This window comes from Salvelinus sp. IW2-2015, linkage group LG14 (genome assembly GCF_002910315.2).
Source record: "Salvelinus sp. IW2-2015 linkage group LG14, ASM291031v2, whole genome shotgun sequence".
NCBI classification, from domain to species: domain Eukaryota; kingdom Metazoa; phylum Chordata; class Actinopteri; order Salmoniformes; family Salmonidae; genus Salvelinus; species Salvelinus sp. IW2-2015.
This window is the reverse complement of record NC_036854.1, coordinates 32,421,916-32,493,397: the sequence shown is the minus strand read 5'-3', so window position 1 is coordinate 32,493,397 and position 71,482 is coordinate 32,421,916. Positions and strand designations below refer to the sequence as shown.

The following is a 71,482-nucleotide window of genomic DNA, read 5'->3' as shown; positions in this document are numbered from 1 at the left end:
CTTTCTCAATAACAAGGCTATGCTCACTGAGTCTGTACATAATCAAGGATTTTCTTTGTTTTGGGTGTCACGGTGGTCAGATATTCTGCCACTGTGTACTCTCTGTTAAGGGCCAGATAGCATTCCAATTTGCTCAGTTTTTTTGTGGTTGATTCTTTCCAGTGTCATTGTTATCTTTTTGTTTTCTCATGATTTGGTTGGGTCTAATTGTGTTGCTGTCCTGGGGCTCTGTGGGGTCTGTTTGTATTTGTGAACAGTGTGTATGCATCGCTTCCTTTCAGGTGGTTGTAGAATTGAACAACTATTTTTTGATAACTAGCGTATAGTCCTAATTCTGCTCTGCTTGTACACAAAGTATATTTTTGCAGAATTCTGCTTCTGTCGCTCGCTCTCTCACTCTCTTTCCATTTCTCTCTTTTTCCATATCTCTTTCTTTCTTTCTTTGTTTCTCGCTCTCTCTCTCTCTCTCTCTTTGCACCCTCTTTCACACTCTTCCTTCCTTTTGCTCTTCAAATCCTTTCTTTCGGAGAGTACCCAAGTCTACCACCAGAGGGCACTCTCTCGCTATCTACCTCTATCTCTTCACATTCTCTCTCAGCTCTCTCTCTCCTTTTCTATCTCTCTTATGTCAAGTCAACCTTACTCAAAGTGTCAGTAAACACAGTAAACTACACCACTCCACAACACTTTTTACCTGAAAAAGACAGTCTTGGCTCTATAGACATTGATCCTATACTGGGGAACTGAACATATTATGCCTGTTTTGACTTGTTATATAATTGATCTGGCTGAACCAGAGGAAATAGTTGGTTGTGCAAGTTGCAAAATGGTTGCAAGTGTGTGGCAGACATGCACACACGTGCAACCTCCCCCCCCCCCCCCCCCCCCCCCCCCCCCCCCCCCCCCCCCCCCCCCGCACACACACACACACATATGTACACACACACAAACAGTCTTATGCAATGTTTAAGGTGCCTGAGTAGATAACTCCGCTGATCTGTCTAACTTTTTAAAAAATTGTCCCCTCCCTCCACTGCACCCCCCCCCCCAGTAACCACCAGTGTTGGGAGATCCTGCAGGCGTACACCATCACCCCCACCCCAGGACGCCTTGTACTCAATGGTAAGAGTCCTGTCACACACAGAGACATGCCTTACAGCCCTGTTAACTGCTATATACGCCCTTCTTCACTCTGCCGTCTCCTCCTCCACCCGGCAGTCTCCTCCAGCTATATCTCTGAGAGCACTGCTTTGTCTCTTTAAAATTGCAGCTGGAACCCCGTGTCCCCAACATTCCACTGCTCTAAACTGATTGGCTTTTCATTCAAAGTATGCAAATCACACGTTATAGTCTGGGAATAATCACTGTGATAGATTTACTATGTGTGTTTCAAAGGAACATCAGAGGAGAATTCATGTTCATATTCAAATTACATTAGTTGAGAATAAGGTGCAAATTTGATCTTGTGTCAAAGTTATTGATATTACTGTATTATTATTGTTAACTATTATTGTTTTCCATGTAGGTAGTAGACCGTTGCTGAACACTGATATAGTGATTGGAGAGTCAGACTATAGCTCCTACGCTGTGTTTTACTACCAGAAACAGGGACAGCTCACCATGAAGCTCTACGGTCAGTCTGCGGCTTGTATGCTGCCAACCCGATTGATACCCTGTACTAACAACATGCAAGCCAACAATATGGGACAATATATCGGTTTGAAGCCAGGTCTTCTGAGCACGACAAGACTCTGTTAGCCAGCAGAGCTAAAGCCTAGGCAATACTTCTGGGAGATATGGTTCACCAAACCACATTCAGTAAACCATTACAGAAACATTAATGTTGAAGTCACTGAGAATGTTTCAAGGAGGCTGTTGTGTTTTCTCTACAGGCAGATCCAAGGATACCCTTTCAGAAGCCATCTTGGATAAGTTTGAGGACCTGGCTGAGAAAAAGGGGCTGGGATTGGCCTATGTGTTTGCCTTCCCCAACTACAGTAGGAACTTCTCTATCATAACTCACACACACAGCCTGCCATAACTACATCTTTACCACAGCCTGCATACATACTTAAAATGAAATTGTTTCCAATCTGTACAGGTCACTGCGAGTCTGTGGACAAGGACCATGTGATCAGTGAGTATACCATTTCAAACATTTGCTAAACCATTTATTTGGGGCATCGTGGACCTAAAATGGCAAAATAAAGGAATTGTCCAAATATAGACTACATCAATATAAATGTAGACGCTTCAGAATCATCTGTTGTAGAAGGACAAGAACCAGCTGGCTGAGGTGACTTATTTTTCTTTTGGGCTCCCGAGGGGCGCACCAGTCTAAGGCACTCCATCTCAGTGCTAGAGGCGTCACTACAGACCCTGATTCTATTCCAGGCTGTATCACAACCGGCCGTGATTGAGACTCCCATAGGGCTGCGCACAATTGCCCCAGTGTCGTCGGGTTAGGCTTTGGCCGGGGTAGGCCGTCATTGTAAATAATAATTTGTTCTTAACTGACTTGCCTAGTTAAATAAAACATGTAAATAAAACAAGAATCCTAAACCACCCCCTCGCCCCTACCAACAAGTTCGGGGGCCCTCCGTTGTCACGTGTTGGTGATAAAACTCCGAGGGTGACTTCCAGAGAGTGGCAAAGTGATCAATAAACTAATCAACTTCGGAACATACTTATGACTTGAATGATGTAATGATGTTTAAATAATAAAACAAGCATGAAATTAAATGAACAAATCGCCCCAGTCGTTTTACAAGATATAAACCCCAGTAAAGTAAAATATTTTATTTAGGAATTATTGCATGCGTCAAGTCATGAAATCAGACATAAACAAATACAAGTATTAAAGGTCCAATGCAGCCGTTTTTATCTCAATATCAAATAATTTTCTGGTAAAAATTAAGTACCTTACTGTGATTGTTTTCAATTAAAATGGTACAAAAATAAACAAAAATATATTATTAGCTAAGTGCAATTTCTCAAGCAAGACTTTTGCTAGGACTGTCTGGGAGTGGTCTGAGTGGGCAGGGGAGAACTGAAAACTAATTGTTATTGGCAGAGAGGTTCTGAACTTTCTTTCTTGGTTTATTAAATAATGGTAATGTCACCATGCAGGCCAAAACTATATTCCACCAAAACCCTTGAATGAGTAGGTGTGTCCATAAATTTGACTGGTACTGTATATAAAAAACACAGGAAATCACGTTTTTGACTGCACTGGGCCTTTAAATTGGCAAACTCCAAACAGGCTATCACAGTGCATGTCGGGACAGCACTTTGCTCTGAAGGCTGAAGCCTAATTAGCCCATACTGGAGCCAAGGATTTTCACTCCCTCATCGTTGGTTGACTCGGAGCAAATGGAGAAAGGCAAAGGGAAGGGGGTGATTTGGGATTCGGACAGATGCAGATTGGTGGAATGGCATCCAACCCCCTTTAACTTTGAAAAAAACATCACGTTTACTCCTTCGCAGGGCATGTGGAAATGTACTGGCACAACGGGCAGTTAGATAAATTGCGTTAACAAGTTTACCAAACTGTTTTGAAAACGCGTCTGCAAATCTATAGTATAGAAACATATTTGCATAAATAAATGGGCATGTTTATTTTTGTCTAACTTAATTCACTTCGTATAGTTTGAGTTTATTTCTGAGCTTGTTTCATCTCTCCTTCCCAGACTGCGTGCCAACATGTTGAGGAAGATTCCAAGAGCCTGTATTCTGACTGCTCAGCAATACATTGCATATTAAAATGATTGAATTGCTTATGTGTGCGTGTTTTTTGTACTCACTACTGAATCTCCTCTGGATAGGCCTACTTAGGGGGTTCTCTCGCATGCTAATGAGTCCCAGATGTAGTCTGGAGGGGCCAGGGGGTTTAGTTACAAAACGGGGGTCTGCAAACCCCTAGCCCCCATCCTAAACATCCCAGAGAGAGGCTGTGTGCACGTGTGTGTATTATGTAACCCAACTCCCTGCCTACAAGACTCTGCCTGCCTCCTTCAGAACAAAGAGAGTTCAGGGCCATTATGTATCCCTCAAAGTTATGTATCTTTCAGACCTCAACTGTATGTATACTTTAGGAGGAATTCACCCCAAACCCCAACATGACTTTAGACCTCTGTGAACCCATGTTCTGTTCTGCAAACTGTTACATTTTCTTACTAGTTTTACAACTCACATCTTGCAAGCATGCAGCCCTCGGCGGTCATGAGGACTGCTTTACCGGCTCACTCTGAGGACACTGTGTGTATGTGTCAGTGCATGCATATTTGTGCATGTGTGTACATACTCATGTGTCTTCATGCTTACATATGCATTTCATGGTGGAGGTTGTAGTGATCAGGAATAAGAGCTGTCTGAATAAATAGTCCTATCATTGTGGGGGGAGGAGAGGAAAGGGATAAATCATTCTGCTTACAGTGTAGACTCCACCTCCTCCATGTGCAGTTGTGTAAGAGTGACATTTACATATCTTTGTGGGACTAACTACTGGAGCCAAGGGGTTAGGAGAGGGGAGGAGTAGAGGAGGGGTGGTACAAGCTGGAGGATATAAGGACATTCACTCTCTCCTCACACACACCCTGGAAAGTTGAGCAGTCGCACACACCGATCTGTAACCATGATGCTGAGGATGATGGGAGTTCTGCTGTGTGCTGCGCTGGTCGCCTGCGTCAACGTCGTGCCCCAGAAAGACTTCAACCTGGAGAAGGTAAGAGAGAGAAATAGGGCAACAGAAAGAAACATACTTAGAGAACAAATGAGATAGAGAAAGCGCAGGCAAAAAGCTGAGAGAAAAGGTGTACAAGAGATTCTGAGGTTTAATGGGGTCAGAGTAGACAGTGTAAACACAGTGTAATCTGCAATGACTATGGAATCAATTTGAATTGTGAGAATGAATGATATGTCGTTCTTATTCTGTTTCTAACTATATCGTTCTCACGCTCCCCAGATGGCTGGTAGGTGGTGGATTGTGGGCTTTGCCACCAACGCCCATTGGTTTGTGAACCATAAGGCTGACATGAAGATGGGCACTTCCGTGATGCTGCCCACCGCCGGAGGAGACCTTGACCTCACCTACACCAACCTGAAGTCAGTGTGTGTGAGAGCACATTGTGTGTGTGCGTGGGCGTGTGTTTGTGTCCATAATACTCACACTAACTCTGCTCTTTCTCTCTCAGCGCTGATGGTACTTGCTGGAGGATGACACATCTAGCCAAGAAGACTGACATCCCAGGCCGCTTCACCTTCACCAGCCAGCGTGAGTATGTGCACGCATACACACAGTCGACATAAGTCCACCTCCCTAACTTCTCTCCCCTTCTCCCTCTCAGGTTGGAACAATGAAAATGACATGCGTGTGGTGGCTGTCCAGTATGATGACTTTGCTCTGATCCACACCATCAAGACCAAAGACGGAGTACCTGAGGTGCTCAACAAGCTCTACAGTAAGTCTGTCTGACTGTCTGCATTTCTGAAATTAATTGACGCTTTTAAAGATGTTCATGTTTTGTGTGTAATTAATCACAGTTCTTTGGTCTGCGTTTTTAGACTGGTCATGTGTTAACTTGGTGGTGTTGGGCTTCTACAGCTGCATTGCTTGCTGTTTGGGGTTTTATGCTAGGTTTCTGTATAGCACTTTGTGACATTGGCTCATGTAAAAAGGGCTTTATAAATATGATTGATTGATTGTGTTAACCTGGTTGTGTTGTATTAGCCTGGTGGTATTGTATTAACTTTGTGGTGTTGTCTAAACTTTGTGGTGTTGTCTTAAGCTGGTGGTGTTGTGTTAACCTGGTTGTGTTGTGTTAACCTGGTTGTGTTAAATTTGTGGTGTTGTGTTAACCTGGTTGTGTTGTGTTAACCTGGTTGTGTTGTGTTAACCTGGTGTTGTTGTGTTAACCTGGTTGTGTTGTGTTAACCTGGTTGTGTTGTGTTAACCTGGTTGTGTTGTGTTAACTGGTGTTGTTCGTGTTTTTAACCTGGTTGTGTTGTGTTTAACCTGGTTTGTTGTTGTGTTAACCTGGTTGGTGTTGTGTTAACCTGGTTGTGTTGTGTTAACCTGGTTGTGGTTGTGTTAACCTGGTTGTGTTGTGTTAACCTGGTGTTGTTTGTGTAACCTGGTTGTGTTGTGTTAACCTGGTTGTGTTGTGTTAACTGGTTGTGTTAACCGTGGTTGTGTTGTTGTTTAACTGGTTGTGTTGTTGTTAACTGGTTGTGTTGTGTTAACTGGTGTTGTTGGTGCTAACCTGGTTGTGTTGTGTTAACCTGGTTGTGTTGTGTTACCCTGGTTGTGTTGGTGTTAACCTGGTTGTGTTGTGTTGTTGTGTTAACCTGGTTGTGTTGTGTTAACCTGGTTGTGTTGTGTTAACCTGGTTGTGTTGTGTTAACCTGGTGTTGTTGTGGTTGCAGGTCGCACTCCAGAGGTGAGCACAGCACTGCAGCAGAAGTTCATGCAGTTCTCTCTGGATACAGGAATCATCTCCGACAACATCGCTATCCTGCCCAAGAATGGTATGACATTACACACGCATACATGCAAGATCACACAGATATACTTACTGTATGTACAATATTACGACAATCGCGTGTGCTTCAGTAGACATAATCTGCTCACTCTTTTCTCCCTCTGTATTGAAGGTGAATGTACCGAGGCATAAAGTGTTTCTTCACTGAACCCCCCCCCCCTCTCCTTCATCCCTCGTCGAATCCTCTTCCACGGTTCCACCTCTCCTTTTTCTCCCCATTTCACATCCAAACTCTTCTCCTGGGAGAAGACTGTGAAACAAGAAACCCCACCCCCTCGATGCACCACTCTTCATCCCTTTTCTACATGTTTTTTACTGCTGATATCTGTTGTTTTGATTTTCTTGTGCTGAAATAAAGAATGTGTAACAACTCAAGTCTCAAAGTTAATGTAAACAATACCTAGGCTACAATTACATAAGCCTACCTACACTACATTAATGTGAAAGTACATTTTAGAAGCCATTCCAGAGGAGAGTCCCAGGTTTTTAATCACAAATGGGACTTTATAAATGTACAAAGTTAGAATGATGAGGATAAAGAAAATAAAAGTTAAACAAGAGCTGTTCTGTAGCCATTCAGGATATCAGAATAACAGCAGCTGTACAGTTCCGTGTGATATTCACTAAAGCACAGAGGCTAGAACTAAAACTTGATTGTATGGCTGAGCTTTCTGTTGTACTCTTCAATTTTGTAATTCAAACTAATAATAATAATAAGGGCTCAGACACACCAAGGATACTGACTGCTGAAAGGTACTTAGCACCTCTTCCCAGTGTTGGCAATTAACTTTGTTGTTCACATAGCAAATATCCACCACCGATTCAATAGTCAAAATATTCCAGACCATAAGGTGGTAGTAGCTTGTTCGGCTTGTGCCTGCTGTAGATAGCTAGCAAGATGCACTAATGTCGTTGCTAGTGTTAGTTAACTAGCTAGCAACATGATAATTAAATCACAATCGACTCGTTTTTGAATGTAGCAGCTGCAGAGTAATTTGTCCTACTGGCAAATGGCGATGGTAACAGTAACTAGCAAGCGCACTGGCAGTATAGAATAATGGAGTGTTGTGCATTGTGTTGCATTTACCACCCCACTCGTTTCATAAGTGTGTGTGATGGCCTTGCTCAGTTAGCAAGCTAACGTCAGCTAGCTAACTAATGAGCTAGTGCACATTATCCAACCTATCAAAAAAATCCTTCTTCAAGCACAACACTTCTTAGCTAGATATAAAGACTTGCACTGGAAAAAATATTTATGATGCAGCTTTATTGTTTTAGTTGGAACAATTCTGATGAAAAGGGGATGGATTATAGCGGGTTTGTCAGTACCAGGTCTGTACGCAACATGTATGTCTTTTGTTTCAGCAAGAGAAGGAACGGCCTCTTACTGTGCGAAGTACCAATCAAATCAAATCACATTTTATTTGTCACATGCGCCGAATACAACAGGTGTTTCACCTTACAGTGAAATGCTTACTTACAAGCCCTTAACCAACAATGCTTTAAGAAGTTATGAAAAATTGGCATATTTCTCTGTTTCTGGCCTCTAAATAAAACTACCACAGAGTAAATGAAAATGTGTTATAGAAAAATATGAAAATGTATTTTTTATTGCAACAATAATACCAATATTACACATCAATACAGGGACATTCCTGTGTATACAATGAAAAAATAAATGTACAAAACACCAGGCGCACCCCTGCCGAACTCCCACCCTCCAAAAAATAATAAGAAAAATTCAGGACAAGGCAATGAGACATTAACAGACGTTCAGACATGACTTCTAATAATTCCAACTTTTTAAGTTTCACAAGTTTGAGGGATTTATAAAATTGTAACAGTTCAATTAAAAAAATTAACAAAATAAGGAATTTTCCCACCCCGTTTACATTTGTGGATATAATATTTAGAGAATAGTAATGTTAATACATAGTTATGATCAGAATTACAAGGATAAGCATAATGCTATTTAACATCATCAAAGGTAAACATAGGATATTTAAGGAGATTTTATACACGACCAATACTGAATTTCAATCCATAGTTTACTAGAATGGCAACATTAAAAACAAATAAATGCTCTATAGATTCTGAATGAGCAAAAACACAAGGAGTTTTGTCAAAATGTAACCTTTTGTGCAAGAAATCATTAACAGGGTAGATGGAAGAAATTATAAAAAAAATGTGTTTCTTTAACTTTTGGGATAACTGGACAATTAAGGTAAAAGGTAGTTGCTTTTGACCTTAGTATGGGTTGATCACTTCCATAGGAAAATATGACTTAATTAACTGTCAATCCTATCCACTTATTGTTGAAATTTTTATCCAAAAGTAATTAATTGGTCAACTTGGAAAAGTGGGAACAACCTCATACTATAACAAAGTGTTCATAAATAAGTCAAAGTAAAGGAAGTGGAATTGCTTTGCATACCTTCATACAATATATTCTCTCTGGTCAATATTAACTTGAAATTTACCAATGAACTCCCCAGTGTTGACTAACAAATTTCATTAGGAATTAGTCCACCAAGTTTATTAAACAGATTGTTCGGGATATGATACCAGATAGAGGTAGGATTAGACAGACATAATGTCAACCATTAAATGTTAAAATACCTACTAATGACTCAAAATCAATAGCCTGTAAACCTCTATGATCATAGTCTTTTACTAATTGAGATTTTCGAATAGGATGCGTTTTATTCCTCAAAATAAATATAAATATAACAGAATTGCCTTTTTTGATGTTGTTAGAAGAAAAAGAGGACTGCCTTGGATAAATGATTCCAGATAAACCATCAGTCTTGGATAAAAGAATACGACTCCAAATTGACATGTCACGTTAATAATAACGCAGAGTGACACAGACATCGTAGACAATGTGTGATGCCAACGTTGGCAATAACCATCATCCACATGAACACCATATAAGTCTGCACATTAATGATAGCTTCAGCTCTTTGTGCCTCAGTCCTCATCCCAGCACAACTGGTGTTGTGTCCAACATATACTTCTTCATCTGAAACAATATACAAACAATATATGAACTACCCATCACTGCGACCTGTATGCTCTCGTTGGCTGGCCCTCACTACATATCTGTCGCCAAACCCACTGGCTCCAGGTCATCTATAAGTCTTTGCTAGGTAAAGCCCCGCCTTATCTCAGCTCACTGGTCACCATAGCAACACCCACCCGTAGCACGCGCTCCAGCAGGTATATTGCACTGGTCATCCCCAAAGCCAACACTTAACTTTGGCCGCCTTTCCTTCCAGTTCTCTGCTGCCAATGACTGGAACGAATTGCAAAAATCACTGAAGCTGAAGTCTTATATCTCCCTCTCTAACTTTAAGCATCAGCTGTCTGAGCAGCTTACCGATCACTGTACCTGTACACAGCCAATCTGTAAATAGCACACACACCTCATCCCAATATTATTACTTACCCTCTTGCACCCCAGTATCTCTACTTGCACATCATCATCTGCACATCTATCACTCCAGTATTAATGCTAAATTGTAATTATTTTCACCTCTAGGGCCTATTTTATTGCCTACATCCCAACTGTTCTACATTTGCACACACTGTACATAGATTTTTCTATTTTAATTTTATTTTGTGTTATTGGCTGTACATTTGTTTATGTGTAACTCTGTGTTGTTGTTTTTGTCGCACTGCTTTGCTATATCTTGGCCAGGTCACAGTTGTAAATGAGAAGTTGTTCTCAACTGGCCTACCTGGTTAAATAGTGTGAATAAAAAAAAAATATTTAAAAAAGGACCAAGTATGTCTCTGTCTATATCCAATTCAAACACTCCCCGCAACATCTCCCACTACAGCAGGTATGATGTGTCTCTCACCCGTCTCAGGCTCCTCCTGGTCTGCAGCTCCTGCTGTTGCTTAAGCCTCACCTCCTCCAGACTCAGACACATACTAAACACACACACACACTATTTTATGAAATCCACCTCAGTCTCATGTAAGCTACAACAATTAGTTGTACCATGGTGCACCCTTGTGGCTATAAACAGAACTACAGCAGATACATCTACTGACAGACACAGTACTGTCTCCAGACAGTGCTCCACCGAGGAAGAGCATGATGGTTGCGATGAAGCATGTTGCGGTGAAGCATACCACTCCCACAGACCTGGGTTCAAATACTATTTCAATTACTTTCACATACATTAAGTAAGTATTTAGATGTATATTTTTGGGAAATAAAGTAGTTGAATATTGGAATGTATTTGGAAATACACTTGGAAAGTATTGGCATGTCTTTGAAAATAGTCAAATACACAGAGTATTTTCAAATACAAATACTCCCATCCATTTGAACCCATGTCCTAGGAGTATTTGAAGGTAAGGTATTTGGAAATATGTATTTGAAAATATTTGAAAATAGTAGTTTATTTATAGAAGTTGTTTGAAAATACAGGCCTCCAGAGTGGTGCAGTGCGCCATCTCTCAAACCAGGGTCTCTAAGGCACTGTATCGCAGTGATAGCTGTGCCACTAGAGATGCTGGTTCGAGTCCAGGCTCTGTTGCAGCCGGCCGCGACCGGGAGACCCACGACAATTGGCCCAGCATCGTCCGGGTTAGGGGAGGGTTTGGCCGGCAGGGATGTTCTTGTTCCATTGCGCTCTAGCAACTCCTGTGGTGGGCCGGGTGCAGTGCACGCTGACACAGTCGCCAGGTGTACTGTGTTTCCTCCGACACATTGGTGCGGCTGGCTTCCGGGTGAAGCGGGCATTGTGTCAAGAAGCAGTGCGGCTTGGCTGGATTGTGTTTTGGAGGATGCACAGCTCTCAACCTTCACCTCTCCCGAGTCAGTACGGGAGTCGCAGCAATGAGACAAGACTGTAACTACCAATTGGATACCACAAAAAAATAAATACTTTCAAATACTTCCAACAGAAATAGTTGATTTTGGCCACACAAATTCGGAACATATTGTACATTTAGCAAATTTCTAACATATCATAAGAATTGTAATTTGTTGTGGCTAACGTTAGCTACGTGGCCAACAGTACACTTTTCATAGGAAATGGATGATGGACATCCACAAATTAATACATACAAAACGTAACAACATATCACACTAAATGATGTGTCTCTGCTTTACGTACAGAATAATACCAAATGCTCTGAGACCAGGTTGAGCTTTAATGACTAGCCACCGGTGAAAACAAATGGAAATATGTGTAGTATTAATCACAATTTTCCAACACCATTTTCAGATTTTCAGATAATTTAGGAAATTGCACACCCTTGGCTGAACGCTGTGTGCAACATCCAATTTTGTAAAAAAAAAACAGAAAATGGTGGTGAAAATGTTTGTTAATTTTTTTTCAATAATTAAATCCGGCGGCTCGCCCCAAAAAATTAGTTAAGGAGGAAAATGATGCCTTTGCAGCCTGAATGGATTATGCTTTATGTACGAGCCGATCAACGGGGGACACGAGTGTATTATAGGGAATGGACATCAATCCGAGACGATAGTGCAGATTTAGCGTCCACTATAGGCTGCCCTGGCTACATGCCAGTAAATCATCAAGTTTAATAGGCTTTTGGCTACACTACTCCGAAATTCCAATGACAATTGTCTAAAGGACAATTTGTAACATGTACTAATAATAATAATAATATATAATTTGGTGGTGCTTCTATTTGTCCTATTTCACACAAGTGTGTATTAATAAGCATGTATGAATTGTAAATTTGTTTTTCGCATATCCAACTATAAAGGGGTAACAGGATCTGGTGAGGGAACAGTTTGACATAACACCTGCGTGCCTGCGGTTGGTAGCTAGGATTATACAACGGGCTTCAGATGGCTTGGAGTTGAAGACAGAGCTATTCCCAGCCACCAGCTGTAGCCCTACACCTGCAAATAACTATTCATATAGGGCTGGAGTATTAAGGTATAGGAGTTATATAATAGGACATGGGTGGCCAACCCTCATGGAGAGTACCTGGGTGTGCAGGCTTTAATTCCAACCCTGCTGTAGAGGCAGCTAATCAAAGGGAATCTAGTGTGTCGGAGTAGGGCTGGAGTCTGGAGTAGCCTATAAACATGCACACCCAGTAGCTCTCCAGGACCAGGGTTGACTAGTATCCATAGGTCCTTCTTGAGAAAAAAAAGTAGTTATGCTGTCCCTTTCACCTCTGAATGGCATAGTATGTTCTGGGTCTCGACGTCCGTTCTTCTTTCTGCCCCACCTGAGCCGATTCTTAAGACTTTGAAGAAGTTATCGTTGCTTTTGGACAGAGCACAGCTGATTTCGAAACAATGGAGGTTGATCTCGCTCTCCTATCACACGTTTCAACAACAGGCTTCTTGATGACCCTTGCGGTGGGCATTTTACCAAGTAAAAGAAAACAAAAATATAGGTCAAAGGATTCCAAATAAATTCCTTAGGTTATCCCGCACCTCATCTCAACTTGTCAGTCATAGATTCGGTTGTGTCATCGTTCTCTGGTCTGTAATCAAATCGTCAGATCATTTGGCTATTATGGGCCTATAATTATTTGTTATGCGGTGCTGGTTGCAGTGGAACGCACCTCTGGCTTGTCTGCCTTCACCTGGCGCACGCTTGTGATCATCAGTAGTTACACAGCCACATACACCCCGCCTATTTCTATAATTTATCTTCTTAAAATGTGATTTTAAACCTAACCCTAACCTTTATCACACTGCTAACCTCATTGTAAAGGGGTGCGTAATCGGTGTCAGGGAAGTCAGACGCAGGAGAGCAGAACTTGGTAATAGCCGGAGTGTAACGGATGTGAAATGGCTAGCTAGTTAGCGGGTACGCGCTAGTAGCGTTTCAATCAGTTACGTCACTTGCTCTGAAACCTAGAAGTAGTGTTGCACCTTGCTCTGCAAGGGCCGCGGCTTTTGTGGAGCGATGGGTAACGACGCTTCGTGGGTGACTGTTGTCGATGTGTGCAGAGGGTCCCTGGTTCGCGCCCGTGTCGGGGCGAGGGGACGGTACTAAAGTTATACTGTTACATTGGTGCCGTGACCCGGATCACTGGTTGCTGCGGAAAAGGAGGAGGTTGAAAGGGGGGTGAGTGTAACGGATGTGAAATGGCTAGCTAGTTAGCGGGTACGCGCTAGTAGCGTTTCAATCAGTTACGTCACTTGCTCTGAAACCTAGAAGTAGTGTTGCACCTTGCTCTGCAAGGGCCGTGGCTTTTGTGGAGCGATGGGTAACGACGCTTCGTGGGTGACTGTTGTCGATGTGTGCAGAGGGTCCCTGGTTCGCGCCCGTGTCGGGGCGAGGGGACGGTACTAAAGTTATACTGTTACAGGAGCAGTTTAATTGCTAAACCCACGGCATAAAAATAACAAGAATAATTGCGTACAAGCACCAAACAACACGTGCACAAGCACTTACAATAAACAATCCCACACAATGACATGGGGGGAACAGTGGATCGATGATGGCTAGAAGACCAGCAACGCCGACCGCCGAGCACCACCCGAACAAGGAGAGGACCCGACTTCGGCGGAAGTCGTGACACTCATGCCTAACCCTAACTTTAAATTAAGACCTAACCTTAACCCCAACCTTAACCACACTGATAACATGATGTCTAACCCTAATGTATTTTGTAACAAGATACTTTCAAGAGCTGTAACTTGTATTTTCAAAATACAAAATACTTTTCTATATCATTTTTTAGAGCGATTCACAATTAACAATGACCAACACAATTCCAGTCAAAATAGAAGTTTGTAAGAAATACAACCCAAGTCAATTTGTTGCCAATATCATGTATCCCAGTGGTTTTCAAACTTTTTGACTTGCTATTGCAAAAAAACTTGAGACCCCATTGCACACACATGCACGAGTACACACGCCAACATGTGCGCACAATTGCTGCGCAAATGTAGCCTGTCATACTGCCATAAACGATGTTGTGTTTTCAAAACGTAAAATAAGCAACAGAAATAAACATCGTTTTACACCTGCATTTCGAGCTGCAAGTCATTCATGATAGCTGCCAGTATGATCTAGGGATATATCATGTCTCTTCTCTGGAGTCCAGAGCAAGCTAAATCATGTGGCCTACTTGTTGCAGAGGTTGCAGGGGCGGATGGATGTTCTTTCTGCACCGCGCCATCATTTTGGAATGCAGCACCTCGTTGCCAGCCGGGTAGACCTGTATTTCCTCACAAATACCATAATAAATTCACCATAATATGTTACATCTTCATCCCATAATATCAAAGGCAGTGCGATGTTACAACTGCTGATTTTTAGACATATAGCCAGTAGCCACCCACTCCAATTCAACAGCCGCTGGGCCTATTCCATGTTGGTTCAACGTCATTTCATTGAAATCACTTGGAAGCAACGTTGATTCAACCCAAACTAGGTTTTTCTTAAATATAAAAAAGTATCAATCAAATCGCCAGGTAGCCTATTATTCTCGCAAATATGAGTCAGTAGTAGATTGCTAAACTTATATGGATGATAAACGTAGACCTACTATGTTTTTGCCAGGCTAAATTGGAGGAAATTAACCAAGTTCTTTCTGGTCATTCGTGCCCGCTTTTGCGTGCCAATGCTGATGACTGGGTCAAAAATTAAGGTTCTGAAAGACATATGAGATGGGTTCAGAATAACGACCAAAAATCTATACACATTTTTGGGGAAATTATATGACCACCGAAAAGGGCACTTTGGAGATTGGAAGGGGCAAGGGGCAAGTGCTCTTCACCGGTAGAGCCCTATTTGTGCACTCGTGTTGGGTAGGTTACTTTCTAGATGTAATCCGTTAGTTACTAGTTACATGTCCAAAATTGTAATAGGTAACATAACTTTTGGATTACCCTTAAACTCAGTAACGAAATCTGATTACTTTAAATTACATTTACATTACTTTCCCCTCAATAGGAATAGGTTAGTACCACAAAGTCATAAAATCTGATTTTAAACCTAACCCAAACTTTAACCACACTGCTAACCCTAATGCCTAACCTTAAATAAAAACCAAAAAGCATTTCTTTTTACATAGATTTTTACAATATAACACATTTTGGCCAATATAGCTGAAATCACTCAGTTCTGCCTCCAGGACAGTMGCGGCCTGTCATTCAGGGCAGGTGGGGCAGAGCCCACATTTGTAGCATTTTTTGGGGGCCTGTTTTGCATGTTATTTTGGCATTAATACGTGTCACATATCAGTTTGCAAACAATGTAATTTAAAAAAATATATATCATTGAGTTAATAAAGCTGCATACAAACATGGTCTCTTTTTTGTTTTCTTGAGTAAGGCAGCTCCAAAATGCAGGTGTTTCAGTCTAGCTCAGTGCTTTCTGTGGTGGTGGGGCAAGCCAGCAGAAAGTATGGAACACTGCACCGTGATTGGTTCAGTGTTCTGTCACTCATGGGGACACTACGTCACCGCCAAGTCTAAGGGTAGAGCTCTAAAATTCTAGCCCCTTGGGTGCTGCCATAGAGTTACATTAGAAGTGCCCATCCATGAAGGCTCAAGGTCATTGGCCACAGATACAATGACGTCAAATCACGTTATATCTACAGTAGCTTTGATTGGACTGATCAAGATCAAAATCTTAGCTAGCAGTTTTATGAATCAAGTTGACAATATACTGGCAAATCCTTTTTAATCCTTGTCATATGAAGAGAAATAATGAAGAGAAATTATAGATGAAACGTATCGGTGCTCATCGGCCATTGGACATAAACATTACATAACAAGTTGGAAATCGCAAATTCAACAATGAGTGGTTTGGAAGGAATCAGTGGCTAACTGCAAGCATTGCAAAGCAATCACCTCAACTAACCGGTGCCCCCCGCACATTGACTCTGTTCTGGTACCCCCTGTATATAGTCTCGCTATTGGTATTGTTATTTTACTGCTGCTGTTTAATTATTTGTTACATTTATTTTTTTATTTATCTATTTTTAACGTAACATGTTTTTCTTCTTAACTTCTTAAAGCATTGTTGTTAAGGGCTTGTAAATAAGTGTTTCACTGTAAGGTGAAACACCTGTTGTATTCGGCGCATGTGACAAATACAATTTTATTTGATTTTATTTGATAATTAGCCTGCTATTCAGTGGAGTGTCTGTGGCTGTGTGGTCCCAAGTCTAAGATTAAGGGTCTCTTTTCCTAGTTTAAAATGATAAATATTCAACATTGGCCATGCTGTCAAAGAACATGATTTGTGCCATGCTCAAAACAACTTAACTCAGAACTGCAAAATCTGACTTTAGTCAGTTCAAGACAACTGGGAACTTGGAAAAAACAAGCTAAGGCTGGAAAAATACCATTTGAACTTTCATCCAACTCGGAATTGTAAATCGGGAACTCTGGCCTCTTTCTAGAGCTACGACCTGAAGATCGCTGACGTGATCAACCTTGATTCAACTTTTTTTTTAGTTCCCAGTTGTCTTGAAAGCGCCATAGATCCAGAGAATGCCAGACTTAGTTGACAAAGTTTGATGACAAAATCTGTACACGAAGGACTGCTGCGCCACCTTCCTGTTCAAGTGAGCACAACACAACAAGGTGAGTCCAAAAATGTATTGTATGCTGCTGCTGCATAAATGATGTAATATGCCAGGGAGATATGTATACTGTAGCTAAGGAAGTAATACTAAGTGTATGTTATGTAGTAAGCTGTTAGTAAGTCCATGTGCCTCACCCTAATAATTTGGTCTATTTTCACCTCTTAATTGCGCCTACTGTTCTGACTTGGTGGTGCACATGTAGCTAATAACCTGTTTTTGAGGATTTGAATCATTGAATATTGTGAGAGCTTTCATTGTCTGCTTATATGCTCCTTTATTTATCCTACGGTTCTGACTTGGTGTACAGGTAGAACACTGTAAGAATGGCCCATATTCTGAATTATGTCGCTGTACATTTCAAAAGTGCTGAACAAATAGTTATATTGACTAGTCTGTCCTAGCTCGCTCATTAATGTCTTAATCGAAATTACGGATTGCCTCTTATCTGCATGTTGTCCCCTTATGCCATAGTTTGTACATCTCCATTGTCATTAGAAACCACATTTCTTAAAGCAAGTCAGCCATATCAGCTATGTTTTTTTAAAGGCAGTAAATGAGACTGAATTAACTGTTTCGCTGCCAGACAAGGCTCCACTGATAGGCAGGTGTAGCAGTGGTATAGTGCAATTAATGTATTGTTTAGTGTTGTGTAGTGTAGTGGCTTTGCTGGTATGCATCCAACTTTTTTTGCCCCACCAAGACTTACATGCTAAAATCGCAATTGACCCAACCTTAAATACATTTTTGTTTTCATGAATTTGTATGATATAGCCATTTTGACATTGTGGATGTGATAACTAGTGGAAACCACGGCTTGTGGACAGTGGAATGGAATCCCGTGCCGCGCGAAGCCTGCCAGGGCAAATGATGTTCCATCGTTCTACGATGTTCCGATTACTGGCCTGTTGGAATCCCCAAAAGATCCTGGGCCTTGTAGTGAGATCTAGGCAGAATATACGTTTTTTTTGTTGCCTCTATTCAGAAACAAGAAGAAATGTGTATCCACCAAAGAGAAAGATGGGTGGAGAGAGAGAGATGCCGCGTTCAAAACAACTGGTAACTCGGAAATCCCCGACTTTAGTGCGTTCAAAACAACTGGGAACTCGGGAAAAACGAGCTCCGATTGGGGAAAATCGATTTGAATGGTCATCCAACTCGGAATTCCAACTTGGGAACTCGGGTCTCTTACTGGAGCTCCGACTTTCCGACCTGAAGATCACTGACGTCATGATTTGATGTCGTATTTTTTTTTATTCGATTGCCCAGTTGTTCTGAACACGTAAAAAGAGACGGGGGGGGGGGAATGGGGCGGGGGACCACACATATTTAATTTGTGTGCAGTCCTCCTGCACTGTGCGTGGTGCTGTGCTGTCTCGCCCCTCTCTCTCTGTCAGAGCGTCACAGTTCTACGCTACAGTAGGTTGCTCTCTCTCCATTCCTCCCATCTGGCGGACTGACTGGCCCATCGCAGTCGTCTCTCTGGTCGCCCTGAGCAGTCTGCCGACACACAGACCCCTAGCAGGTATGAAGGGATGGTGGTAGTGAAGGGAGCACAGGGGGGGAAACCCTATGGTTCGTAAGTTATTTCTATTAATCATAAACTCACATAAGCGTCTCTGGAATATTCGCAGCATATGTTTCACACTCATTTTTGAAGCATCCGCGTTTGACTAAGATACTGTACTTTCATTAGCAGGTTTATCACAAGCGAGGCAAATGCATACAGATAATTTATCGGGGCTGATGTTATGACGCGCTTCTGTACAATACACTTTCTGCGCTCTCTCATACCAGGAAGTGGAGCGCGCAAGGTGTCTCGAGCACGCCCCTTTTACCCTACTGACTCATTTGCAATGTTGTCCTGAAACGCAGATCAGCCTTCCTTCTGTGACAGAAGGAGGAGCCTATAGATAAACTAACATGCGTTTTCTCTTCGCTGATAGACAGAGAGAATAGACTTGGCTACATGCGTCACAGCTGGTTTGGGGTAGGCCTAGGTATGTAGGCTACTCTTGGTGGTTTTGGATAGAACATTTCATCACAGCCACATTTTTAATAGGTTGGAATTTTCTTGGCAGGATATTTGTTGACAAAATAGGCTATGCATCGTCATCATAAACATGATTAAAGGCAAGGCACAATAGTCTCCAGCAGCTTGAGAAGCACTCTCAAGTCTAGACCCAGATGTTTGCATCTGCCGTGCTTGGGTGGCACCTGCTGATGCGATGGTCCCCATATATCTCCATTATAAATGAAGTCTTAGGATTAGTGAGTTTTACCATTACTTTGGTACAACAACTTGAAGTGCATATAAGTCTAATGTTTAACGGTCTGTGGAAACGGTACCTGATTTGGCTAACGCTGGTTAACTACTTACAATGTAGTCAATCATGAACTACATTGTAAAACAGAGACAGCGGTCTGATACTGTGTGTGTGTGTGTGTCCTCCTGCAGTGTGCTGAAACCTAGAGGGATGGAGACAGACCCTGCCTTGGAGACATGCACTGAGAGCAAAGCAGAGACAGGGGGAGAGGAAACACGAGAGGGACCCATCACGAGGCCCAGCCCCCTGTCCCCCAATAGGTCTACAGCTGCTCACACTCCTACAGCACTCACCTCTACTCCCCCTCAGCTTACTTCCTCCTGCCCTCCTAAACTCACCCCCGCCCCCAATCCCTCTACTAGTACACTCACCCTCACCCCTATGTTCACACCCTTTTCCTCCTACCCACCCCAATCCACCTAAACTGACCCCCACCCCTCATCCCCCCTACATCACTGTAAAAACCTCCTACCTTACTCTACAGTACTCAACCCCACCCCAACATTTCACCTTACTCCTCCCTACTTACTCCCAACCCCTCACCTCTAAATACTCACCCCAGACCTACCTCCCCACACTCACACCCATACCTACACTCAAGCATTCCTTGTCTCCTCGCTCGCCTACTAACTCATCACAAACCTGCTCTCTCCCCTCACTCCCCCCACCTCACCCCTAGCTGCACTCTATCACCCCCTCTCCTCACTCCCTCCCCAATGTATTGCGATCCCTTTCGGCCCTCTGTAACTCATGGCAAAATGTCCTTTGCTCCTGGGCCTTCCTTCTTCCTGACCAATGGGAATGCAAGGCCACCCACCACGCCCACCTCTCCACCAATCACGCCTTTCCATACCCCAGCCAGCAGACAGGTAACTGACCAAATAGAAAATAAAACAAAAGCAGCACACTATGTAACCAGCCACACACACACTCACATACTCACACAGGCACACAGCAATTGACTACACAGACAACCACGTCCCTTCCTGGATCAATTGGTTTACATTCCTTTAACCAAGAGTACAGTATTCAAAATACCCCCCTAAAAATACCTCTCCCTTTTTCAGGTCCCTCTTCCTCGCCCCCTGGGTACGCCCACTCTGGTGCAAGCAAATCAGAGCATCTCACCTGTTAGACCGAGGGTATCCCAGCAGGCCTTGCTCCTGGGTCGGAGTCCTTGTTCGAGCCGAGACCAGATGCTGCTCAGGGCCCAGATGGTAACAACACACACTCCAACAACTCTCAGCCCTACTTCTACCAACTTCAAACTCCTGAAGCTTAACCATGAGACTGGCCTTTTTCAAGCTTCCTCAGTTCAACATTCCTATCTCTCTCTCTCTCTTTCTCTTTCTCTCTTTTTATGTCTGTGTTCTGTCTATCTGTCTGTGTCTCTCTCATTCTTAGCTGATTTTCACCTCTACGTTACGGCCTGTCTCTTCCTCTTCCTCTCACCCTGCCTCCGCTCAGGTGAGCAGTTCAGCAGGTGTGTGTTAGGTGTGTGAGAGGCCACTAGTGTAGATTGTGATTGTCTCACAAGTTTAACTACACTCCCTCTCCCTCTCAAACCCCACTCTCTCCCTCTTTCTTTTCCTCCCCTCTCCCCCTCTCTCCTTCCCTCCCTCCCCTATAGCTCCAGAGTCTAACCCTGCGCCCCTCTGCTCCCGGCACTCTCACAATCCCCCCTCTTTACGTCTCAAACCCCCTCTCCTCCCTCTCTCCTATCTCTCGTCCCTTACACCCTTTTCCCCTCTTCGGCCGCGCCCCCAGCCCAGTTCCATGGCAACAGACAGACAGACCCCACCTACCCGGCACTCTCAGTCCGCCTCCAAGTGAGTCATAAACATGTGATAAGAGTAGAATGTTCAGGAAGAATGAGTGTGATTTATATGTGTGTCCAATAAAAACCATCAATCCCTCGCTCTTTTTTCTTCTCTCCAGTCTCTACACTTCTGTGCGGTCTGTCCCTCTGAGACCCAGACTTCATTCTCCAAACGGCCACAGAGTGGTGCCCCCGAGACACAGCCCCGCCATCGCCATTTGCTGCTGCTGCTGCCCATCAGGCCCTACCCAGCAGACAGTGTACAGTTCCAGCCACCAGTCTGTCATCTCAAAGCCCGCCCACACAGTCCACCCCTGGCCAATCGCAGCTCAACTCAGGCTCTAGGCCCCTTCCCTTGGGTTCTTCCTGTTTTGATCGGTTACCGCCGGCATCAAGGCAGCTGCAAATGATTGCCCTCTCCGCTGGCTCCACAGCCGCTTCAGCAGCCAAACACGGCTGCGGCCAACACACACAACCCACCTTCTGTCCAATCAAAGTGTCTGGTTCTTGAGTCCCCACCTCCTCAGCTCGATGCCCAACCACAGAGGACTTCTGACCACGCCTCTCCCCCTCCCACCCCTCCATCCACAAAGCAACTCACCCCTACCATACCCCCATTATCAGGCCAGACACATTCAGTCAAAAGGGAAGTGGGTAGACAGGGGTAAGGGAGGAGAGAGAGCGGGTGGGGGAGAGGAAGTAAAGATGGGGGAAATTGAAGAGGGGCAGAGCGATAAAGAGAGGTGGCAGGAGAGAGAATGGTAACAGGAGAGGAAAAAGGATTGTTGAGAAGAGAGCGGAGAGGGTGGAGAGAGGAAGGAGGACCAGAGAGATAGAGAGAAGGAGGACCAGAGGATAAGAGAAGGAGGACCAGACGAGATAGAGAGAAGGAGGACCAGAGAGATAGAGAGCGGGTGGGAGAGAAGGGATTGCTGACAAGAAAGGAGAAAGGAGAGGCTGGAGGAGAGGAAGAATGGATGGAGAGAGGTAAACAATATGAGAGACTGAGAGAGATGACAGGAATAGAGGAGGAGGGGGGGGAAAGGATGAAGATAGAGGGAGAGGAGCAGAGAGAAAGGATGGAGGTAGAGGAGGAGGAGCCGGGACAGAAAGATGCGATGAAAGGAGAGAAGGAGGTGGGGACTACCATTGACCAGGACACTCCGATAGACCCTCACCCCAATGCAGACCCGGCTACTCAGAATCACATACACTTCGATGCCCTCTCACACACACCTCATAACCCCACCAGTCAGAACGACACCCCCCCCCCCTCAGGTTCCCCCATAGACCTCCAGCGACCAACGGACTGTCCCATAGAGCGACCCCCAGATCTACCCCACAAGGACCAAGAGGACCTCTGTGAGAACATGTCCACTCAGTCTGACAACCACTCAGGTACCAGGGTCTCTCTGCTGTCCTCCTGTCACATACACCATTTCCTTTAGCATTGGCCTATTAATGAACTCGAAACTAACTTTTGAAACACTAATCTAACAAGTGTTGTGAACTCTTCCTCCTCTCTCTTCCTCCCCCCAGTCTTGTCCAGTCTCTCCTCTCAGTCTCCCCCTGCCTCACCCTGCCTCACCCCTCCATCTGACTTCCCTCCTCCTCTCCTGCCTGTTAGCCCCTCCCACTCAGAGACCCTCAGCCTATCACAGAGCCGCTCTGAGACCCTTAGCCTATCAGAGCGCGAGCCTTGGACACAGAGGGTGTGGCCAGAGGGCGGGAGGCGTGTCTTAACTCACCTGGTGGAGGGCTTCGTCATACACGAGGGGCTGCAGGCGTTCCCGGTAAACACACACACATTTTAGAGTAAAATACTTCTTCCTACACGGGATATAGCTGATGTCTAGTTGGTGTCATATACTTATACATTAACAGTATATATAACCTGTGTGCGTGCGTGTGTGTACCTGTGCAGGTGAACCGCTCATCTCTGTTGTTGGGAGGGCAGGAGGGTGTCTCCCAGAATGGGAACACAGAGGGGGCGGAGTTATTACCATTGACAGACACACCAGAGCCACCGGAACATTTCAGCGAATCAGAACGAGTGGGTGTGGCCACAGATGACCCGCTGACAGGTAAGCCACCTTAATCTCCTGTTTCTGAATCAATATTCGATTCAATATTCAGTTCAATTCTCCCTCTGAATCCAAACTTCACTAGGTACCAGAGAGAGACAGAGGGGGGTGTTACAGTGTGAGTCTTGTGGGAAGAGAGGCCATGCCCACTCCTTCCACCGCTCCAAAAGATACTGCTCCACTTCCTGTGCCCGCAGGTGAGTCACACTCCCATAGGCCGAACACAGAAACAAGACCATGACAGATGAGGTATTCTCTCTGTCTAGACACAGCATAGTCTATTTACTAAAGGTGTACAGTACACACATTCATAAACACACAAACACACCCTCACACACAGGATGTGGTCAGGTGTTGGTGCTCAGACAGGATGTGAGATATGAGAAAATCTTAACCCCAGAGTGCTCAGAGAAAGGACACATCATCTCTCTCTCTCTCTCTCTCGCTCTCGCTCTCGCTCTCGCTCTCGCTCTCTCTCGCTCTCTCTCTAGGCTTAATGTAGGGATGTCTAAACGTCTGCGTGCTCTGAGTGCAGGCAGCCAGCCAGAGGGGCGGCGCTCTGAGATCAACAAGGAGGAGTCTGTTCCTGGCAAGCCCCTCTTACTGCGACTGGTCAGTTACAGTTACAACTCAGACATTGCTGCAACTTTTAACAAATAGGTCACTCACTCCACAGTGATACAGGTTTGATGCTTTATAACATGTTATAACCATTTATACACCTTTATAATTCAAACCTAGCTGTTCACACATGTTCCATCTCCTGTAACATGATTTATTTTAGCCACGCGAAATATGGAGCGCCCATCGCCGTGACTACGAAGGGGAAGAAGGGCATGCTGTTCCCATAACGACCAGGCTGGAGCGCAGAGCGGCACGGAGGGCAAGGAGGGCATCAGAGCCAGCGATGACCCCTAGTAACCCCACCGTGACCTCTACTGAACCCACACCTGCACAGTGGAGTGTAGCGCAAGTCTGGGACTTTATACACACACTGCCAGGTAAAACACATATACAAAAGGACACACATTCACTCATCTCCCTGCTGTAGGTTGTTGGCAGGTTATAACCTGTGTGTGTGTGTTTGTTTTAGGTTGTGGAGAGGTTGTAACGTGTGTATGTTGTTCTTAGGTTGTGGGGAGGTTATAATCTGTGTGTATGTTGTCTTTAGGTTGTGTGGAGATTGCAGAGGCGTTCCGTGTTCAGGAGATAGACGGCCAGGCCCTGCTGCTGCTCACTGAGGACCACCTGATGACCAGCATGAACATCAAACTGGGACCAGCGCTCAAGATCTGTGCCCACATCAACACACTCAGACACACGTAGAGAGGGAGAGATGGAGGTGAGGTGGGAGGGTGGGTGGAGGAGAATATAGAGAGAGGAAAAAAGGGAGGGGTGGGGGGACAGTCTAAGGCACTGCATTGCAGTTGAGGCGTCACGACAGACCCGGGTTCGTTCCTAGGCTGTGTCACAACCGGCCGTTGACCGGGAGTCCCATAGGGCGGCAAACAATTGGCCCAGCATTGTCCGAGTTAGGGGAGGGTTTGGCCGGCGGGGCGTTACTTGAATCATCGTGCTCTAGCGACTCCTTGTGGCGGGCCGAGCGCCTGCAGGCTGACTTCGGTAGTCAGTTGAATGGTGTTTCCTCCGACACATTGGTGCAGCTGGATTCCGGGTTCAGCGGGCATGTGTTAAGAAACACGATTTGGTGGGTCATGTTTCGGAGGACGCATGACTCGACCTTCGCCTCTCCTGAGCCCTTTTTGGAGTTGCAGCAATGAGACAAGATCGTAATTGGATATCACGAAATTGGGAAGAAAAGGGGGTAAAAAACAAAACAAAAGAAAAAGTGAGGGAAAATAGTGATTGATAGATGGGAGAAGAGAGGGGGTCGGAGAAGGGGGCGGAGATTATCAACTGAGAGCTGAGAGCAATCAGTGAGAGAGGAAGGAGGATTTTGTTATATTCTGTTGTGTCTATGTACATATTTTACAATGCAGTCTATTGGTTGTAAATCTTAAACATTTTCATGAAGGATTGTAATATACAGTATGTATTTGTCTGTTTGGTAATTATTTTAGAATGTGGTGTCACATGAAAACTGTAAAATCTGTTTTGATTTTACACAGCTGATACACAGATTTTTTGTATCACTGTGTGGAAAATAAGGTCTTAACTAAAGAAATTATTACGTTTTATATATGATCTGAGCAAAAAGTTAGGTCTTATTTGTCTCATAACCATGTCGTTTTGTGAGATTTCTTAATTTTTTCTCTTATCCTTCCTATTCAAACTCTGTAATAAATCAAATGAATTTATGGACATTGTTTTATTGCCTGGGTATTGGTATTGTGATATTTTGTAGTCACAAATGACCCATCTCACTACTAACTTCGGCCACTAGATGGAGTTGATAATTCAGGTTTGCTAGTAGATAGACTGCTGCTGCATTATTCGTGTGGAAACAATGATCAAGATAAATGAAATATGAATTACATAAAAAACTATGCAGAATATTAATATCACTGATGCTTCTCTGGAGGACAATGTCTAAGTTCAGACATGACAACAATTCTGAAGCAGCACAGCCGTATTATTGCTAAATCAACCCGTGTTTATGCCAAATCAATCAGGAGCCAGAGGGAATTTCAACACTGCTGAAATTTGTTTTTAAGACTTAAACTGCATCATAAATCATGAAGACCCCCCCCCCCCCCCCCCCCACACAGAAACACACAGCAGTCTACCATCTTAGCACCCATTGGTCTCTGGTTTACATTAACCGCCCCATACCTTCTTCTGATTGGCTGAAAGTTTGGTGTTTGAGACTTTTTTCCTGTACTATAAAACTCAATCTGCGCATTTCTCTGAAGTTCAGTCCTCCTCACACACCCCTCTCGCACTGTTGGACCCAGGTGGAACTATACGACTTATAACCTCTCCGGAATGTATTAGTCATTTAATTAGTGATGAATTGGTTTTAATGTATTTACTCTCTCACATTTTACTTGGTTCATTTATTAGTTCATGTTTTTCGAAATTTTTCACAGACCTATATTTTGGGTTAGTTCAGATTTTTCCCCTGGATTAAAAAAAATAATTTTCTTCTTTAAAAAAAAAGAAAAAAGAAAGTGATTTATTTTTGATTGCGCATCCCTGTGATAGTGTGTTTCATGGCACATGTGTGCAGACAGCTGAGTGGGAGCGTGGCCAGCTTTGCAGGCTGGGTAGGTATCATCATCGCCACGGCCACCAACGACTGGGTGCGCACCTGCGACTACACTGTCACCACCTGTGTGCGCATGGACGAGCTGGGCGCGCGAGGCCTCTGGGCAGAGTGTGTCATCTCTCCCTCACTCTACCACTGTGTCACGCTCAACCATATCCTCACACTGCCAGGTGAGAGAGAGGGAGAGAGAGAGAGAGAGAGAGAGAGTGTGTGTGTGTGTGTGCAGATGGGCCACATCTGTAGCCAACCTGCAGACTTCAATAAAAGTCAATAAAGGCTTACTGAGAACTGTGCATATCTCTTATGTTATTTCTGTGTTTTCAACAATTTATGAATGCAAAAGTCAACATTTAAAAAATGTTTACCTGCAGGTATCGCTGTGATCTCTCTCTACCTCTCCCCTCCCCCTCCAGCATACATCCAGACATGCCGTGCGTTGATGGTGTGTGGGTGCCTAATGGGGCTTCCTGCGATGGGGCTGGTGCTGATGTCCATGCCCTGTGTCAGACTCGGAGATGAGATCCCCGCTACCAAACTACGCCACGGCATGGTCGGGGGTGCTCTCACCTTTATCGTGGGTGAGTGAGACACAAAGACACACACATTCCACATGCACATCTACACAATTTAATGTTATTCTATATGGATTAATTATGCTGTGTGAGGCTATGGGATGATTTGGGACCGGATCATGGTTGTCACTAGTTACCACAGCCACAAAGTCAAAATTGGCTAAGGTTTAAAATCAGATTTTAAGAAGAGAAATTATAGAAATATGCTTATGACTTTGTTGCTGTGGTAACTAGTAACGACCTCATAACACCCTCTCTCTTCCTGCATCCTGTGTGGGACAGGAAGTCCCTGTCAGCAGCCTTGTGACTGACAGACCCCGTTGGGGGACAAAAGCTGACTCAACTCTCTTTCTCTCCTTCCGCTCCCTCTTCCTCCTGCCCTCTCTCTCCCCAGCTCTCTGTGGATTGGTGTCGACCATCTGGTTTCCTATTGGTGCTCACGCAGAAGAGGGTCTGATGTCATTCGGCATCTCACTGTACACCGGATGGGTCGGCTCCGCCCTCTGCCTCCTGGGGAGCTTCATGATTTTGTGTTGCTGCGGTGACAACCCCTCGGCAACCCCCCAAAGGCAGCAGAACAGCTACTACTACTCCAGACAGGCAGGGGGCGCCGACACACCCATCAACCTTGCCGCTACCGCCGTAGTCACGGGCAACCACGCCAAGAGCGCACATGTATAAGAATGTGCATTTGTGAGAGTTGGAGTTCTAGGCCAACTACATTGCAGACGTATGCCAGATCTAACAACGCCTGCATAGTTATTTAACATACACTATATATACAAAAGTCTGTTAACACCCCTTCAATTTAGTGGATTCGGCTATTTCAGCCACACCCGTTGCTAACAGGTGTATAAAATTGAGCACACAGCCATGCAATCTCCATAGACAAACACTGGCAGTAGAATGGCCTTACTGAAGAGCTCAGTGACTTTCAACATGGCACCGTCATAGGATGCCCCCTAAAAAACAAGTCAGTTCATCAAATTTCTGTCCTACGTGCAGTTATTGTGAAGTGGAAACGTCTAGGAGTAACAACGGCTCATCCGCGAAGTGGTAGGCCACAAAAGCTCACAGAACGGGACCACCAAGTGATGAAGCGGGTAAAAATTGTCTGTCCTCGGTTGCAACACTCACTACCGAGTTCCAAACTGCCTCTGGAAGCAACGTCAGAAGAACTGTTCGTCTGGGAGCTTCATGAAATGTGTTTCCATGGCCGAGCAGCTGCACACAAGCCTAAGATCACCATGTGCAATGCCAAGCATCGGCTGGAGTGGTGTAAAGCTCGCCGCCATTGGACTCTGGAGCAGTGGAAACTCGTTCTCTGGAGTGATGAATCACGCTTCACCATCTGGCAGTCCAATGCACAAATCAGGGTTTGGCTGATGCCAGGAGAACACTACATGCCCGAACGCCTAGTGCCAACTGTAAAGTTTGGTGGAGGAGGAATAATGGTATGGGGCTGTTTTTCATGGTTTGGGCTAGGCCCTTTAGTTCCAAAGAAGGGAAATCTTAATGCTACAGCATACACTGACATTCTAGACGATTCTGTGCTTCCAACTTTGTGGCAACAGCTTGGGGAAGGCCCTTTCCTGTTTCAGCATGACAATGCCCCCATGCACAAAGCGAGGTCCATACAGAAATGGTTTGTCGAGTTCGGTGTGGAAGAACTTAACTGACCTGCACAGAGCCCTGAACTCACCCCCATCAAACACCTTCGGGATGAATTGGAACGCAGACTGCAAGCCAGACCTAATCACCCAACATCAGTGCCCAACCTAACTAATGCTCGTGGCTGAATGGAAGCAAGTCCCCGCAGCAGTTCCAACATCTAGTGAAAAGCCTTCCCAGAAGAGTGGAGGCTGTTATAGCAGCAAAGGGGGGCCAACTCCATATTAATGCCCATGATTTTGGAAAGAGATGTTCGACGAGCAGGTGTCCACATTATTTTTGGTCATGTAGTGTATCAGCTAACCACATCATATGATATTGCAATCTGGTGCCCAACTGCACAGTCGATGACATGGCACCCAACTATTGGTTGATGCAATTCAATGTAGTCGGGCAGGAACTCGAACAGTAGGTAAAGAAGGGTGTAAACTGCAGAGAACTTATAATCCACCATCTGGACATTCACATGTCTGGCCTGACCATGACCTCATCCTGTCGACGGAGACTTCACATCCTCTCAGACAGGAATCTGGCCAGGTTGCACCATCCTCCTCACCTTTTCCCTTCCTGTTCACTAGAATTCCACTCTTCATCTCCACCACTGATGTTCTGTGTTCTAGTGTTCCAGTGTTGTAGTGTGGTGAGGGAAAACAGACAGGTGTTCTCTCCGAATTAGTCACTTTATTCAATGTTTTATTGACAGTTTATCAGGCAACAGCAAAACACAGATCACTGTCACTCTTTCTTCAAACATTACACTCTTCGACAATAAATATTTTCATTTTTGTATTATCATCTTATCAAACTCTAAAAATATTTTCAACCAACTCATCCATGCAACACCAGAGGTGTCAGAATATTAGGTATTATGAGAGCATGCTTCCTCTAGTATAACTGATTGGTTGATTGATTCTATGCACACTGTTACCTGTTGGATGTATGTTAATAATGCAGTGTTAAATAAACAAATCTGTATTTTTGTGATATTGAGTTTTCTGGTTGGAAAGAGTAACTATGTAAGAGTAATCTCTGTAAAAGGCAATAAAATTTATTCATTCACTCACTCATTAATGAATCATCTCATCTGTCCATCCCCAGCATGAGGGGGTTTCTCTTCTCTCGTCCCTCTCTCGCTTCCCCTGAAATCGACCCTCTAGGCACTACTGTAGATCTAAGAGGATTGGATAGGTATCAATATTTTTCCCTTTGATAGTCCAGGTGAAATCATTGCCATATTGATCACCTGTCCTGTCCTCTCAGGTCTACTTAAGTGCCTTTGGTGTACATTGTAAGGGGCAGGGCTAGGGGTTGATGAGGGATTCAGGAGCCCTCTGCCCTTTCTCTCCTCTACACTCTTTCAAAAAAAGGTTCCAAAAGGGTTCTTCGACTGTCCCCATAGGAGAACCCTTTTTGGTTCCAGGTTGAACTCTTGTGTGTTCCATGTAGAACCCTCTGTGGAAAGGGTTTTACATGGAACCCAAAAGGGTTCTACCTGGAACCAAAAAGGGTTCTTCAAATAGTTCTCCTACTGTATGGGTACAGCCGAATAACCGTTTTAGGTTCTAGATAGGTTCTAGATAGCACTTTTCTTTCTAAGAATGTAGTACCCAGGAAGTGGGTGTGTTCCATTGCAGCAGTCACTCATAAGAGGAGCCCTCGGTTTTCTGTGGATCTGTGTAGCCCTGATTGGTTTGTCCCTGGATCTATGTAGCCCTGATTGGTTTGTCCCTGGATCTGTGTAGCCCTGATTGGTTTGTCCCTGGATCTGTGTAGCCCTGATTGGTTTGTCCCTGGATCTGTGTAGCCCTTATTGGTTTGTCCCTGGATCTGTGTAGCCCTGATTGGTTTGTCCCTGGATCTGTGTAGCCCTGATTGGTTTGTCCCCTGGGTCCCCTAGTGGAGCTCTGAGGGCCGGAGTAGTAACCTGATTGATTCTGGTACTGGGAGCAATCTTCATACTGGTTTTCGTCCTGGTACTGGGATCTTGGCCATCTTGGTTCCCATCTTGATACTGGTTCCGATCCTGGTTTTGCTGTTGGTAGTGGTAGCCCTTCTCCGCTTACAGTCCTGGTAGCACCCCTCTTCCTGGTTGTCCTGGAGGTTAAAGTCGTTGTCAGGGAAAAGGTGTCGTAGAGGTGATCGTCATAGCGCTGGTAGGTGCTAGCATGAGCCACTCCCTCTCTGGTGCTGATCTCCAAGGAGCTGTTCCATATCCTATAGCAACCGTATAGCAGGATACCAAGAGAGACAGCCCATAATAATATCACATCCTATAGAAACTGTCGATTAGAGCAGCTAGAAAGAGGAGGGGGGAAGGAAGAAGAGGAGCAGAGGGTGGATAGAAAAATAAGGGAGAAAGGGGGATGGAGGGAGAGAGGGGGATAGAGGGAGAGAGGGGGGATAGAGGGAGAGAGGGGGGATAGAGGGAGAGAGAGGGAATGGAGGGAGAGAGGGGGGATAGAGGAAGCTCTCTTCTCCACATGAAGAAAGTGACAAGTGTAGAAGTGACACAGCGTAACGTACCCAGAGTGCAACAGACAGCGAAGCGTGCCCAGGTGAGATGCTACAGTTTCAACATCAGGTAGGAGTTTACCAAGATGGACACCGCGGGGATGCACGGCACGCATGATGCCAAGTAGGGCAGGCTCCGACCACTCTCCAGCTGGCTCACAACCACCCCCAGTAGGGTTGTAATTTTTCCCGCTACAATCCCTGAAACAGCGTCGTCCTTTCCGGTCCCTTGCTCCACGCTGAAGATGACGGTGGCCCAGACGAGAAAGGAGAGGAGGAAGAGGAGATGCAGTGTGTCACCATGAGACCGGAGGACGAGGTGATACGGACTGAGTCGTTGGGAATCCCCAGGCAGACACGCAGGGTGGAGTAACCCCTACCCAGAACCCTCTTCAACAGCGAGGAAGGGCTGGTGTGGAAGCTACCCGACTTGTCAGATTCACTTGCAACACCGCTCGATTGGTAGCTGGAGCTATCAGGAGCAAAGATCGATGAGTCTGATCCTCCATCCAATCTGGTCGTACAAACACACACACATACCCACACTCACTCACTCACCCAGGCCTCTTAGTGTCCCCAGGTGTTGCTGTACCAATCAGGTACCCGAGGATCAGATTCCAGCCAATGAAAAAGGCCGTACACACCCCCACTGTGACGTAGCTATAGGTGAAGGCTGACTATTGTTTTAGGGACACGCATGACGAACTCTGCATAATACACACCTGGAGGAGAGACACATTTGACCCAGGTTAAACACATACACGTCAAACTACGACAAACACAAATATGTGTGTGTGTGTCCCTGACCTGACAGTATAGAAGCCACAGCAGCGTGTTTGTGTGTGTGTGTGTGTGTGTGTGTGTCTAACCTGACAGTTTAGAAGCCACAGCAGTGTTTTGTGTGTGTGTGTGTGTCTAACCTGACAGTATAGAAGCCACAGCAGTGTTTTGTGTGTGTGTGTGTGTGTGTGGGTGTTGTCTAACCTGACAGTTTAGAAGCCACAGCAGTGTTTTTGTGTGTGTGTGTGTGTGTCTAACCTGACAGTATAAAAGCCACAGCGTGTTTTGTGTGTGTGTGTGTCTAACCTGACAGTATAGAAGCCACAGCAGTGTTTTGTGTGTGTGTGTGTGTGTCTAACCTGACAGTATAGAAGCCACAGCAGTGTTTTTGGTGTGTGTGTGTGTGTGTGTGTGTGTGTCTAACCTGACAGTATAGAAGCCACAGCAGTGTTTGTGTGTGTGTGTGGGTGTGTGTCTAACCTGACAGTATAAAGCCACAGCAGTGTTTTTGTGTGTGTGTGTGTGTCTAACCTGACAGTTAGAAGCCACAGCAGTGTTGTGTGTGTGTGTGTGTGTGTCTAACCTGACAGTATAAAAGCCACAGCAGTGGTTTTGTGTGTGTGTGTGTGTGTGTGTGTGTGTGTGTGTGTCTGACCTGACAGTATAGAAGCCACAGCAGTGTTTTGTGTGTGTGTGTGTGTGTTTACTTAAGTAAAAATACTTTAAAGTACTACTTAAGTAGTTTTTTGGGGAATCCGTACTTTACGTTACTATTTATATTTGACAAATTTTACTTCATTACATTCCTAAAGCAAATAATGTACTTTTTACTCCATACATTTTCCCTGACACCCAAAGGTACTCATTACATTTTTTATGTTTAACAGTACAGGAAAATGGTCCAATTCACACACTTATCAAGATAACATCGGTTATTATTTCTCCAAAACACCGTTATTTTAAAAACAAGCCATAGAATGTTGGTTTCAATTTCAGTTAAATCCACCAGAAATGACAGAACAAATAATACAACAAATATTATGGTTAAACTCAATATACTAATTGGTTAAAAAAAAAAWTTAAAAAAATTATTAAAGTATAATCTTTGTAAATGATATCATAAATAGGACTGGTGAAGTTGTCACACATGGAGCTAACAAAAATATATGGAAATGTCTGCTCTACCCAAAATTACAACCAGAATGCCAAGAGTGTGCAAAGCTGTCATCAAGGTAAAGGGTGGCTACCTTGAAGAATCTCAAATATAACATATATTTTGATTTGTTTAACACTTTTTTGGTTACTACATGATTCCATATGTATTTTTTCATAGTTTTGATGTCTTCACTATTATTATACAATGTAGAAAAGATTCAAATAAAGAAACACCATGGAAAAAGTAGGTGTCCAAACCTTTGACTGGTACTGTATATATATATATWTTTWTTTATTTATTTAAATACAGTGCATTCGGAAAGTATTCAGACCCCTTCACTTTTTCCACATTTTGTTACGTTACAGCCTTATTCTAAAATAGATTAAATAATTATTTTCCCTCGTCAATCTACACACAATACCCCATATCAGGCTTTCAGAAATGTTTGCAAATGTATTTAAAATAAAAAACAGAAATACCTATTTACATAAATATTCAGACACTTTGTTATGAGACTAAATTGAGGTCAGTTGCATCCTGTTTCCATTGATCATCCTAGAGATGATTCTACAACTTGATTGGAGTCCACCTGTGGTAAATTCAATTGATTGGACATGATTTGGAAAGGCACAAACCTGTCTATATAAGATCCCAAAGTTGACAGTGCATTTTAGAGCAAAAACCAAGCCATGAGGTCGAAGCAATTGTTCGTAGAGCTCCGAGACACAATTGTATGGAGGCACAGATCTGGGGAAGGGTACCAAAACACTTCTGCAGCACTGAAGGTCCCCAAGAACACAGTAGCCTCCATCATTCTTAAATGGAAGAAATTTGGAACCACCAAGACTCTTCCTAGAGCTGGCCGCCCGTCAAACTGAGCAATCAGGGGAGAAGGGCCTTGGTCAGGGAAGTAAGCAAGAACCCGATGGTCATTCAGACAGAGCTCCAGAGTTCCTCTGTGGAGCCTCCCGAGTATCGCTGTGGTGACAACCATCTCTACTGCACTCCACCAATCAGACCTTTATGGTAGAGTGGCCAGACAGAAGCCGCTCCTCAGTAAAAGGCACATGACAGCACGCTTGGAGAGGCACCTAAAGGACTCTTAAACCATGAAAAACAAGATTCTCTGGTCTGATGAAACCAAGATTAAACCCTTTGGCCTGAATGCCAAGCGGCACGTCTGGAGGAAACCTGGCACCATCCCTATGGTGAAGCATGGTGGTGGCAGCATCATGCTGTGGAGATCTTTTTCAGCAGCAGAGACTGGGAGATTAGTCAGGATCGAGGGAAAGATGAATAGAGAAAAGTACAGAGAGGTCCTTGACAAAAACCTGCTCCAGAGCACTCAGGACCTCAGACTGGAGCGTAGGTTCACCTTCCAACAGGACAACGACCCTAAGCACAGCCAAGACAATGCAGAAGTGGCTTCGGGACAAGTCTCTGAATTTCCTTGTGTGGCCCAGAGCCAGAGGCCAAACTTGAACTCAATCAAACATCTCTGGAGAGACCTGAATATAACTGTGCAGCGATGCTCCCCATCCAACCTGACAGAGCTTGAGAGGATCTGCAGAGAATAATGGGAGAAACTCCCCAAACACAGGGGGGCCAAGCCTGTAGCGACATACCTGTTACGTTCGTTGATGGAATGATCGGACCAAGATGCAGCATGGTATAGGTTAATCATATTATTTAATGATAACCAGCAACAAAACAAGAAAGAGAAACCAACGAAACGTACAGCCTTGTAGGGCTCAACAGCAACAATACAAAAAACAAGATCTCACAAACCAAGGTGGAAAAAAGGCTGCCTAAGTATGATCCCCAATCAGAGACAACGATAGACAGCTGCCTCTGATTGGGAACCATACCAGGCCATCATAGAAATACAACATAGAGGGGAATCTATCAAATAGCGCACCTCAAACGTTGTGCAGTACTAATGCAATTAGTAAAATCAGTCACACTACGAAATGCTACCAAATAAACCACAATTCATTCATAAAACTGTGAATATATAGTTTCACTGACATATTGTTGCATTTTTTTCTGGTTTGTGCGAAATCGTTAAGAATAATATAAAACCAGTCTGCACACCACCAAGGTGAATTGGTTTCGTCTTGACAGTGTTGAGGGGATGGGTAATATATTGATGCTCGAGTGCCAAATCAACACAAATGGATAAGAACGAGGAAAGAAGAAGAGGAGAAACACACAAAGATAAAGGTATGCAGCTATGTTATCTCTTTATGAGTGTAAAATGATGCATTTAATGAAATATACTAGCCTAACACTTATGTTTGTTAGCCTATGTTGCTTGCTATGCTATTACACATAGGGTGACAATATTTCGTTTTCTGTCCAACTAGCTTACATAACATTGGATATCATTTCACACAGTTTCATCATGATAATGTGTGTGGCCTGCAGCAAAACGATTACAACCTAACTAGCACATTATTGATTTGGTTAACTTTCATTGAGGTGTCATCATAAAGGTTTTCTGTGATTGTCTTGACTTGGTCCTCATCTCAGTAAGGGATGCACTCATTGATTTGTTGAGCAGCAAGGTCATTTCAATAATGGTGAGTGGCATCAAGTTGGCAAAATTATTCTCTATCATTCTAGATTAACCTCAGATGTCAGCCACACTGAACAGTTGTCAGTTGTGATTAGAATTGTGTCACTGAAGGAGGAGCCCCACATAAAGGAACATTTTATGGGGTTTTCGGAGGCAGAGGAGTCCACGGACCAACATTTGGCATCCCTGATTCTCAACAGATTAGAGGAGCTAAACATTCCTTTTGAGGKCTGCAGAGGACAGTCTTATGATAATGGGGCCAACATGAGAGGTGAAAAAAAAAGGTGTCCAAGCCAGACTCCTGGAAATTAATCCAAGAGCTCTATTGGTGCCATGTGGGGCTCACACATTGAACCTGGTTGTGACTGATGCTGCTAAAAGTTCTGTCGATGCCACAGGTTACTTTGGCATCTTACACAAACTGTACACCTTGTTCTCAGCCTCGACACGGCGATGGGCCATCCTGAGAAAACATGTGGACATCACTTTGAAGATGTGGACTGAGACGAGGTGGGGGAGTCAAGTTAAGAGTGTCGAGCCACTGAGGAATCAGGCAGCAGCACTGATTGAGTTGAGGGATCAAACCAGACCCTGTGATAAAGATTGAGGCCCAGTCCTTGTCAGAGGAGGTGGGATCATACCGCTTCAGCATCTGTACAGTGGTGTGGTATGACATCTGGAGCCAGATCCAACATGTGAACAAGCTGATACAGTCTCCCAGTATGCATGTGGATGTTGCAGTCAGTCTTCTCAGAAAGACAGAGAGAGGTCTCAGCAACTACAGGGCAACAGGCTTTATGACTGCACAAACGCCAGCCAAGGGTATATGAATGTAGATGCCGTTCTACAACAAAAAAGGCTGAGGTCCACAAAGCGGCACTTTCATACGAATCATTTGATGAGTCTTTGAGTGATGCCCTGAAGAAGCTGGAGGTGACATTTTTCAGTGTCGTTGTTGATGCTGCAACCTCAGCCCTTCAGGAAAGATTTTCCACATTGGAAAATGTGGGAGAGAAGTTTGGAGTGCTGACAACCTTCCAACGTCTCTCAAATGAGGAGCTGACAGAACAATGTGAGACCCTTAGTGTGACACTGCACTATAAAGAACACTCAGACTTGGATGGCAGAGAGCTTGCACAGGAACTGAAGAACTTGCCTGACTTGCCATTGAAGACCATGACCCTGCTTGAGCTGCTGATATTCATACACGAAAGGGAGCTCTCAGAATTTGTCTTACTCTTCCAGTGACTGTGGCTGAAGCAGAGAGGAGCTTTCAAAGCTGAAGCTCATCAAATCCTACCTGAGGTCCACCATGTCACAGGAACGCCTTAGTGGCCTTGCTGTCATCAGTATTAACCATGCAATTGCTGGGCAGATTTCCTATTATGATGTATTTGATGACTTTGCATCATGGAAGGCAAGAAAGGTCAGGGTTTAGATGGCAGTTGTGCAATTGTACTGATATTGTATCATATAATAGCACCCGCATTTTTCCAAGAAAATATATTCATGGTCTGTTTACATGTATTTTAGAGGCTATGTATACAGAAAATGTGTATAAAACCTGTATTTATAATTATATGAACATATTTTTGTTTGGCAATAATCCTACTACACAATTTCTGATATATCACATGCCTTTTTTTTCTCTTGCAAAAGTAAAAATCTGGATTATGCCTCTACTGCCATTCATTCCAAATACACTGGTTTGGACTTCTCCCTGAGCAATATGGCTGCCATGTTCACCCCATTCTGGGAACTTTGAGGGTTCATGACATAGTCCCTAGTAATTTAATAGGATCTCTATGGTAGGAGTGACCTGGAAATGAGCCAGGTGTCTGTGAGTCTATAGCGGGGAAAGAGACTGACAGTCAGTCAATGGTTAACTACACCACTATACACCAATAGTATGTGTGTTGCTGGTCTCATCTGATGAACACCTCTCTAATATTAGATCCCTCAGGCCTGGATCCAGTGGATCCCAGCAGTGGATTTAGTGTTAGCAGAGAGGAGAGATCTAAGACCCCTCAGAGCTGCGGAACAGAGAGATGGAGGAGAGGACTTTAAGGAGGAGCTGGGCTAATATTTAATGACCCTCTTCTCCAGGTTATTTTTGTGGTGTTGAGGGCTGGGGTGTACGGTAGGGGAGAGGGGTTGGGGCTTTTGATATAGGGCTAGGTATGGGCTGGGGACATTGTTATTGCTTCTGTGCTGCTCGTATTGTATTGTTGTAATCTGCATGTCTTCTGATAGAACAGATTGGGTTCCCAACCTGCAGTCTGACCAATCAGTCTCAGGGCTAAAGAGAACATACACCCTCACACACGCTCTCTCATACAGTACATGCTCACAGTGCTCTGACGTATAGAGCAGAAACACTGAGATTTATTAAAAGAAGCACACACACAGATGCCAGAATGCTGTGTAGGAATGCTTGGATTTATGGCACACACACACTAATGTCTGGCGCACACATACAATGCCTATTGAAAGTCTACACACCCCTTGCACAGTGTTCACATTTTGCTGCCTTAAAGTTAAATCTACAGTACACTGAAAAATGTATTGATTGCATATGTCTTCACACCCCAGAATTAATACTTGATGGAATCACCTTTGGCAGCCATTACAGCTGTGAATCATCTTGAATAAGATACTACCAACTTTGCACAACTGTTAGGGCAACATATCCATTGTTTTTGTCAAAATTAACAAGCTCAGTAAATTTGGTTGGGAATCATTGATGGACAGCAATATTCAAACCTTGTCTCTGATTTTCAAGCAGATTTAAGGACTGGAGTCACTGGACCATTCCAAAACACTCAACACCTCTTGGAAAGCCATTCTGGTGTGTCTTTAGCAATAAAATGTGTCTAATTGAAAATAAAACCATCACATGGTTAGGTTTTCAAAAGACTATGGCGGGTTTTCCTCTAACTTTTTACCTAAGCTTTGCTCCTTTCAAATATTTGGGGGATCCTGACGAACTCCCCAGTCCTTGCAGGTGACAAACATATGCAAAACACGATGCTGCCACCACAATACTTGAAAATATAGAGGATCTACAACATTGCATTCACTCCACATGACTGGCCTGTATGACAAAGTGAAAAGAATGAAGCCTGTGTTAAAAAAATCCACTCCAAATCATCCATTCATTTTGCAACAAGGCCCTAATTTTCCCCCTAAATTAAAAAAACTTCTGGTTTGCGCTTAGTAGGACTATCATTTGTTTTTCAACAGGACAATGACCCAATACACCTCCAGGCTCTAGGTGGGCAGAGCCATGTATGAGCTTACAAGAGCCTATTGGCGCGTTCTAGCATGTATTTGAATATTTCCGTTAGGGAATGCCTACTCTGTGAAGTGTGCGTGTGCAATAACTCAATTCGGCCTTACACTCCTTCTAAAAAAGAAGAATGTCGACCAAAATCCATCTTCCTCCATTGCTGGCACTGTGCATATTTGGTAGTGAGTAGTGATGGGTTGTTCGCGAACGAGTCGGCTCTAAGAGCCAGCTATTGTAGGTGAACGTTGGGAGCCGGCTCGCATATCAGAAGAGCCAAATCTATTTATAAAAATATAAAAAAATTAAGATACGAATAATCAAAAAATTTAAATGAATAGAATTAACTAATTCAAAGAACAAAAAAAGAAATAAAATAATATAGGCCTAAATGCTCAAGCGCACACACATTAGTTCTGACTGTCTGCTCAGACTAACAGCCTCACCTGTTGTTCCTGTTAATCAGACATGCAGTGTCAACCAATGAACCAAAGATGCGTGAGGGAGTGCCTAAATCCAATGTACACAATTCCAAGCAGGAAAACCCTTTCAAAATCACTTATTCAACAACTGTACGAGACAGTTATTCTTTACATTAAAAAGTTATACTTTAAATGCAAATGTTTAATATCATTCTTTTTCATAACAAACATTATTTTTCATAAATACATTGTGGTTAAGGTAGAGTATTATTTCACTTAATAATTTAATTGGAATTGTTTTAAAACCAATCATAGTCAAACTATTGCAAACTGTTTGACTTGAAAAAATACAAAACATATTTTTTTAAAGAGCCATTTGGGAGCCAAAAGAGCCGGCTCTTTTTGGTGAGCTGAGCAGAACGAGCCGGCTAACTGAAAAGTGCCGGAATGCCCATCACTAGTAGCGAATGGAAACACCAACCGGATGCTTCTCATTTACAAATCCGTTGAATTATTATTATTATAATTTTTCTTTTTTGTAAATCAATTCAAAATATATAATATAGAAAATCAAACAGAGTATACAACAGATTATACAAACAGGGGAATAAAGAAAATACATTATATAAAGACCTTGTAAAAATGTAAAACATTCAAAGTTTTGATTGCTTTTTGTTTTGAGAAGAAATTGTTTATATATTGTTCCATTTCATTCTCAAAAAGAATAAACTGAGGTTTTTTTCATTTACATTTATGAATATGGAATTTAGCTAAAATAACAAGGAGATTGATTAAGAAGAAAGGCTTTGAATATACTTTACTATACTTTGTAAAAAAAAAACTCATATCACATTTTTCAAGTAGAAGGGGAAAATGTGTATGTATATGATCTAAAACAATCTACAGATACTGTATCTTGCCACAGCTTCCGGGTATAAGAGCAATACCAAAATAAATGTAAAGCAGTCTCCGGTTGTTTATTACAGAATGTACAAGAAACATCAATGTCTATTTTTTTTTACTTTTCAAGATAATGTTTAGTATGGTAGCACTTGTGGAATTAATTTAAAAGAAACTTATTTAAACGTATTAGTTAGAAGAAACTTCAGAGAAAGAGACCAAACATTTTTCCAATTAATATTACTTAAAAGGCCATTCCAGAAAGACATGACATATGGGACTGAAACAACATCACATTGAAATAAGGCTTATCTGGTGAAATATCTGTCTCATTAGTTGTCTCATTGTTCTATCTGTGATTCAGAGGTCGTAACAGTAGGTGCGATAGTGGGAGAGAGCGAGAGAGATTTAAAAAAAAATAAGGTAAAAATAACGTGTTTGGACTGTAGCCAGTGAGAGAAACAGGTTGACGGATAATCGAAACAGCTGGTCTGGGTCAAGGTAGCACGTCTGGTGAGCAGGAAACATGCTAGCTAACAGTGTACATGGCCCGAAATACTTTTGAAGAGATGGGAAACTCCACTGGAATCGTATTAACGCACATTGTGTACGTTGCCCATGCTACCCCAATGGGCCACGCGGTGCATTCTGGGCGATTCTGGGACAAGGAGGGCGCTAGATCAAAAACCCAACATTATAATGAATTTCGTCGACAATAACTACAACATTACAAATCTTTTCAAAAATGTAACATAATTAACTTTCTATCTGTAATAATGTATGTCTTTGGAATCGTGATATTACGTACATTCGAGTGGAATAGGCAAGTTAATCAACTCGTACCCTGACTTTGAAAATTGATTGCGTAACGCCGAATGACTACGTGAAGGCGATTGGTGGGTGGGACGTTATACGTTCCTCCATTCATTTGCAACTAGGATTTATAACTCCTCCTTTCTCTAATATCTCTGACATATCTAACAGGACAAGCGCTAGCATAGCTAACAAGTTAGCATGAAAACACGGTTAAAACCAAAATACACTTCCCATTATGACAAACTACATGTTAATACGTTGTACATTAGTGAATACAAATCCTGTGACAGTTTGGACGGAATTATATATTTTTAAAAAGTGCTTTTAACTGGGCAAGGAGTGGAGAAGGACTTCCGATCTACCATTTATTCCAGAAAATGGTGCGCAAAAATAATAGAGATGGGGTGCAATATCGTCAACCAACCACAGAATGTCAATCAATTACGCATTAATTAAGCATGTCAATATAAATAAATGAAATTATATATATATTTTAACAGGAACTCAATAACATGAATTGAATTTGTGAAACTAACTAATTTGGGCAAACTTCCACAAATACAACAGGATATAGGTTCTTACTCTGTTACACAAGGGGTGTGTAGACTTTCACTAGGTATTACAGATGGACACACACTAGTGGGAAGTTGCAGGGTGAAATGGGCATTCCTGAGGCGGTGTGTTTTATCCACAGCAGATCAGAGAGTGGGAAGCAGGACTAGATACACCCATGCATCCACACACACACACAGACACACATAACTAACCAGGTATCGAACCCAGGTCGCCTCAAAACAAGCCGTTACTGTGAACGGTTCCACACACTAGTCTCCAACACGACAAAGATCACTAACACATTTACACACGCAAATATACACACTCCCACAGATGAAAGGGTGGGATCAGTTCCAGGAAAACATTGCTCTGCTCCTGGGAATATAAAACATTTACTGACATACTGACACATCAGCCAAGGTAGACGTTTATATAACATAAGAGCTTTATAAAATTCACTGCCAATCTAACATATCGAACACTATAAAAGGATAGAGGAGCTAACTGCTACCACATAGTGAAGAGGAGCGGAGAAGGAGAGCTTCTCACCGTTTTGTCCAGAACATAAACTACATTACCAAAATCATGGGCATTAATTGGTCGCCCCTTTGCTGCTATAACAGCCTCCACTCTTCTGGGAAGGCTTTCCACTAGATGTTGGAACGTTGCTGCAGGGACTTGCTTCCATTCAGCCACAAGAGCATTAGTGAGGTCGGGCAATGATGTTGGGCGATTAGGCCTGGCTCGCAGTCGGCGTTCCAATTCATCCCAAAGGTGTTCGATAGGGTTGAGTTCAGGGCTCTGTGCAGGCCAATCAAGTTCTTCCACACCGATCTCGACAAACCATTTCTGTATGGACTTCGCTTTGTGGACAGAGACATTGTCATGTTGAAACAGGAAAGGACCTTCCCCAAACAGGTGCCACAAAGTTGAGGGCACAGAATCTTCTAGAATATCATTGTGCTGTAGTTAAGATTTCCCTACACTGGAACGAAGGGGCTTAGCCCGAACCATAAAAAAACTGTCCCAGACCATTATTCCTACTCTAAATTTTACAGTTGACACTATGTATTGGGGCAGATAGCGTTCTCCTGGCATTCACCAAACCCAGATTCGTCCGTTGGACTGCCAGATGGTGAAGCGTGATTCATCACTCCAGAGAACACGTTACCACTGCTCCAGAGTCCAAGCGAGCTTTACACCACTCCAGCCGACGCTTGGCATTGTGCATGYTGATCTTAAGCCTGTGTGTAGCTGCTCGGCCATGGAAACCCATTTCATGAAGCTCCGACAAACAGTTATTGTGCTGACGTCGCTTCCAGAGGCAGTTTGGAACTCAGTAGTGAGTGTTGCAATTTTTATGCGCTTCGCGCTTCAGCGGTCCCGTTCTGTGAGCTTGTGTGGCCTACCACTTCGCGGCTGAGCCGTTGCTACTCTTATACGTTTCCACATCACAATAACAGCACTCACAGTTGACCGGGGAAGCTCTAGCAGGGCTGAAATTTGGCAAACTGACTTCTCGGAAAGGTGGTATCCCATGACGGTGCCACGTTGAAAGTCATTGAGCTCTTCAGTAAGGCCATTCTACTGCCAATGTTTGTCTATGGTGACTGCATAGCTGTGTGCTAATTTGAAGGGGTGTCTACATACACTATATATACAAAAGTATCTTGGCAGCAGAATGGGACAACAGGAAAATTTATTTGGGTTATAGTGAACTGAAGGCTGTGGAGACTGGGGTATCTACACTGGGGTCGGGTAAAGCAAAGATGGTATGGTAGGGTTTGTGCTCTGCTTATAGTATGATAATCACATACTCCAGCTTCATAGAGTAGTGCAGCAGTGAGGTTATTTATTTTACATTGTAAACCTTCCAGTTTAGCCAGCATTGCCATTAGCGGTCCTGATTCGCAGACTATAACAGCAGGGCAGGACGCAGTAACACAGCGTCTGGTGACATCACGTGGACATACTGGGAATTACACCTATGATAGTCATCTGAGAAGTTCTGTGACAATCATTTCTCACTGAACTTCATACTTCATTGAAACAGTCATGCACCCACAAAATATTCAAGCAGAACACACCAGGGCTGTTTTATTGATCTAATTTATTCTCCCATCAAAACTAGAGACATAAATGATGACACACTGAAGTTTACAGTCTATCCATTGACAAATACAAATGTCTCTCACAGAAGACTTCCCTCTCACAAACAAGTGACAAGTGTGAGGGACTGGCCAGTCTCCAGTCCTGCATGCTGGGGCAGGTGGGCGGAGCTTGGCTCTACTCGTCATTGTCCTCTTCCTCCTCTTCCTGGCTGATCTGGAAGTATCTCAGCTCGTAGGTCTCCTTGTCTGACAACACGACTCTCAACCAATCACGGAGGTTGTTCTTCTTCAGGTAACTGTGGACCAATGGGAAAGGAGGAGTTTGATGTCAAAGAAGGGGAGGAGTACACCTCAGACCTGTCCTAAAGGGTTGAGGCCAGGGAGTTCCTCAAACCTACTCCTAGTTAAAAAAGGCACACTCAATGGAGTTATTAGTAGTAGACTATCGACAACAATAGCTTACCTCTTGGAATGCTGGTTCTGTTCCATGGATCTTGTTTTTCAGAAGTTTGATCTCGACTACATTTGCCAGATTTCCTGTCTTGCCATTGACCTTTACCCTCTCGTTGAGAAAGGTTTCCTGTTGGAAAGAGCAGTGACTAGGGAAGAGAACCCTAGTCAGCTAGGGAATGTTACCATAGTCCACACACAGAGTTAGACAAACATTACACAATGATAAAGCATAATATCCCTAGCCTGTTTAATGATGAAGACCATGGGCAGTAGCCCTATGGTGTCCGGTGAAGCGGGGCCGGTAACATACGAAGTTGGCCGAGTCCAGGATGCTGTCCTCCACAGGGTGGGTCAGGTCCAGGGTGAACCCCCTTCTTGGCGCTCTTGACCACAGTCTGTTTCTTCTGCTTCAGCTAGGGGACACATTCAGATCATAGAAATATAAAGGAGCGTAATGATTGTCTCCCTCAACGTCAGCAAGACAAAGGAGCTAATCATGGACTACAAAAAACAGTGGGCCGAGCACTCACGTCGACAAGCTGTAGTGGAGCAGGTCGAGAGCTTAAAGTTCCACGGTGTTCACATCACTAAGGATTGATCACGGTACACATACACCAACACAGATGTGAAGAGGGAAAAACAACGCCTCTTCCCCTTCCGGAGGCTGAAAAGATTTGTCATGGGCCCTCAGATCCTCAAAAAGTTAAACAGCTGCACCCTATAATGCATCTTGACTGCATTATAGGGCTGGGCGATATACACTGCATCCGGAAAGTATTCAGACCCTTGACTTTTTCCAAATTTTGTTACGTTACAGCCTTATTCTCAGATGGATTCAATATTTGAATGAATTATCAATCTACACACAATACCCCATAATGACAAAGCAAAAACAGATTTTTGACATTTTTGCACATAAAAAAACAACAGAAATACCTTATTTACACAAGTATTCAGACCCTTTGCTATGAGACTCAAAATTGAGCTCGGTTGCGTTCTGTTTCCATTGATCATCCTTGAGATGTTTCTACAACGTGATTGAAGTCCACCTGTGGTAAATTCATTCGATTGGACATGATTTGGAAAGGCACACACGTCTATATAAGGTCCCACAGTTGACAGTGTATGTCAGAGCAAAAACCAAGCCATGAGGTCGAAGGAATTGTCCGTAGAGCTCCGAGACATGATTGTGTCGAGGCACAGATCTGGGGAAGGGTACTGAAACATTTCTGCAGCATTGAAGGTCCCCACCAACTAAGTGGCATCCATCATTACTAGAGCTGGCTGCCCGGCCAAACTGAGCAATCGGAGGAAAAGGGCCTTGGTCAGGGAGGTGACCAAGAACCTGATGGTCACTCTGACAGAGCTCCTCTGTGGAGATGGGAGGACAATCATCTCTGCAGCACTCCACCAAATCAGGCCTTCTTGGTAGAGTTGCCAGATGGAAGCAACTCCTCAGTAAAAAGGCACATGACAGCCTACTTGGAATTTGCCAAAAGGCACCTAAAGGACTCTCAGACCATGAGAAACAAGATTCTCTGGTCTGATGAAACCAAGATTGAACTCTTTAGCCTGAATGCCACGTCTGGAGGAATCCTGGCACCTGGAATCCTGGCACCAACATCCACCAGAAGCATGCTGTGTGGATGTTTCTCAGCGGCAGAGACTGGGAGACCTGTCAGGATCGAGGGAAAGATGAACGGAGAAATGGGAGAAACTCCCCAAATAAGTGTGCCAAGCATGTAGTGTCATACCCGAGAAGAGTCAAGGCTGTAATCACTGCCAAATGTGCTTAAACAAAGTACTGAGTAAAGGGGCTGAATACTTATGTAAATGTGATATCAGTTTTTCTTTTGTTATAAATTTGCACCAATTTCTAAAAAACAGTTTTTGCTTCGTCATTATGGGGTATTGTGTGTAGATTGAGGGGGGAAAAACTACTTAATACATTTTAGAATAAGGCTGTAACATAACAACATTTTATAAAGGGGCCTGAATAGCTTCCCATTTACACCAGAAATCTGTATATAATGCTCATGTCTCCGCCCTAACTCCCTATGTGAGTCGTTTTCCCAATGGCGGGAAGGCAGGTGACAAGTTAAGGTTCAAAATAGGCGCGGTGTGCTTATTTTGGACAGATTTCAATTCACCTCTTTCACCCAATCCCCTCCCCCTACCACTCACAACAACAAAGATGAGAGATCACTTATTCCTCTATGACAAACAGTTTCAACTCGCTATTCGCATTTCAGGTTTGGACCAACAGAATGGGTCATATAGACACCAAAACACATGGAGACATTATTTTACTGTAATAGAGGGGAAGTTGACCTTTCCAACCCTGTTTATGTTTCAACTCCTCAAAATTCAAGCAGAGCAGAATATACTAAAACAGATGTACCAATGAACATTCATTCTGGAAAATGCTCAGTTTGTCACACGCGCATTATGGTACCACATATCGCTAGCAGCATTTTAGTCAAATAAAGATTGTTATACTAGCTGTTTAGTCTTTTATAAATGTGCAATAAACTTAAAACAATTATAAAGGAATTGGCAACTCGTTCTCATTCTGAGAAATAAGGTAAGCCTTATTTATAGTGGACAGGCCAGCATGCTGTTCAAACAGTTGGAGACAGACAGAAGGGTGTGTTCATAACAATTCAACTGTTCTACCTTGTTAGCTGAAATCAGAGCTTGTGAAATTATACCTAGATCCAAGTTGGATAAACTTGAAATATAAATATTAGCTGGCTACTCACTAGTGTAACAGTTTAACTTTAGTCGGTCCCCTCGCCCCGACCCAGGTGCGAACCAGGGACCCTCTGCACACATCAACAACAGTCACCCACGAAGCATCGTTACCCATCGCTCCACAAAAGCCGCGGCCCTTGCAGAGCAAGGGGAACCACTACTTCAAGGTCTCAAAGCGAGTAACGTCACCGATTGAAACGCTATTAGCGCGCACCACCGCTAACTAGCTAGCCATTTCACATCGGCTAAACTCACCCCCCTTTCGACCTCCTCCTTTGCCTCGGGCAAACAGTGATCCGGGTCACGGCACCAATGTAACAGTTTAACTTTAGTCCGTCCCCTCGCCCCGAGCATCATTTATTTCTGTTGTTAAATGGGAAACAGCACGTTAGTTGTGAAGGGCTTAACGGTATTGATGGCTGTCGATGGCAAAATCTGTAGCATGAAGACAACTGTGTTAGCAGTGGCTTATGTGACCATGACATCGGTGTATGCWAGCTAACACARTTATTTACAGCAATCATATGCCAAAGCACATCCCAGAAAGCCCCTCAATCCCTAACAGGTACCATATACCCACARATGTATAAATCKGTAACGTACAGCAAACTTGTACACATTGTAAAATAGAAAATAGAAAACAGTATTCAGAACGTGACCTACCCTTTGCATCACATTTTCATACTGGGAAGACCTGACGTTCGCGATCTCCCCCTATCTGCAAGCGGGGCCAATCACAACACACCTTATTGTCATCAGAGTTGAACTAACCAATAAGAATGCCTGAACATTAAATACACATTTCTTTAGAGGCAAGTGGAAACATAACCAACCCTGTTACACTAGCATGTGGGCTTGTGTTTGAGAAATTGTTTATGAGTGTTAATTTTCTATAATGCTTGCTACATTATAGACAAACCTGAAAGCCAGATCAGTGATTATTGCAAAAAAAAAGCAGGTACAACTATTTTGATTAACTTATTAGTGGGTCTTATGGTTGTGGAAGGTAAAAGCTCTGAATTCAATTATTGTTGACCGTTTGGATTTTACCTTTAAATTGTACAACAAAGCTTAGAGAAAACACACACATATATATTTTTTTAAATCAAGATGTTATCGTGAATCACTCATAAGAAAAATTTATAAAAGGTGAGCTATGAGTTTCAGGCCATATCGCTCAGCCCTACTGCATCACTGCTTGGTATGGCGACTGCTTGGCATCCGACCGCAAGGTCCTACAGATGGTGGTGCGTATGGCCCAGTACATCACTGGGGCCGAGCTTCCAGCCATCCAGAACCTCTATACCAGGTGATGTGTCAGAGGAAGGCCCTAAAAATGGTCAGACTCCAGCCACCAAGTCCTAGACTGCAGGGCTCAATGCTGACCTTTTTTTTTAAAGGAGCACGTGTGCGCCTAAATTGAAAAAAAGGAAGCGCGCACAAAGTATTTTAGGCGCACAATGAAAAATATTTGAGGTAATAAAGCTAGAATCATTAATTTCTTGGGGCCTGGTCGCACAGCAAAATATTTAGGCGCATATGCGAGTAAAATGTTCAGAATGTAGAGCCCTGAACTGTTCTCTCTGCTACCGCACAGCTAGCAGTACCAATGCACCAAGTCTGAAAGCAACAGGACCCTGAACAGCTTCTACCCCCAAGCCATAAGACTGCTAAATTGTTAGTTAAATGGCAGGCTGACCACTTGTTACGCGAGTGCAGCAAGGAGCCAAGGTAAGTTGCTAGCTAGCATTAAACTTACCTTATAAAAAACAATCAATCTTCACATAATCACTAGTTAACTACACATGGTTGATGATATTACTAGGTTAACAAGCTTGTCCTGCGTTGCATATATTCAATGCAGTGCCTGTTAATTTATCATCGAATCACAGTCTACTTCGCCAAACGGGTGAAGTTTTAACAAAAGCGCATTTGCAAAAAAAGCACAATCGTTGCACGAATGTATCTAACCATAAACATCAATGCCTTTCTTAAAATCAATACACAGAAGTATATATTTGTAAACCTGCATATTTAGTTAAAAGAAATTAATGTTAGCAGGCAATATTAACTAGGGAAATTGTGTCACTTCTCTTGCGTTTATTGCACACAGAGTCAGGGTATATGCAACAGTTTGAGCCACCTGGCTCATTGTGAACTAATTTGCCAGAATTTTACATAACGATGACATAACATTGAAGGTTGTGCAATGTAAAAGCAATATTTAGACTTAGGGTTGTCACCCGTTCGATAAAATACGGTTCCGTATTTCACTGAAAGAATAAATGTTTTGTTTTCGTAATGATCGTTTCCGGATTTGACCATATTAATGACAAAAGGCTCATATTTCTGTGATTATTATATTATAATTAAGTCTATGATTTGATATTTGATAGAGCAGTTTGACTGAGCGGTGGTAGGCAGCAGCAGGCTGTAAACATTAATTCAACTTTACTGCGTGTCCAGCAGCTCTTAGCAATGCTTGAATCACAGCGTGGTTTATGACTTCAAGCCTATCAACTCCTGAGATCTGGCTGGCAATACTAAAGTGCCTATTAGAAACATCAATAATCAAAGGTATATGAAATACAAATGGTATAGAGAAAAAATAGTCGACGCGTCATAATTCTGTTATAACCACAACCTAAAACTTCTTATTTCTAACTGGGAATATTGAAGAACTGGGAATATTGAACCACCAGCTTTCATTTGTTCTGAGCATGGAACTTAAATGTTAGCTTTTTTATTTTTTACATGGCACATATTGCACTTTTACTTTCTTCTCCAACACTGTGTTTTTGCATTATGTTAACCAATTGAGCATGTTTCATTATTTATTTGAGACTAAATAGATTTTATGTATTATATTAAGTTAAAATAAGTATTCATTGTTCATTCAGTATTGTTGTAATTGTCATTACCACCACACACACACACACACATATATAGAAATCGGCCGATTAATCGGTATAGGCTTTTTTGGTCCTCCAATATCGGTATCGGCGTTGAAAAATCCTAATCGGTCGACCTCTAATATTGCACAGAATCTTCTAGAATATCATTGTGCTGTAGAGTTAAGATTTCCTACACTGGAACGAAGGGCTTAGACCGAACCATAAAAAAACTGTCCCAGACCATTATTCCTACTCTAAATTTTACAGTTGACACTATGTATTGGGGCAGATAGCGTTTTCCTGGCATTCACCAACCCAGATTCGTCCGTTGGACTGCCAGATGGTGAAGCGTGATTCATCACCAGAGAACACGTTACCACTGCTCCAGAGTCCAAGCGAGCTTTACACCACTCCAGTCGACGCTTGGCATTGTGCATGGTGATCTTAAGCCTGTGTGTAGCTGCTCGGCCATGGAAACCCATTTCATGAAGCTCCGACAAACAGTTATTGTGCTGACGTCGCTTCCAGAGGCAGTTTGGAACTCAGTAGTGAGTGTTGCAATTTTTATGCGCTTCGCGCTTCAGCGGTCCCGTTCTGTGAGCTTGTGTGGCCTACCACTTCGTGGCTGAGCCATTGCTACTCTTATACGTTTCCACATACAATAACAGCACTCACAGTTGACCGGGGCAAGCTCTAGCAGGGCTGAAATTTGGCAAACTGAAAACAGAAGCGCATTTGCAAAAAAGCACAATCGTTGCACGAATGTATCTAACATAAACATCATTCCTTTCTTTCCCAGGTCCTCCAATAATCGGTATCGGCGTTGAAAATCATAATCGGTCGACCTCTATATTGACAGAATCTTCTAGAATTTCTTCTAGTTCCGTATTTCACTGAAAGAATAAATGTTTTGTTTTCGTAATGATCGTTTCCGGATTTGACCATATTAATGACCAAAGGCTCATATTTCTGTGATATTATATTATAATTAAGTCTATGATTTGATATTGATGAGCAGTTTGACTGAGCGGTGGTAGGCAGCAGCAGGCTCGTAAACATTAATTCAAACTTTACTGCGTGTCCCAGCAGCTCTTAGCAATGCTTGAATCACAGCGCGGTTTATGACTTCAAGCCTATCCAACTCCTGAGATCTGGCTGGCAATACTAAAGTGCCTATTAGAACATCCAATAGTCAAAGGTATATGAAATACAAATGGTATAGAGAAAAATAGTCGACGCGTCATAATTCCTATTATACCACAACCTAAAACTTCTTAACTGGGAATATTGAACCACCAGCTTTCATTTGTTCTGAGCAAGGACTTAAACGTTAGCTTTTTTATTTTTTACATGGCACATATTGCACTTTTATTTCTTCTCCAACAATGTGTTTTTGCATTATTTAACCAAATTGAGCATGTTTCATTATTTATTTGAGACTAAATAGATTTTATGTATTATATTAAGTTAAAATAAGTATTCATTGTTCATTCAGTTATGTTGTAATTGTCATTACACACAACACAACATATATATATAAAAATCGTCCGATTAATCGGTATAGGCTTTTTTTGGTCCTCCAATAATCGGTATCGGCGTTGAAAAATCATAATCGGTCGACCTCTAATATTGACTCCTGATCAACTCCTGATATATCCTGGGTGTATTCAAACATATTGACTCCTGATATATCCTGGGTGTATTCAAACATATTGACTCCTGATATATCTTGGGTGTATTCAAACATATTGACTCCTGATATATCCTGGGTGCCATCAATGATAAGTGCGAACTGAACCACTGGCATTGATGTTATTTCCGACAGAAATTCTTTGACGATTGTATTGCCCACCAGCTTCAACATTTCGTTTTGCATTTGGGGACTGGTGAAATCAAAGTGACCTTTCAGCCAGGTGGTCAGCTCTGCATCGCCCTCTGCCTTGTACTTTAGAAGCTTGCTGAAATTCCCACTTTCCTTATCAACGCCTCAAAAAGCCTGACCTTGCCGCACCAAGTACTTCACACCCCCAACAATCTTCATAAGACTGCTTGAATGTATTATCTGAAATACACATGAGAAGCCATACTTAGAGGAATATCTGTTTAAATTAACATTAGGATTAGACTGCTGTTATGTCATTATTCGGTCTTAACCATCAATATTTACTCCTTTTCTCACTCACCTCCATGTCACCTGCTCTCCCTGTCCTGTCAGCATCCTCATGCTCTCTCTCTCTCTCTTTACACTGAACGCAGGAGAGTGAACATGAAAGAAATATTATCAGTAAACTAATGACTAGAAAGAATGTTGATACACATATGGAGGCCAACAGGAGTCTGGTCTGTACATTAGGATTAGACTGTTGTGATGTCCTTTTTCGTAACCAACTAACTACAGGTCAGTTATAATGATGGTCCTGGAGCAACATTAATTATGATGTCGTAGGAACAACACCAACACAGCGATATCAGATCAGTCATCAATATTTACTCCTTTTCTCACTCACCTGCTTTCCCTGCCCTGTTGGCATCCTCATGCTCTCTCCTTACCCTGAACATGAAATAAATATTATCAGTAAACAAGTGGTGTTTCTTGCTATGATGTTCAGGAATGGATTACTAACCATTTCTGATCTGAATGGCAATGATTATTATATCAAGAAACATTGACTCATCTCTTGTACTACTGTAGACTTCTATCATCTGACTGGTACTCATTTCCTCACTGCTCTCAACTTATTCTTCTTTCGTAAAACTGAGTATCCAACCGATGTCATTTACACTCTACTCAGCAAATTGGATGCAGTCTATCACATTGCCATCCATTTTGTCACCAAAGCCCCATATACTACCTACCACTGCGACCCGTATGCTCTCGTTGGCTGGCCCTCGCTTCATATTCGTGACCAAACCCACTGGCTCCAGGTCATCTATAAGTCTTTGCTAGGTAAAGCCCCGCCTTATCTCAGCTCACTGGTCACCATAGCAGTACCCACTCGTAGCACGCGCTCCAGCAGGTATATTTCACTGGTCAGCCCCAAAGCCAACTCCTACTTTGGCTGCCTTTCCTTCCAGTTCTCTGCTGTCAATGACTGGAAAGAATTGCAAAAATACTGAAGCTGGAGACTCATATCTCCCTCTCTAACTTTAAGCATCAGCTGTCAGAACAGCTTACAGAGCGTTGCACTCTGCACATAGCCCATCTGTAAACAGCCCACCCAACTACCTCATCCCCATATTGTTGTATTTTTTTGCTCCTTTGCAACCCAGTATCTCTACTTGCACATTCATCTCCTGCTAATCTATCTCTCCAGTGTTTAATTGCTAAATTGTAATTATTTCGCCACTATGGCCTATTTATTGCCTTACCTCCCTAATCTTACTTAATTTGCACACACTGTATATAGACTTTTCTATTGTGTTATTGACTGTACATTTGTTTATTCCATGTGTAACTCAGTGTTGTTTGTGTCACACTGCTTTGCTTGATCTTGGCCAGGTCGCAGTTGTAAATGAGAACTTGTTCTCAGCTGGCCTACCTGGCTAAATAAAGGTGAAATAAAAATAGTCTATCACAGTGCATTCCGTTTTGTCACCAAAGCCCCATATACTACCCACCACTGCGACATGTATGCTCTCGTTGGCTTGCCCTCACTACATAGTCATCGCAAAACCCACTGGCTTCAGGTCATCTATAAGTCTATGCTAGGTAAAGCCCCGCCTTATCTCAGCTCACTGGTCACCATAGCAACGCCCACACGTAGCACCGCTCCAGCAGGTATATTTCACTGGTCACCCCCAGAGCCAACACTTACTTTGGCCACCTTTCCTTCCAGTTCTCTGCTGCCAATGACTGGAAAGAATTGCAAAAATCACCTTAGATGGAGTCTTACATCTCCCTCTCTAACTTTAAGCATCAGCTGTCAGAGCAGTTTACCGATCACTGTACCTGTACACAGCCAATCTGTAAATGGCACACCCAACTACCTCATCCCGATATTGTTACTTATCCTCTTGCTCTTTAGCACCCCAGTATCTCTATTTGCACATCATCATCTGCACATCCATCACTCCAGTGTTAATGCTAAATTGTAATTATTTTGCCACTAAGGCCTATTTATTGCCTTACCTCCCTAATCTTCTATATTTGCACACACTGTACATATATTTTTCTATTGCGTTATTGACTGTATGTTTGTTTATGTGTAACTCTGTGTTGTTTCTGTCGCACTGCTTTGCTTTATCCTGGCCAGGTCGCAGTTGTAAATAAGAATTTGTTCTCAACTGGCCTACCTGGTTAAATAAAAAAATTAATTCTGACTGCCCAAAAAACTGATGAATGTCACTGCCACCCTTCCTCTTGCTCATGATGACATCACTGTGAATGAACGCTGACTGTAATAAAACGGCTTGCACTTTAATCAAACACTAATAATTATATTTATCATAAGCAAGTACAGTACACTATACTAATATGCAATAAATTAAAGCTACTACCGTCTACATAAATTACACATGCAGCGCAACATAAATGATTGACACTTTACTCAGACTTCACTTGGGATTTCTGACAAATATAACGTAATAACGACATTAACATTAGTTGAATACACCCGTGAGCCCCATTGTTGGTCCATGGGTGAATGTGTGGCTAATTAATTTTCCAGGTAATTTAGCTATGATAGCTAACGTTAGTGGTGGTTGATTAGCACTCGCAAATCGGCCCATTTCCACCAAAAACGTTTGTTTCCACTCCATGCAAACATTGACTTTTGAGAAAAATATTATTTCCACAATTACCGTTCCAGCGCACAACGACGTGTTGACCTTAAAACTATCACAATCGAGAGTGATATAGCCTACATAACACTCATATTACATTCTTGTTTTCAAATGTTTAATACACATGTTTGACATTGATTGTACTTACCCACAGCAGTCGAGCAACGGCTTCTGCTGGGGTACGGCAAAACTACTTGGACAAACCACACGCAGAACTGCAGTACACCGTAATATTAGAACCGGCCGTAATAATAATGGCAATTTGTTAAATTTAGTTATGATTACATTTGCTAATGATTATATCGGATGGTGGTGCGTGGTTCCGTCGTACCGTAGCAAATTTATGTCAATATATTGGTGGGGGGACAATTTGAGCATATTTGAATATTGTGTGCGTGTGGGGGGTCCCTCCCCAAATATATATTATAATTACGGCCGTCACATACGCTGCAGCTACTGTTTATCATCCATCTTGTTGCCAAGTCACTTTATTCCTAGTTATATGTACATATCTACCTCAATTACCTCATATGGGCTCCTGAGTGGTGCAGCGGTCTACGGCACTGCATCTCAGTGCAAGAAGTGGATTCAAAAACAATCCTTGGCTTGAATCCAGGCTGTATCACATCCGGCCGTAATTGGGAGTCCCATAGGGCGGCGCACAATCGGCCCAGCGAGTTTGGCCGGGGTAGGCAGTCATTGTAAATAAGCATTTTTCTTAATAACTTTTCATGTTCAAAACTGTGCTCAAACAGCATGGTATTATTTCACTGTAATATATACTGTAAATTGGACAGTGCAGTTAGCTTAACAAGAATTTAAGCTTTCTGCCAATATCAGATATGTCTATGTCCTGGGAAATGTTCTTGTTACTTACAACCTCATGCTAATCACATTAGCCTACGTTAGCTCAACTGTTCCCCAGGGGACCCACCGATCCCGAAGAAGTTTAACTGACTTGCCTAGCTAAATAAAGGTTACATTACAAACAAAAAAACATTGACTCTGAACTGGTACCCCGTGTATATAGCCAAGTAATCGTTACTCATTATTCCTATATTTTCTTTCTCTCTGCAATGTTGAGAAGGCTCGTAAGTAAGCATTTCACAGTTCGTCTACTGAAACATGTGACAAATTCAATTTGAGCCACTATGGGTCAGATCGCCATGAGAGGTTTTCCTCAATCTAATGTTTCTCCTGAACCACGTCTCTGAGATTAGAATAGGAATCTAGTTCACATGATTCAGCTGTCCCCAGACTGGAGTATTGAAATACCAAATTCACCCTCTTTCTGATTAGGCACAATGGATCCAATTCATTTCACACTGACCGACAATCCAAAATTAGGTAAAATGTATGTACTGTATGCCATTGTTAGTGAAGAGGCTGCAAATTGCATACTTGTAAAAAAAATAAAAAATAAAAAAAATTGTATCAATTGTTAAAACAAATACCCATCTTGAATCTATGCTTTGAACTTACTTTACAGTAATTGCCATCTTTGAAACTGAACATGTTTAACGTTAGAAAGCCAAGCTAACGTAAACTAGCTAAACCTTGACTACAAATGAATGGGGAGTTTTATACTTTAATAATATAAACCCAGAAATCACAATGAAATGTATTATATAGCACAATGTAAAGTAATTAACACATTTTGTTTAGTAAAAGTGAAATTAACGATAAAAAAAACAAAAGTTCAGAAGATCTCTTTTCACATACCGGTGAAAGTGATCAGAGTATAAAGGAAGTTGCGGTGATCTTACACCTAGTTACGCAGGCCCCTTACCTAATATGGTCATCGTTCTGTGAATGGCATTCCAAATTGGAATGTGGGATATTCCACAGCAGGGATCATCAACTAGATTCAGCCGCCAGACGAATTTTTCTTGGGCGGATGATCAGGAGACCGGAACAAAATTACAAATAATTTGTAGACTGCAAATGGACCGCAAGACGCCAAAACATATGTGTTTGACTGAAACATAATCTTTTTAAACATTGCTTACGTATGTGATCACGTGTCTCTCTCTAGGTGTGAACAATACTTGGTAACAGATTACTTGAATTAAAATCACTTGGAGCTGATTTCCTGGTGTTTTTTTAAAGGTCTTTCATGTCCAACCAAACAAATATGATTTTTTTTTTTTTGCTCAGAAAGCTTGAGGGGAAATCAGTCAGTTGGGGGACCCTGTTCTACAATTCCATTTTCAGTATTCTGCAGTACACTTATATAATGGATGAAATACTATTCCATACATTTCATTTTTTATTCATAGATCACTCGTGTTTTATAGTTGTGAAATTGACCATTATCATTTACCATGAATGAGATGCTATATTTTACCTTTACATCTATTGTGATAAATCTACTAATGTACTATTAGTTAGAAAAACTGAGGATTTCACTGGTTATTGGTTGTCATGGCGGTGCCTTTTAATTTTTTTAATTTTTATTTTTTAAAATCCACTCCAAAAGGCCAAATTGGGTTCAAAGAGCAGCCAGACAGCACCCACCCAGACTGGAGAGAGTGGTCAATCATTGACAGCAGGGCCAGATTAAGAAATCATAGGCCCCAGGGCTTCATTTTTTTGTATTTTAAAATCTGAAAAACACAGACAGCTGCAACCAACCATTGAAATATAACCCATAGATGGCAGTTCCCATTCCAAGTCAGGACTGGCATCCATTACTACTGTACTCCTTGAGTTTAATAGTCAAATTACCAGGGTAAGAGGTTACAAAACCCTTCTATGGATTATGCCTATGGCCACAACACAACTGTATACCTGTAACTGCCAAAATAAAGTAAATACTTGAGTAAACTAGGGATACAAAGTATATATTATGGTGTGGGGTGCATTTTCCTGGCATGGTTTAGGCCACAGGTGTCAAACTCATTCCACTGGGGGCCGAGTGTCTGCGGGTTTTCGCTCCTCCCTTGTACTTGATTGATGAATTAACATCACTAATTAGTTAGGAACTCCCCACACCTGGTTGTCTAGGGCTTTATTGAAAGGAAAAACCAAAAACCTGCAGACACTAGGCCCTCCGTGGAATGAGTTTGACACCCCTGGTTTAGGCCCACATGTAGAATCTATGCCAAGGCGCATTCAAGCTGTTCTGGCAGCTCGTGGTGGCCCAACATCACTTTATGTTTCCTTTATTTTGGCAGATACAGTATATATACAGTCGTGGCCAAAAGTTTGGAGAATGACACAAATATACATTTTCACAAAGTCTGCTTCCTCAGGTTGTATTTTGGCAATTTGCATATACTCCAGAATGTTATGAAGAGTGATCAGATGAATTGCAATTAATTGCAAAGTCCCTCTTTGCCATGCAAATGAACTGAATCCCCCAATAAACATTTCGACTACATTTCAGCCCTCCCACAAAAGGACCAGCTGACAGTGATTCTCTCGTTAACACAGGTGTGAGTACTGACGAGGACAAGGCTGGAGATCACTCTGCCAAGCTGATTAAGTACGAATGACTGGAAGCTTCAAAAGGTGCTTGGAATCATTGTTCTTCCTCTGTCAACCATGGTTACCAGCAAGGAAACACGTGCCGTTATCATTGCTTTGTACAAAAAGGGCTTCACAGGCAAGGATATTGCTGCCAGTAAGATTGCACCTAAATCGCATCATCAAGAAGTTCAAGGAGAGCTTGCTCAGGAATGGCAGCAGTGAGTGCATCTGCACGCAGTGAGGCAAAGACTTTTGGAGGATGGCCTGGTGTCAAGGAGGGCAGCAAAGAAGCCACTTCTCTCCAGGAAAAACATTAGGAACAGACTGATATTCTGCAAAAGGTACAGGGATTGGACTGCTGAGGACTGGGGTAGTCATTTTCTCGGAGGAATCCCCTTTCCGATTGTTTGGGGCATCCGGAATAAAGCTTGTTCGGAGAAGACAAGGTGAGCGCTACCATCAGTCCTGAGAACACAGCCATGAAGAAAGAATGGTACCAACACATCCTCCGAGAGCAACTTCTCCCAACCATCCAGGAACAGTTTGGTGAAGAACAAGGCCTTTTCCAGCATGATGGAGCACCTTGACATAAGGCAAAAGTGATAACTAAGTGGCTCGGGGAACAAAACATCGATATTTTGGGTCCATGGCCAGGAAACTCRCCAGACCTTAATCCCATTGAGAACTTGTGGMCAATCCTCAAGAGGCYGGTGGACAAACAAAAKCCCACAAATTCTGACAAACTCCAAGCATTGATTATGCAAGAATGGGCTGCCATCAGTCAGGATGTGGCCCAGAAGTTAATTGACAGCATGCCAGGGCGGATTGCAGAGATCTTGAAAAAGAAGGGTCAACTCTGCAAATATTGACTCTTTGCATCAAATTCATGTAATTGTCAATAAAAGCCTTTGACACTTATTTTTGTAATTATACTTCAGCATTCCATAGTTACATCTGACAAAAATATCTAAAGACTGAAGCAGCAAACTGTGGAAATAAATATTTGTGACACTCAACTTTTGGCCACAAGTCTGTTGACACCCCTTCAAATGAGGGGATTCGGCTATTTCAGCCACACCCGTTGCTAACAGATGTATAAAATCGAGCACACTGCCATGTGATCTCCATAGACAAACAGTGACAGTTGGATGGCCTTACTGAAGAGCTGAGTGACTTTTAACCTGGCACCGTCATAAGATGCCACCTTCCCAACAAGTCAGTTCGTCAGATTTCTGCCCTGCTAGAGCTGCCCCGGGCAACTGTAAGTGCTGTTATTGTGATGTGGAAACATCTAGGAGAAACAATGCCTCAGCCGCAAAGTGGTAGGCCACATACTCACAGAACAGGACCGCTGAAGCACATAACATGTAAAAAATCGTCTGTTCTCGGTTGCAACACTCACTACCGAGTTCCAAACTGCCTCTGACAATAGGTCTAGCTGATTGAGTTGCGACTGTCAGTGAAAAGCATCTAGATTCTAGAAGATAGTGTGTCTTGAGTATAATATTTAAATGTTGCAACAAGAAAAGGGGAAGGGTGAGGCAAAGATATGGCACGTCTCTCTCCAGAATGCGCTCAGCTCTCCAGAAAGTATAATAATTAAATGTTGCAACAAGAAGGGGAGGGGTGTGGCAACAATATGGCGCATCTCTCTCCAGAATGCGCTCAGCTCTCCAGAAAGTATAATAATTAAATGTTGCAACAAGAAGGGGAGGGGTGTGGCAACAATATGGCGCATCTCTCTCCAGAATGCGCTCAGCTGTCTCCTGCCAATTCCTGTGCATTCATTCTTTCATTCCATGATTTTGGAATGAGATGTTCAACAAGCAGGTGTCCATATACTTTTGGTCATGTGGTGTACACAGTATGTAGTATATATTTTGTTTCCCCCCCCAACAACCATATGTGGTCACCTGCTCGTCAAACATCTCATTCCAAAATCACGGATATTATATGGAGTTGGTCCCCCCTTTGCTGCTACAATATAGCCTCCACTCTTCTGGGAAGGCTTTCCACTAGATGTTGGAACATTACTGCGGAGATTTGCTTCCATTCAGCCACAAGAGCATTAGTTAGGTCAGGCACTGACGTTGGGTGATTAGGCCTGGCTTGCAGTCTGCGTTCAAATTCATCCCGAAGCTGTTTGATGGGGTTGAGGTCAGGGCTCTGTGCAGGTCAGTTAAGTTCTTCCACACCGATCTCGACAAACCATTTCTGTATGGACCTCGCTTTGTGCATGGGGCATTGTCATGCTGAAACAGGAAAGGGCCTTCCTCAAACTGTTACCGAGTTGGAAGCACAGAATTGTCTAGAATGTCATTGTATGCTGTAGCATTAAGATTTCCCTTCACTGGAACTCAGGGGCCTAGCCCGATACCATGAAAAACAGCACCAGACCATTATTCCTCTTCCTCCAAACTTTACAGTTGGCACTATGCATTGGGGTAGGTAGCGTTCTCCTGGCATCAGCCAAAACCAGATTCGTCCGTCAGACTGCCAGATGGTGAAGCGTGATTCGTCACTCCAGAGAACACGTTTCCACTGCTCCAGAGTCCAATGGCGGTGAGCTTTACACCACCCCAGACGACGCTTGGCATTGTGCATGGTGATCTTAGGCTTGTGTGCAGCTGCTTGGCCATGGAAACCTCCAAACAGTTTTTCTGCTGATGTTGCCTCCAGAGGCAGTTTGGAACTCAGTAGTCAGTGCTGCAACTGAAAACAGTCTTATTTTTATGCGCAACGCCATTCAGCACTCAGCAGTCCCCTTCTGTGAGCTTGTGGGGCCTACCACTTCACAGCTGAGCTGTTGTTGCTCCTAGACATTTCCACTTACAATAACAGCACTTAGTTGACAAGGGCAGCTCAAGCAGGGTAGAAATTTGACAAACTGACTTGTAAAGGTCAGATCCTATGACAGTGCCACATTGAAAGTCACTGAGCTCTTCAGTAAGGCCATTCTCCTGCTAATGTTTGTCTAATGAGATTGCATGGCCGTGTGCTTGATTTTATACACCCGTCAACAACAGGTGTGGCTGAAATAGCCGAATCCACACATTTCAAGGGGGGGGGGGGGGGGGGAAGAGTACACATGTGTGTCTATACACTACCGGTCAAAAGTTTTAGAACGCCTACACATTCCAGGGTTTATATATATATTTTTTATACTATTTTCTAAATTGTAGAATAATAGTGAAGACATCAAAACTATGAAATAACACATGGAATCATGTAGTAACTAACAAAAAAAAAGTGTTAAACAAATCATAATGTATTTTATATTTGAGATTCTTCAAAGTAGCCACCCTTTGCCTTGATGTGTGAATGCCAAGAGTGCAAAGCTGTCAACCAGCTTCATGAGGTAGTCACCTGGAATGCATTTCAATTAATAGGTGTGCCTTGTTAAAAGTTGACAAAGTAGGGGGGTATACAGAAGATAGGGCTATCTGGTAAAAGACCAAGTCCATATTTTGGCAAGAACCGCTCAAATAAGCAAAGGATAACGACAGTCCATCATTACTTTAAGACATGGTCAGTCAATACGGAAATTAAGAACTTTGAAAGTGACATCAAGTACAATCACAAAAACCATCAAACGCTATGATGAAACTGGCTCTCATGAGGACCCCCACAGGAATGGAAGACCCAGAGAATAAGTTGAGTTTCCAGCCTCAAATTGCAGCCCAAAAAATTGCTACACAGAGTTCAGGTAACAGACAAATCTCAACATCCACTGTTCAGAGGAGACCACGTAAATCAGGCCTTCATGATAAAATTGCTGTAAAGAAACCACTACTAAAGGACACCAATAAGAAGAGACTTGCTTGGGCCAAGAAACACGAGCAATGGACATTCGACCGGTGGAAATTTGTCCTTTGGTCTGATGAGTCCAAATTGGAGATTTATGGTTCCAACCAGTGTCTTCGTGAGACGCAGTGTGGGTGAACCGATGATCTCCACATGTGTATTTCCCACCGTAAAGCATGGAGGTGGTGTTATTGTGTGCTTTGCTGGTCATACTGATATATTTAGCATTCAAGGCACACTTAATCAGCATGGCTAGTACAGCACTCCGCAGCGGTACACCATCCCATCTGGTTTGGGCATAGTGGGACTATCATTTGTTTTTCAACAGGACAATGACCCAACACACCTCCAGGCTGTGTAAGGGCTATTTGACCAAGGAGTGATGCATCAGATGACTTGGCCTCCACAATCTTCAGACATAAACCAAATTGAAATGTTTTGGGATGAGACGGACCGCAGAGTGAAGGAAAAGCAGCCAAAAAGTGCTCAGCATATGTGGGAACTCCTTCAAGACTGTTGGAAAAGCATTCCAGGTGGAGCTGGTTGAGAGAATGCCAAGTGTGTGCAAAGCTGTCGTCAAGTCAAAGAGTGGCTAATTGAAGGATCTCAAACAAAATCTATTTAAACAAATTTAACACTTCTGGTTACTACATGATTCCATATGTGTTATTTCATAGTTTTGATGTCTTCACTATTATTGCACAATGTAGAAAATAGTAAAAAATAAAAACCCTTGAATGAGTAGGTGTTAACGATATACACTACTGGTCAAAAGTTAAGCAATAAGGCACGAGGGGATGTGGTATTTGGCCAATATACTACGACCAAGGGCTGTTCTTACACGCAACGCAGTGCCTGGTTACAGCCGTTAGCCGTGGTATATTGGCCATATATCACAAACCCCTCAGGTAACTTATTGCTATTATAAACTGGTTACCAATGTAATTAGAATAAAAATAAATGTCATCATACCCGTGGTATATGGTCTGATATACCACAGCTGTCAACCGATCAGTATTCAAGGCTCAAACCAACCAGGTTATAATGTATAATGTCCTTTTTAGCTTCCTATTGGGCCCCCCACAGAAATTGAGCCCTGTTAAGCACCTGCATTAATCCGATTGACACAACAGCAGGGTCGTGGCTATACTGATGTAATGGGTCTGTATTGTTGCCAATATGCTTACTGAGTGACCTTAACACACCAACCTTACATTTCTTTCCTTTACCTAATTCTTCTATATGTATTAGTCTAGTGTTAGACTGATCCGACTCATTGTCCAGGTTTGAGAGCATGCAGATGGGTTGTGTACAATTGTCTGCGTGAGTATGCATTGTGTGAAGAGAATGAATGAGTCATCTTCACACTGCAGTGGCAGGCATTCAGGCAAGGTGTGGCTCTAACAGCCATACAGGCCCCTGCAGGGACAGGGCTTCATCTTGGCTCAAACCCAGACACTTCCGCTCAGTCATTGAGTCTTAGCTGAGCCCTGAACACTAATATCTGCAGTGATTTGCCTCTGTTGCAGCGTACTCTAGTCCGGGCAATGGGCCAGAAGAAGCAGCGGAGTGAGTACTTCACTGGGCATCAGGTATCAAACCCAGGCTGTACAAGTGCCTCAAAACAGTTTTAGCAAACTGCCCTAAAGGATAAAGGTCAAGCAGTCAACAGTGAGGCTTCCTCTATCAAAGACTACACCATTCTGCTTACCAGACCCAGCAAATTGAAGACAAATCCACATTACAGGATGTGCCAGTTGCCAGGAATCAAATTGATACACTGAACAAAAATAAACGCAGTCTACCAAGATTTTACTTAGTTCATAAGGAAAACCGTCAATTAAAAATAAATCCATTAGGGCTTAAATTTATGGATTTCACATGGTCAGATACCTTTAAAAAAAATATATATATTGTTTTCCCACTCTTCAATGGCTGTGTGAAGTTGCTGGATATTAATGGGAACACGCTATCGTACGTCGATCCAGAGAATCCCAAACATGCTCAATGGGTGACATCTGGTGAGTATGTAGGCCATGGAAAAACAGGGACATTTTCAGCTTCCAGGAATTGTGTACAGATCCTTGCGACACGGGGCCATGCATTATCATGCTGAAACATGGCGGTGGCGGATGAATGGCACGACAATGGGCCTCAGGATCTGGTCAAATTCTCTGTGCATTCAAACTACCATCGATAAAATGCAATTGTGTCATATCTTATGCCTGCCCATACCATAACACTGCCACGGGGCACACTGTTCACAACGTTGACATCAGCAAACCGTTCACCCACACCATACACGCCACCTGCCCGGTACAGGTGAAACTTGGAATCATCCGTGATGAGCACAATTCTTCAACGTGTCAGTGGCCAACTACCAACTTTAGTTAGTTACAATGCAAGTTAGGGCAAGCGGTTTGACATTTTGTGCTGAAATTCTCAGGTTGTGCAAACCCAGTTTCAGCGGTCCGGGTGGTTGTCTCAGACGATAATGCAGGTAAAGCTGGACGTGGAGGTACTGGGCTGGCGTGGTTCCACTTATTCTGCAGTTGTGAGGCCGGTACACCATACTGCCAAATTCTGAAGTCATTGACTTGGCTTATGGTAGAGAAATGGACAATCAAGTCTCTGGTGGATATTCCTTATCAGCATGCCATTTGCATTTTCTGCATTTTCTGTAGCATATGACTAAACTGCAAATTTTAGTGGCCTTTGTTCCCAGCACAAGGTACCCTTGACATGTCGCCTGTCAGATGGATGCATTATCTTGGCAAAGGAGAAATGCCCACAACATTTTAGAGAAGTAAGCTTTGTGCATATGGAACATTTCTGGGATATTTTATTTCAGCTCATGAAACCAACACTTTACATTTTGCGTTTATATTTTTGTTCAGTGTACTATACATATACAGAGTAGCATACCATATGGTTCCAAGCAACTTGGAGTGCAGAGTTCCCAACCAAAGCTCAAACCTATCCATTCCCGTATCATTATTTTACTTCAGTCAGGCATTGGACAGTGGAACATTATAGCGAGAAAACAAAACCACCACAACTAAGAAAACTTTTTTCTATTTGTTTTAACTTTATTTTTTGCCATCTCCAGTCAGGTGACAAAGGCCTCGAGTGAACAAAATAAGTTTGCAACTCCACCCCCCCTGCCCTCATACACACCTCACTGCCTTCCAGAACATTCCGGAAGCCCACGCTGCCACACCAACACCTCAGACTCGACTATTATGGGATGCCCAGGGCAGCCGGGGCAGGGCCAGGTTGCCGTGGTGACAATAGAGGTAAGCGCACAGGGCCCTCAGCTTCCTAAACAGACAGAGCGGCATTGACAAGAGAAATCACTGAAGTTTGGTTTCATATTTAGCATCTTCTCTAATGTTCTCTTTTTCATGATATCGAAGGTTTATTTAAATGCTGGGGTGGGACTGTTAAGACCGCTAGTTAAGCACTAGCCACCATCGTTCCCGTGGCTTGGGAAAAAAGCATCGGAGTTGTCTGATCTGCCAGAGCAGAGAGGCCATGCTGGGAAGCAGCAGTATGGCAGCCAGAGAGGGACAACCCTAACGTAGTTCAATGTCAGTAAAAGGGGCCCCAAGCCCCCCTCCTCCCACCATTCAAACAGCTCCCCCCTCCCTCTAAAAAGGCATCAGATGAGCTCAATTATAAGGAATATAAAAAAAATATCATACAAAAAGCTGGATCCCATCATTATTTTAAACATTCTGGAATGTATGTGGCAAGACCAAAACATCTCGAAGGCAAAAATAAACAGGAATGAGGAAGTCAAAAAAGAAAATCTATATTTTTTTAAAGTATTTTTCTTTATATAGTAGATTATGTATAACTAAACCTCAGTGATCCGGCAGAATGCCACCCAACAGCGAGCAAGCCGCTGTAACGGTGGGACAGTCCGACAGCGTCGGAGAGAGAAAACCAAAAAACGAGAAAAAAGGAATCACAACAGAATGATTGAAGTTGTCTGAAGGCCGTCGCTTTGGTGACAGAAGAACCAATAAGAATGCTAGACTGGTTGTGGGTGGAGTTTGTTGCCTGGGCAGCCCAGTCTGGTCTTTCTATTTGCCACCGGTCATCTGCTTAACGGCCACAGCACACTCCTCCCCCATAGCGGCCAGCACAGAAACCTGCAGGCAGAGAGATGGTTAATATTCTTCATAGGCACCACTCAAAATAACACAACACCCCAGCCAACACTGTGCCAGCCACACTCACCAGGATATCCTCACCGGCAGCAAACTTCTGCTCGATCTCCTTGCCCAGGTCTGAATCAGGCACACGCAGGTCCTCCCTCACATCACCATTGTCACCCATGAGGGACATGAACCCATCAGTGATGTTCAACAGCTGAAAACAAACAGGTTACAGTCAGACAAAGGCACACTCCAGGTGGTCTTAATGTCAGTCAGGCTGTGCAGATGAGAAGCAAATAAGCAGAAAACTGCATGACGATGTGTGAGATGAGTATGTTAGAGAAAATGTGCATTTGTTTTGTTAGCAATCGCATCAGAGGTTTGTGATCTTATCACTCTGGTGTAACAGCCATCTCCAAGGAGATCTCTGTAGCATGAACCATTCACACTCACGCCACGGGTATTGGCACAGTGCTGGGTGATCGTCATGCATTAACACAGGGGAACACACCAAATTCACAGTTGAATGTAATCAGTGTTTATAAAAAGGGACATTGCAAAGGGGAATATTACTGTGACCCAATCAGGGCCCAGTGCTGACAGCAGAGGAACAAGCTGTGCACACATGGTTCCCAGAAAAAGAAAGCCATTGTGATCAGCACAACAGCGTTACTCCCAAGGCAGTTGAATTATGTACCAAGAAACTATGAGGTCACCCAATTGACCAGGCTTAAGCTCTAACACATACAAGCGCATTTGATCCTGCTTTGAGGCCCAAGTCTACCCCCAGGAAATGTAGCACAGTACGTAAACATAGTCAACACGTCAATAAACAAAGGGTCGTGGACAGTAACTTCAATGCCTTAACAGTAACTATCAGAGCATTAAAGCTCAATGAATACAAGCTCCCTGGACAAGGATGACATCATGCCTGGGAGATCAAGACCATATGACCTTGGGGGGGGGGGACAGACACTGGCCAATCACATTGCGCCACCTCTCAGGTGAAAGCAGGCCAGACTGGGAGCGTGTAGAGCTTGTCTCACTACTCCACACTGAAAACTGACCAACTACAGGACTGCCCAGGGAGCCTTCTAGGAAAGTGTCTAGCCTTATGACGGTGGTTGGTTTGACAGCCAGTGACTGAATAGTGTTGAATGGATTTTCTAGTCTCTTGGAAAGTATTGTCCTGATAGTAATGACTAATTCACATTCTGAATTAGTACAGTCAACTGGTATCATGCCAACTATGTGGGAACAAGTTGGATAAGTGAACCCTTGTGACATAGGGCATGTTTCCCTAAATCTGTCTTGGCCACCTCGGTGCACCTTTTGCCATAGCACTACACAGCCGCTTAAAAATATCTAAGCTTGATGAGTTGGTTATTTGAGTCAGCTGTCTAGGGCAAAAACCAAAATGTACACCCAACACGTTTGGGAAACCCTGGCATAGGGGAATGTGCACTGACAGGAAGTGAGGTCACACTCTTTGGTCCACCAGCCACTGTGGCAGGTAGATGTAGATTTTACAAGCCATTCCAATTTACCAGCCAAAATATTTTTGTCATAATAACACCGAAAGTAGTAATGAGGTATATTGCTCAAGTCAATTTAATTTTGATCCCAGTCTTAACCAATGCTAAAATAGTAAGAAGTTGAATGATGTTCTACAACTGAACATCCAAGTGCCTGCACTGTCACAAAATGCTGAGTGATACAGATTTATTAGTTCAGGGCTCTAACAATGACATTTAGTACGAGTACTTAAGGTGATATTTAGAACAATTAAATTGGAGTGTTTTAATAAGAAATGACTGAACGCTAATCAAAACATTTGTGTTCCATGCTCAAAACAAGCACAATGTAACCCCCAAATATTTGAGTCACAAGGTAAGAAATGTTCAGCTGCTCCCTTTTGAGCGGAGGGCCATTACCATGGTAACGCAGTGTCCATCAGAGTTGAGTATCTCCTCATCAGCAGACCATTGCAGCCAACTCAAACTAATATTGAACAACCTAGCATGTGTACAAAACAATGCAAATAGCCAAGAAACACAAGGACAAAGTTCCACTAATACTCTTTCAGGGCAAGTCGACCAATTTCTACATTTAGGCTTTTAATAAAATGAACGGTCGCGATTGTGGCTGGTGAAATAGGCATCACGACATGGCAGGTCGCTTTTGGCAGGTGTTCATTTCCCACCCTGGTCACACTGACCTGGAACTCATTCCTCTTGATGTGGGGCACATCCATGTTGTGGGTAGAGGGGCACATGTCCTCATACTTCTTGTTGGTGAAGATGTCAATGCCCACCATGTTAACCTAAAAGAGGAAAAGGGATAAACATCAACTTAGAGAACAGAGTTTAACCATACAACTAATAAAAGTCATAACAAGTTAGGTAAAACCTAATTTGATGAGTCAAGTTATGCTTGGAGAATTCAGACAACGCATTTTGGGGTCAATTACTTTAGACGTGGACAACGCATGTACACCAAGTCTGTTCCCGGCAAATTCGCTAATACTGATGCTGTTGGACGTTGCCACTATCTAGCAGAGGCATCCCTAGGGCATGTAGTATTTGTATGCGTGTCTAGGCAATCTCCTACCTTGGCGTGTCCGTGCTTTCCGGTCTTGGAGGTGGACATTTCCACAATCTTACATGGGCGTCCCTTTAACACCACGTGACCGTTCTTTCGCAGGGCAGAGCACTGCATAGGAATGGTGGCGGAGGCACCAGACTCTCCGGTGGTGAAGTCAAGTTCGGGATCTGCCATGGTGCGATGGATTAGGGGGTACTGCAGAGGAACACATGTATCGGTTGGATCAGGCAATTACAGCAGCGCCAAATTAATTCCATGTATGAATACTAGGGCTGTCAAAGTCAACGAGTAAAACATTAACGGCATTCATTTTTGGACACCGTTAATTAAGCGCATCTCCATTTCTTCAATGTACGGACCCTTTAAGCGCACATCCTTCCACAAGTGTGCAGTCTGCGGCAGGTGCTGTTATGTAGCGAGCTCCGTCTCACATCCATTATGGAGTGAAATGGCGGATATCATATCATACCTCCTCAAAAAGGAGGTATTTGGACATAAATGGACTTCATCGAACAAAACAAACATTTATTAAGCAACTGGGATTCCTGGGAGTGCATTCCGATGAAGATCAAAGGTAAATGAATATTTATAACGCTATTTCTGAGTTGTGACACCTCTCCTTCTTTGGAAAATGGCTGTATGTTTTGCTGTGACTTGACGCTGACCGAACATAATCTCAAGGTGTGCTTTCGCCGTAAAGCCCTTTTGAAATCAGACACTGTGGCTGGATTAACGATAAGTTTCTTTAAAATGGTGTATAATACTTGTATGTTTGAGGAATTTTAATTATGAGATTTGTTGTTATGAATTTGGCGCCCTGCAATTTCACTGGCGGTTGGTTAGGTGGGACGCTAGCTTCCCATATATCCCAGAGATGTTAAATAGCTTTTGGTATGTTTAAATAGATGGTTTGCTTAGAAAGGTTAAGTAAAACACTGGCAAAATTTTGTTGTTCTTACGTTTGCCTTGCCAATGACTTGACTGGCAGTAGGTCGAGCAGATGAACAAGGCCCAGGCAACGACTCAGTCGCTTGTTTGTTAGCTGATATTCCAGTACAGATTAGAGGTCAACCGATTAATCAAATAATTTACACAGCTTTATTTAACTAGGCAAGTCAGTTATGAACACATTCTTATTTTCAATGACGGCCTAGGAACGGTGGGTTAACTGCCTTGTTCAGGGGCAGAAGGACAGATTTTGACCTTGTCCGCTCAGGGATTCAATCTTGCAACCTTACGGTTAACTAGTTCAACGCTCTAACCACCTGCCTTACATTGCACTCCACGAGGAGCCTGCCTGTTACGCGAATGCAGTAAGAAGCCAAGGTAGGTTGCTAGCTAGCATTAGCCTTATCTTATAAAAAAACGATCAATCATAATCACTAGTTAACTACACATGGTTGATATTATTAGTTTATCTAGCGTGTCCTGCGTTAAATATAATCGATGCAGCGCGCATTCGCGAAAAAGGACTGTCATTGCTCCAATGTGTACCTAACCATAAACATCAATGCCTTTCTTAAAATCAATACACAAGTATATCTTTTTTTAAACCTGCATATTTAGTTAATATTGCCTGCCAACATGAATTTCTTTTAACTAGGGAAATTGTGTCACTTCTCTTGCAACAGAGTCAGGGTATATGCAGCAGTTTGGGACAACCTGGCTCGTTGCGAACTGTGTGTCTTCCTAACAAAGACAGCTAACTTCGCCAAACGGGGGATGATTTAACAAAAGCGCATTTGCGAAAAAAGAACAATCGTTGCACAACTACCTAACCATAAACATCAACGCCTTAAAATCAAAACACAGAAGTATAGATTTTTAAACCTGCATATTTATCTAAAAGAAATCCAGGTTAGCAGGCAATATTAACCAGGTGGAATTGTGTCACTTCTCTTGCGTTCATTGCACGCAGTCAGGGTATATGCAACAGTTTGGGACAACCTGGCTCGCTGTGAACTAATCTGCCAGAATTTTACGTAATTATGACATAACATTGAAGGCTGTGCAATGTAACAGGAATATTTAGACTGATGGATGCCACCCGTTAGATAAAATACGGAACGGTTACGTATTTCACTGAAAGAATAAAAAAGTTTTGTTTGAGATGATAGTTTCCGGATTTGACCATATTAATGACCTATGGCTCGTATTTCTGTGTATTATGTTATAATTAAGTCTATGATCTGATAGAGCAGTCTGACTGAGCGATGGTAGGCACCAGCAGGCTCGTAAGCATTCATTCAAACAGCACTTTCGTGCGTTTGCCAGCAGCTCTTCAAGCACTGTATGACTTTCAAGCCTATCAACTCCCGAGATTAGGCTGGTGTAACCGATGTGAAATGGCTAGCTAGTTAGCGGGGTGCGTGCTAATAGCGTTTAAAACATCACTCGCTCTGAGACTTGGAGTAGTTGTWCCCCTTGCTCTGCATGGGTAACGCTGCTTCGAGGGTGGCTGTTGTCGATGTGTTCCTGGTTCGAGCGAGGAGTGGGACGGAAGCTATACTGTTACATTTAACATTTACATTTAAGTCATTTAGCAGACGCTCTTATCCAGAGCGACTTACAAATTGGTGCATTCACCTTATGATATCCAGTGGAACAACCACTTTACAATAGTGCATCTAACTCTTTTAAGGGGGGGGGG

The 71,482-nt window shown here is 43.1% G+C and overlaps 5 protein-coding genes across 6 annotated transcripts in view; 4 read left to right on the top strand and 1 right to left on the bottom strand.

Moving 5' to 3' along the window:
• The window catches only part of c8g (complement component 8, gamma polypeptide), a 12,167-nt gene extending 8,390 nt beyond the window's left edge, over positions 1-3,777 (top strand). Inside the window, exons 3-7 of the mRNA XM_070446657.1 lie at positions 1,052-1,122; positions 1,526-1,633; positions 1,893-1,997; positions 2,102-2,137; positions 3,690-3,777. Coding sequence (XP_070302758.1) covers positions 1,052-1,122; positions 1,526-1,633; positions 1,893-1,997; positions 2,102-2,137; positions 3,690-3,709 — 340 coding nt within the window. The 3' untranslated portion in view covers positions 3,710-3,777. The remainder of the gene's footprint in view (positions 1-1,051; positions 1,123-1,525; positions 1,634-1,892; positions 1,998-2,101; positions 2,138-3,689) is intronic.
• A 797-nt stretch (positions 3,778-4,574) lies between these two features.
• On the top strand, positions 4,575-6,910 carry ptgdsb.1 (prostaglandin D2 synthase b, tandem duplicate 1). The gene is made up of 6 exons (XM_024000066.2): positions 4,575-4,723; positions 4,964-5,103; positions 5,193-5,272; positions 5,346-5,459; positions 6,424-6,525; positions 6,652-6,910. The coding sequence occupies exons 1-6, from the start codon at positions 4,634-4,636 to the stop codon at positions 6,669-6,671; spliced, it is 546 nt and encodes a 181-aa protein (XP_023855834.1). The 5' UTR covers positions 4,575-4,633; the 3' UTR covers positions 6,672-6,910.
• Positions 6,911-22,000: 15,090 nt separating this feature from the next.
• On the top strand, positions 22,001-25,638 carry LOC111973602 (polyhomeotic-like protein 2). The gene is made up of 7 exons (XM_024000982.3): positions 22,001-22,634; positions 22,776-23,029; positions 23,161-23,320; positions 23,406-23,517; positions 23,812-23,932; positions 24,105-24,321; positions 24,492-25,638. The coding sequence occupies exons 1-7, from the start codon at positions 22,214-22,216 to the stop codon at positions 24,644-24,646; spliced, it is 1,440 nt and encodes a 479-aa protein (XP_023856750.3). The 5' UTR covers positions 22,001-22,213; the 3' UTR covers positions 24,647-25,638.
• A 570-nt stretch (positions 25,639-26,208) lies between these two features.
• Positions 26,209-29,859, top strand: LOC111973296 (claudin-11). 2 transcript variants are annotated; one of them, XM_024000618.2, is made up of 3 exons: positions 26,209-26,719; positions 26,963-27,127; positions 27,516-29,859. In XM_024000618.2, the coding sequence occupies exons 1-3, from the start codon at positions 26,494-26,496 to the stop codon at positions 27,800-27,802; spliced, it is 678 nt and encodes a 225-aa protein (XP_023856386.1). In that variant the 5' UTR covers positions 26,209-26,493; the 3' UTR covers positions 27,803-29,859. The 2 variants fall into 2 exon arrangements, with proteins under 2 accessions (XP_023856386.1, XP_023856385.1); XM_024000617.2 differs by having other exon boundaries at positions 26,921-27,127.
• Positions 29,860-64,889: 35,030 nt separating this feature from the next.
• LOC111972854 (eukaryotic translation initiation factor 5A-1) overlaps positions 64,890-71,482 on the bottom strand; it is an 11,213-nt gene continuing 4,620 nt past the window's right edge. Inside the window, exons 2-5 of the mRNA XM_023999975.2 lie at positions 68,839-69,027; positions 68,447-68,551; positions 66,311-66,442; positions 64,890-66,222 (exon numbers count right to left, since the gene is read on the bottom strand). Of these exons, the coding sequence (XP_023855743.1) occupies positions 66,154-66,222; positions 66,311-66,442; positions 68,447-68,551; positions 68,839-69,006 (474 nt within the window). The 5' untranslated portion in view covers positions 69,007-69,027 and the 3' untranslated portion in view covers positions 64,890-66,153. The remainder of the gene's footprint in view (positions 66,223-66,310; positions 66,443-68,446; positions 68,552-68,838; positions 69,028-71,482) is intronic.

What these genes read in the sequence shown, in the direction of transcription:
- ptgdsb.1 (XM_024000066.2), top strand. Translation starts at nt 4,634, where the DNA reads ATGATGCTGAGGATGATGGGAGTTCTGCTGTGTGCTGCGCTGGTCGCC. An exon ending in AAGACTTCAACCTGGAGAAG is followed by an intron (nt 4,724 to 4,963) that starts GTAAGAGAGAGA and finishes CACGCTCCCCAG; the next exon opens with ATGGCTGGTAGGTGGTGGAT. An exon ending in CGCTATCCTGCCCAAGAATG is followed by an intron (nt 6,526 to 6,651) that starts GTATGACATTAC and finishes TCTGTATTGAAG; the next exon opens with GTGAATGTACCGAGGCATAA.
- LOC111973602 (XM_024000982.3), top strand. Translation starts at nt 22,214, where the DNA reads ATGGAGAGAGGTAAACAATATGAGAGACTGAGAGAGATGACAGGAATA. An exon ending in TCAGTCTGACAACCACTCAG is followed by an intron (nt 22,635 to 22,775) that starts GTACCAGGGTCT and finishes TCCTCCCCCCAG; the next exon opens with TCTTGTCCAGTCTCTCCTCT. An exon ending in AGCCCCTCTTACTGCGACTG is followed by an intron (nt 23,933 to 24,104) that starts GTCAGTTACAGT and finishes GATTTATTTTAG; the next exon opens with CCACGCGAAATATGGAGCGC.
- LOC111973296 (XM_024000617.2), top strand. Translation starts at nt 26,494, where the DNA reads ATGGCACATGTGTGCAGACAGCTGAGTGGGAGCGTGGCCAGCTTTGCA. An exon ending in CCATATCCTCACACTGCCAG is followed by an intron (nt 26,720 to 26,920) that starts GTGAGAGAGAGG and finishes GTTTACCTGCAG; the next exon opens with GTATCGCTGTGATCTCTCTC. An exon ending in TGCTCTCACCTTTATCGTGG is followed by an intron (nt 27,128 to 27,515) that starts GTGAGTGAGACA and finishes CTCTCTCCCCAG; the next exon opens with CTCTCTGTGGATTGGTGTCG.